The sequence below is a fragment of the Chenopodium album genome, chromosome 2, assembly GCF_948465745.1.
Source record: "Chenopodium album chromosome 2, dcCheAlbu1.1, whole genome shotgun sequence".
NCBI classification, from domain to species: Eukaryota; Viridiplantae; Streptophyta; class Magnoliopsida; order Caryophyllales; family Amaranthaceae; genus Chenopodium; species Chenopodium album.
The window spans coordinates 85906810-85978898 of NC_137835.1; the positions used below are offsets into that span (position 1 = coordinate 85906810).

The 72089-nt window shown below is 35.0% G+C and overlaps 4 protein-coding genes and 1 long non-coding RNA gene across 10 annotated transcripts; 2 read left to right on the plus strand and 3 right to left on the minus strand.

Moving 5' to 3' along the window:
* The first annotated feature begins 15046 nt into the window (after nucleotides 1-15046).
* On the plus strand, nucleotides 15047-16970 carry LOC145605438 (S-adenosylmethionine synthase 2). Of its 2 annotated transcripts, none has more exons than XM_081661491.1 (2): nucleotides 15047-15165; nucleotides 15604-16970. In XM_081661491.1, exon 2 carries the CDS (start codon nucleotides 15615-15617, stop codon nucleotides 16794-16796), a length of 1182 nt encoding a protein of 393 aa, XP_081517617.1. In that variant the 5' UTR covers nucleotides 15047-15165; nucleotides 15604-15614; the 3' UTR covers nucleotides 16797-16970. The 2 variants fall into 2 exon arrangements, with proteins under 2 accessions (XP_081517617.1, XP_081517624.1); XM_081661498.1 differs by having other exon boundaries at nucleotides 15099-15165; nucleotides 15612-16970.
* A 1103-nt stretch (nucleotides 16971-18073) lies between these two features.
* On the minus strand, nucleotides 18074-53773 carry LOC145605453 (LL-diaminopimelate aminotransferase, chloroplastic-like). The gene is made up of 10 exons (XM_081661510.1): nucleotides 53655-53773; nucleotides 53367-53523; nucleotides 53188-53255; nucleotides 52993-53109; nucleotides 52757-52819; nucleotides 50302-50406; nucleotides 46868-46918; nucleotides 45315-45635; nucleotides 22564-22770; nucleotides 18074-18677 (listed from the first exon to the last, which is right to left on the minus strand). Exons 2-10 carry the CDS (start codon nucleotides 53512-53514, stop codon nucleotides 18384-18386), a joined length of 1374 nt encoding a protein of 457 aa, XP_081517636.1. The 5' UTR covers nucleotides 53515-53523; nucleotides 53655-53773; the 3' UTR covers nucleotides 18074-18383.
* Nucleotides 53774-53930: 157 nt separating this feature from the next.
* On the minus strand, nucleotides 53931-54404 carry LOC145578268 (uncharacterized). Its single transcript, XM_081635622.1, has one exon. The coding sequence runs from the start codon at nucleotides 54402-54404 to the stop codon at nucleotides 53931-53933; it is 474 nt and encodes a 157-aa protein (XP_081491748.1).
* Nucleotides 54405-64186: 9782 nt separating this feature from the next.
* On the plus strand, nucleotides 64187-70752 carry LOC145605462 (uncharacterized). Of its 5 annotated transcripts, XM_081661528.1 has the most exons (5): nucleotides 64187-64790; nucleotides 68015-68524; nucleotides 68630-68680; nucleotides 68795-69482; nucleotides 69560-70752. In XM_081661528.1, exons 1-5 carry the CDS (start codon nucleotides 64514-64516, stop codon nucleotides 69744-69746), a joined length of 1713 nt encoding a protein of 570 aa, XP_081517654.1. In that variant the 5' UTR covers nucleotides 64187-64513; the 3' UTR covers nucleotides 69747-70752. The 5 variants fall into 5 exon arrangements, with proteins under 5 accessions (XP_081517654.1, XP_081517646.1, XP_081517669.1 ...); XM_081661520.1 differs by having other exon boundaries at nucleotides 64188-64790; nucleotides 68630-69482; XM_081661543.1 differs by having other exon boundaries at nucleotides 64188-64790; nucleotides 68015-68290; nucleotides 68630-69482.
* Nucleotides 66100-66844, minus strand: LOC145605494 (uncharacterized). Its single transcript, XR_014105087.1, has 2 exons — nucleotides 66738-66844; nucleotides 66100-66374 (listed from the first exon to the last, which is right to left on the minus strand). It is a non-coding gene; the product is annotated as an uncharacterized LOC145605494 (long non-coding RNA).
* Nucleotides 70753-72089: the final 1337 nt, after the last annotated feature.

The following is a 72089-nucleotide window of genomic DNA, read 5'->3' on the forward strand; positions in this document are numbered from 1 at the left end:
AAATTGCCGAAAAGTTAACCATGGTCCCTAATACTATCCGAGAGTCCAATTAGGTAGGTGGAACCATCCAATTTGGCTTTAAACGGTCCATTTACCGGTTAACAACTTGCACCGATTAAATTAACTAAAACCTACCACGAACATTTATGACAACATATAATGATCATTTATAGTTCCAAACTGCATTATATGACCCCGAGATGTATACCTTAAAATCTGAAGGTTTTTCAACACCGAGCCTTGAACCCTCCAAAATTTCTCAAAAAGCGTGGATAATAGCCTTCAATTTTTGAATTTTTTTTACTTTTATTCACCCCGAAATAAAAATTGCCGAAAAGTTTACCATGGTACCTAATACCCTCCAGGAGTCCTATAGGATGGGTGGAACCATCCTATTTGCCTTTAAACAGCTAATTTTGCGGTTTACAACTTGCGTCGATTGCATTAACTCAAGCCTACCAAAAACATTTATGACAACATATTATGATCATATATGGTTCCAAACGACATTATATGACCCCGAGATGTATCCCCTAAAATCTAAAGACTTTTCAAAACCGGGTCCAGAAACATCCCAAATTTCTAAAAAAGCGGTGATATTAGCCTTCATTTTCGGAATTTTTTTACTTTTCTTCGCCCGAAAATAAAAATTGTCGAAAAGTTTACCATGGTCCCTAATACTCTCCGGGAGTCCAATTGGGTGGGTGGAACCATCTAATTTGGCTTTAAAAGGTTAATTTATCGGTTTACAACTTGCTTCGATTAAATAAACTAAAGCCTACCAAGAACATTTATGACAACATATACTGATCATTTATAATTCCAAACCGCATTATATGAACTCTAGATGTATACCTTAAAATCTGAAGGTTTTTCGATACCGAGCACCGAAACCTCTGAAATTTCTCAAAAAGCGTGGATAATAGCCTTCAATTTTTGAATTTTTTTACTTTTATTCACCCGGAAATAAAAATTGCCGAAAAGTTTACCATGGCCCCTAATACCCACCGAGAGTCCTATAGGGTGGGTGGAACCATCCTATTTGCCTTTAAACGACCAATTTTCCGGTTTAGAACTTGTGTCGATTGCATTAACTCAAGCTTACCACAAACATTTATGACAAAGTATTATGATCATATATGGTTCCAAACGGCATTATATGACTCCGAGAAGTATCCCCTAAAATCTCAAGACTTTTCGACACCGGGTCCCGAAACATCCCAAATTTCTTAAAAAGCGTGGATATTAATCTTCAATTTTCGAATTTTTATAGTTTTATTCGCCCGGAAATAAAAATCGCCGAAATTTTTACCATGATTCTTAATACCCTCTGAGAGGCAAATCGGATGGTACCATCCTATTTGCCTATAAACGACAAATTTACCGATTTACAACTTGCACCAATTAAATTAACTCTAGCCTACAATGAACAATTAAGGCAACATGTAATGATCATTTATGGTTCCAAACGGCATTATATGACCCCTACATGTATCCCCTAAAATCTAATATAAAGGTTTTTCGACACCGGGGCTTGAATTTTTTGAATTTTTTTACTTTTATTCGCCCGGTAATAAAAATTTCCGAAAAGTTTACCATGGTCCCTAATACCCTCCGAAATTCCAATCAGCTGGGTGGAACCTTCCTATTTGCCTTTAAATGGCCAATTTACGAGTTTACAACTTGAGTCGATTGCATTAACTCAAGCCTACCAAACACATTAATGACAACACAATATGATCATAAATGGTTCCAAACGGCATTATATGACTTCGAGATGTATCTCCTAAAATATAAAGACTTTTCGCAACCGGGTCCCGAAACATCCCAAATTTCCAAAAAAAAGAGTGGATATTAGCCTTCATTTTCGGATATTCGCCCGGAAATAAAAATTGTCGAAAAGTTTACCATGGTCCCTAATACTATCCCGAAGTCCAATTGGGTGGGTGGGACCATCCAATTTGGCTTTAAACGGTCAATTTACCGGTTTACGACTTACAACGATTAAATTAACTAAAGCCTACCACGAACATTTATGACAACATATAATGATCATTTATAATTCCAAACCGCATTATATGACTGTAGGAGTTTATAGGTACTACGCAACGGAATTAAACATGAATCATATTCATACAGTACCTAATCCCAAGATCTAATGCATAACACATAAAGAACATATAATTGTACCTTTGAAGCGTGATTCCACGTGCGATCGAGCAAGAACAATGGGAGATAAAGAACCTCAAGTGTGATTCCTCTACTTGGTCCACGGGCACATATTAAGACCTCCACTAATGCTAGTTAGTTGCAATTGAACCCTTCAATTGACCTTCTATGGAGAAGTGCGAGCAATGAACCACCATGAACCACCACACGTACCACCAAGGGTGGCCGGCCGTGAGTCAAAATGGGAAGGAGAGGGAGCCGTGAATTAGAGAGGGAATTAGGGTTTTGGGATTGGTTGCCTTGATGTCAAAATTCACTATGTGAGTTATGACTGCTTATCATCAACCCTAGGCATGGATCTTATTTATAGATCTCATCTCTAAATAAGAGCCCATGTCAAGAGCCCAAAACCTAATTCTAATCTAACTATGCTAGCCCAATCCATTTCATGATTAGTTAATTGCTCATGAAGCCCATTAATTAGCCTCTAACTTTCTTAACCCAATACCCTTGTGTGTGACCTCATAGGATCCATTCTAGCGGGCTTTGGACTATATGACTAGTCCAAAGATCATCTCTCATAGTCTAGCAACAGATGATGACACCCCAAGAGAACAAACTTATTATCTCCATAATAGTGATCCTTGATATATCTAGTATTGCACTTATCGAAGACACAACTCCTTCAATGACCCCTAGATGTATACCCTAAAATCTGAAGGTTTTTTCGACACCGAGCCCCGAACCCTCCAAAATTTCTCAAAAAGCGTGGATAATAGCCTTTAATTATTGAACTTTTTTACTTTTATTCGCCCGGAAATAAAAATTGCCAAAAAGTTTTCCATGGTCCCTAATACCCTCCGGGAGTCCTATAGGGTGGGTGGAACCATCCTATTTGCCTTTAAACAACCAATTTTCCTGTTTACAACTTGCGTCGATTGCATTAACTCAAGCATACCACAAACATTTATGACAACATATTATGATCATATATGGTTCCAAACGGCATTTTATGACCCCGAGATGTATCCCCTAAAATCTAAAGACTTTTCGAAACCGGGTCCTGAAACATCCCAAATTTCTAAAAAAGCGTGGATATTAGCCTTCAATTTTCGAATTTTTATAGCTTTATTCGCCCGGAAATAAAAATCGCCGAAATTTTTACCATGATTCTTAATACCCTCTGAGAGGCAAATCGGATGGGTACTATCCTATTTGCCTATAAACGACAAATTTACCGGTTTACAACTTGCACCGATTAAATTAACTCTAGCCTACCACAAACAATTAAGGAAACATGTAATGATCATTTATGGTTCCAAGAGGCATTATATGACCCATACATGTATCCCCTAAAATATAATATAAAGGTTTTTCGACACCAGGCCCCAAAACCTCCAAAATTTCTCAAAAAAAATGGATATTAGCCTTCAATTTTTCGAATTTTTTTTACTTTTATTCGCCCTGTAATAAAATTTTCCGAAAAGTTTACCATGGTCCCTATTACCCTCCAGGAGTCCAACCAGGTGGGTGGAACCTTCCTATTTGCCTTTAAACGACCAATTTACGAGTTTACAACTTGCGTCGATTGCATTAACTCAAGCCTACCGAAAACATTTATGAGAAAATATTATGATCATATATGGTTCCAAACGGCATTATATGACCCCGAGATGTATCCCCTAAAATCTAAAGACTTTTTGAAACCGGGTCCCGAAACATCCCAAATTTCTAAAAAAGCGTGGATATTAGCCTTCATTTTCGGAATTTTTTTTTTCTTTTCTTCGCCCGAAAATAAAAATTGTCAAAAAGTTTACCATGGTCCCTAATACTATCCAGGAGTCCAATTAGCTGAGTGGAACCATCCAATTTGGCATTATACGGTGAATTTACCGGTTTACAGCAACTTGCACCGATTAAATTAACTAAAGCCTACCACTAACATTTATGACAACATATAATGATCATTTATAGTTCCGAACCGCATTATATGACCCCTAGATGTATACCCTAAAATATGAAGGTTTTTCGATACCGAACCCCGAACCCTCCCAAATTTCTCAAAAAGCGTGGATATTAGCCTTCATTTTCGGAAATTTTTTACTTTTCTTCTCCCGGAAATAAAAATTGCCGAAAAGTTTACCATGGTCCCTAATACTATCCGGGAGTCCAATTGGGTGGGTGGAACCATCCAATTTGGCTTTAAACGGACAATTTACCGGTTTACAACTTGCGCCGATTAAATTAACTAAAACCTTCCACGAACATTTATAACATTATATAATGATCATTTATAGTTCCAAATCGCATTATATGACCCCGAGTTGTATCCCCTAAAATCTAAAGGCTTTTTAACAGCGGGCCACGAAATCTCCAAAATTTCTCAAAAAGCGTGGATATTAGCCTTCAATTTCGGAATTTTCGCTTTTCTACGCTTGGAATTAAAAATTGCCGAAAAGTATTACCATGGTCCCTAATACTCTCTGGGAGTCCAATTGGGTAGGTGGAACCATCCTATTTGGCTTTAAACGGCCAATTTACCGGTTTACAACTTGCACCGATTAAATTAACTCAAGCCTACTACGAACATTTATGACAACATATAATGATCATATATGGTTAGACTACTAGAAATTAGCCAAATACCGATGGTAGAAATCCATCGGTAATTGGCTAAAAAACCATCGATATTCCATTTACCTATGGCTGCCATCGGTATTTGGCCATCGGATAACTACTTGTCGGAAAAATCGAAAACACCGATGGGAAAGCCATCGGTCGGTAAATTTTTAAACCAAAATAAAAAAAAATTAAACCCCTACCCCCTGCTCTACTGCCTACATCTGCCCATCCAGCACCACCGCAACCCATCGTAAACCACTCCAACCCACCACCACCGACCACCACCACCACCATAATTCCACCACCCTGACCCAACCATAAACCACAAGAACCCAGCACCACCTACCACCACCACCATAATTCCACTCAACACCACTAGAAAAAACCACAAAAAATCAACACACAAAAATCAATCTGAAATTAACCACAAAATTCAACAAAAAACCAAACATAAACAAAAATTAAATTAAAAAACGAACATACGAAATTAAACAAATGTTATAAATTTAAACAAATCAACTCAAAAAAATCCAAAAAAAACGAAATACAACCACAATAATCAATGTTAAAAAAACCCACGAAATGAACCCACAAAACATCAATGAAAATCAACATACCTTCAATTATTTCATTTGAATTTAGGTTTTAATGGTCAAATTCAACGTGAAAATTCCGGATCTGGAATTTTCATGGTCGAATTTGACCAAAAAAAACATAAACTTCGAAAACTTCATTTGCAAACTTGTTTTTTTTTTCTACAAAAACACACTTATTTCGCTACTAGGAGAAAGAAGGAGAGGAGAAATATGAGAGGAGAGAGAGAAAGAGAGGAGAAGGAGATAGGAAAAGAAAGAGGGAAACGTGAGGATGAGAAGGAGAGAGGAGAGAAAAGAGGATAGAGGAGGAGGCGGGTGAGGAAGATAGAAAACAAAAGTGGGCTGCTAGGGTTTGGGAGTTAAAAGCCCGGATTATTTATTTTTAAAATAAAAAATTTAGTAAAATAGCCATCGGTAAAATTCCGGTGGACAAAAGCCATCAGTATTTATTTTAGTAAAATTTTTAGTAAAATTCCGATGGACAAAAGCCATCGGTAAAAGAATAACATTTTATTTAAAAAATAATAATAATTTACCGATGGAAGAAAGCCATCGGAAAAATTATACCGATGGTTATGCCATCGGTATTTCTCAAAATACCGATGGCTTGAAAAAACCATCGGTAATTTTTTTTTTTACTGATGGCTTTTACTGGCCATCGGTATTTTCCATCGGTAAATGAGCTTATTCAAGTAGTGTTACAAACGACATTATATGACCCCGAGATGTATACCTTAAAATCTAATGGCTTTTCGACACCGGGCCTCGAAACCTACAAACTTTTTCAAAAAGCGTGGATATTAGCCTTCAATTTTGGAATTTTTTACTTTTCTTCGCCTGGAAATAAAAATTGCCGAAATGTTTTGATATGTCCATTTTATATAGTGTTTTACCCCCGTCCCTTGGTCGTTATTAGTAGTGTTTTTGGCTCTTTCGGGCCACTTTTATTACTAATTTGTGTGTTCTAGTGTTTTCATAGTTTTAGTTGTATTTTTACAGGAAATTGCACTCTTGGAGCATTTTCCCGGGCTTTATGGACCAACTACGGAAGCTAGAAGGACACAACCATTTTTTGGAGCCCAGGATCGGTGAGAGCCGGTGATTAAGGGCTCGGTGATTAAGGGCATTTGGACCAAGTACTCAAGACCCGAGGAGGAAATCCGAATTGGGCCGAGAAATCTAGCCCAATCGAAGTCCAAGCCTCAAAGGGGAGCAAAGACCCGATCGGGCAACCTCTAGCCCGATCGGGCGTGGCAAACCATAGTGCTGTGCATGCTAAGGCGCGCCCGATCGTGCGAGCATCTAGCACGATCGGGGGATGTTGCTTGGGAAGAACGCGAAGAAAAAGGCGCGCCCGATCGGGCGCGTGTTTTTATAGGACCTGATTAATTAGTTTTAATTTTTGTTTTTAGGAAACGTTTAAATACGATTTTGTACGGAATTTTTAGGGGATCTTCTTTCTTAGACTTTCTCTCTCTACTTAGGATCTTTTCTCTCTCTTAACTCTTCTCTCAACTCTTGTTCTTGATTATTTTCATTAATACAGATTAGTTTGGTAACGATTTCTCTTCTCTTAATCTTATTTCCTTTCATCATGACTTATTTTATTGCTTTGATTTGTTTAGTTTTTAATATGTGTGAGTAGTTTTATTTCTAGGGTTTATGGGGATCCATAAATAATATGAAGAGGTAATTTGTTGTTGTTAATTATCAATGCTAGATTAATTTCCTATTGATTGATTTAATGCTCTGTGACTAGATTTGCGCAGATCTTTTATGCATGAGTTTGACAACATTGATTCGAGATTCGACAGATGAGAATTAATGTTTAGGTCTAGTTTCAATAGGCAGATTAATTTATAAATGGTTAAGTCGAGATTCGAGAGATGAGATTTAATACCGGTAATTTAATTGTGTGATTGTAATACGTAGCGAAAGCCCTTTACAATCTGGTTAATTGATGCATTGATGATTGACTATTATTGATTATTGGTATTGCATGATAATTTCTTATTGAATTTTTTTAACGTTTTACAATTGCGGCTTATAAAAGTATAGCAATATTGAATTGATGAATCGAGCAAATGTTAATTTGATATTAAAGGCTATTTTCAATAAGAACTTAGATCTAGTAAATTGCGAGAGCCTGTTAGATCTATGTTGATTAATAAATTGCGAGAGCCTGTTAATCGTGTTATTTATGCAATGTCAACGATTGATTACTATGTTTTACCCTGGAGTATTATTTATTGGTGAACCTATGCCCTAGATCCTTTTATTCATTGTTTTCTCCCTACTCTTAATCTTCGTAGTTTAGTTTCCTTTGATTACAATATATTGGTTACTTTATAATCTGGATTATATTAATTAATTAGGAATAGAAAGACTCGTTTCTCTGTGGATTCGACCCTACTTCCCTATCTACGTTAGTTAGAGGATTTAGGAATTACTTTTGATTAGGGGATACGACTTTACCCTGTCATGTTTACCTGGTCTCTAATACCCTCTGGGAGTCCAATTGGGTAGGTGAAACCATCCTATTTGCCTTTAAACGGCCAATTTACCGGTTTACGACTTGCGCCGATTAAATTAACTCAAGCCTACTACGAACATTTATGACAACATATAATGATCATATATGGTTCCAAACGACATTATATGACCCCGAGTTGTATCCCATAGAATTTCAAGACTTTTCGACTACGGGCCTCGAAACCTCCAAATTTTCTCAAAAAGCGTGGATATTAGCCTTCAATTTTGGATTTTTTTTACTTTTTTTCGCCCGGAAATGTTTACCATGGTCCCTAATACCCTCTGAGAGTCCAATTGGGTGTGTTGAACCATTGAATTTGCTTTTAAACGGCCAATTTACCGGTTTACAACGGCCAATTTAATTAACTTGCACCGAACCCGACTTGAACCGAAATTGACCCTAACCCGTCAAAACCCAAATTTAACCCGACTTGTTACTAACTAGACCTGAATTCAACCCAACTCGTTCTAACCCGACCCGAATTTAACCCAACCTGTTACAAACCCAACCCGAAATCTACTCGACTTGTTATTAACCTGACCCAAATTCAACCCGACTTGTTATTGACCCGACCCGAATGCTACAATACCTATTACTTACCCTACCTAAAAATTCATCCCGATCTGTTACTAACCCGGCTCGAAATTAACATGACTTGTTATTGACCCGACCTAAATTTAACCATTATTGTTCCCGACCCGATTTCAAATCACCTTAAATGCAATTTAGACCACCTTATTATTGTTGATCAAAGCATTTTGTCTTGGGAGACCAAGTCGGTCCAAGCCAACAAAAGAAAGGAGCAAATCCTAACATTAAAAAGTTAAATATAGTATATATTTATTGTATGGTCAAAGGACATAATTATCTTCCTAAATTATAGACTATAGTTCCCTAGTATATTTCCATATATATTATAGTCAAAGGAAATAATTAGCTTGATAAAAATGATAATTATCTATTTATAGTTAGTTGAATCCGAATATAACCTGACTTGGAAATGACCCGACCTGATTGTAACCTGCAAATTATTGACTTGCACATAACCCGACTTGAATCCAAGAATGACCCGACTTGGAAATGACCCTACCCGATTATAACCCGCAAATTATTGACTTGAACCGAGCCCGACTTGAACCCGAGAATGACCCGACCTGATTATAATCCGCAAATTATTGACTTAAACCGAACCCAACTCAAACCCGATAATGACCCGACCTGATTTTAACCCGCAAACTATTGACTTGAACCGAACCCAACTCGAACCTGAAAATTACCCTAACTCGTTTTAACCCGTGAAAACCCGAATTAAATCCGACCTATTGTTCACCTGACCCGAATGTAACCCGACCTGTTATTAACCCGACCCAAACCCGATAAGAAGTATGACCCAACCCAAACCTGACCCGCATAGTTTATAGAATTAATTTGAATTGACCCGACCCGAGTTGACCCGACCCACTCTTACCCAACCCGAACCCGACCCGTTTACTGAATTGACAGCTCTAATCAACCTGCCCTCCACCCCATGAAACCCTTGAAAAACCATCACCAACCCTCGAAAAAATCCCAATCGGAACCCTAGTGATGGTGAGGGAAGTTTGGTTTGGGTTATTTAAGGGTGGGGTGATGGTTTTAGGGGGTTCATGGGGGAGGGAAGGGGAATTTCGGGGGAGGGGATTGGGTGGTTTGGGGGATGGGAGACGCGACAGGGGAAGATAACTAATGCTATTGTTAATTTATATTTATGATTACCAACAGTAGTTGAATTTTTTGTTGTTCACCAAAGAAAATTAAAAAACACATGAGTATCAAAGAGAATTTCCCTAATTTTAATAACTTATCTTTATCGGGAAATCTAATATCATATCACTACTCCCTCTGTCCCTTATGTTCATGCCTACTTTTCATTTTACATGGGAATTAAGGAACTTAGAGATTTATTTAAAAGCCATGATTGGAAAGTAAAAATATGCACGCGCGGTTAGAAGCGATAGCGAGAAAGAAAAGTTTGTTGGTTAATTATTGAAGAGATGGAGAAAGAATGTGTTGGAAATGATATCAAAAGTACGAAAAAAATGAAAATTGATGTTAAATCATCAAGAAGATGGAATATTCTCAAAAAGTACATTCTTTAAATAGAAATAAGCAATTAATTTTTAAACCACAAAAAAGAAAAGTGGACATGTAGATAAAGAAGGAGGGAGTGTTCGATTAATGCGGAACAAGTCAATGAAAAATAAGAATGAGAAAACCCGTTAAGAAGATAAAACAAAAAATACAAGAATTTATGTGGTTCGGTCAAATTAGACTTACATCCACGGGTGGAGGATTCAAGAGCTTTATTATATGGAGAAAGAACGAGAGAATAATACAAGGAGTCTTAAAACTAATGGCTTAAAAGGTATGATCTAATTAATCAACTAAATTGTCCTTCTATAACACAAAGAAACCCTAATAAAACTCCTGAATTGTTTCCCCAAGTATATTCAAATAGCCGTTATAGAAAAGATATAATTTCAGGAAATATCTTATAAATTATCCTAGAAGAACTGAACTACCGAGCTAGCTCAAGCCTGCCCCAAGTCTCAATAGGGTCGAGCTATAGCTTGCAACCTCGTTGCAACTTTCCAACTTTGTCAAATCTTCGTAAAATGGTCATAACTTTCTCGTTTTTTGTCGGAATGACCTACCGTGAACCAAGCTATCATCTCCAACTTAAATCACTTCAAAATCACTTATAATTTGAGAGATATTTGCATTCAAAATCATCCCTATTAGTAATAAATAAAGCTGGTCTCGCAGCCAGGTCTTGAAACATCCACACTCGACATTACATATTTCCGCTAAGTGTCGAGCTACGTAGGTGATAAATGTGTATTATTGTGACACAGATGCATGCTAAGTAAGCGAATTTTAAATAATTTTTTTTAAATAAAAATGTTGTATAGAGTTTTAATATCGATAAACTTCTAATATTTCATATATACAAATTTAGTCATTACTTTTAATAAATAGGAAAAATTGATAAAAATAATCTCAACTTTTGCAGATTCGCTCAAAATAATCTCAATTATGGATTATTTTTAAATAATTCGAACTTTAAGGGTCACTCGCTAAAAATGGTCCCAACCAGTTGCGTTACTTGTTACAACAGGTAAAAGGGACACGTGTCACCACATGATTCGTTGAAATTTAAAAAAAAAAAAAAAAAAAAAAAAAAAAAAAAACTACCCACGACCACCCTCCCCACCACCAGCCACGACCCCCCTTTTGAAACCCCTATCCCCGCCACCAACGGACAGCCCTACCCCTACCTCCTGAACCACAGTTAATGTTTTAACACCTAGGCTGAGTAATCACAACTTATTACAAGGAATGATTTACAAGCAAAGAGAAACCTTAACAATAGATAGCAGTATCAAAGTTGGAATCATGGGTGATCACAAACAACATAATTCATTAATCAATATCTACAACTAAAAATTAATACACTGATACCCAAAAATATTTCATAATCAAATTAATAAAAGTTGGAACAAGATAAAATCAAATACTAGCAAGAACGTGGTTGAGGGAAATGCTGGTGAAGGAAAGGGCGTGCTGAACAGCAGAGAAATACAATGAGTATCGCCGTAAGCCGATATTGAAACACAACCACTGTAGTTCAAGTTAAGGAGGGAAGAGGCAATTTGTGCGCAGTTAAATTAGGATCACAATTCTTGATTTCTTGGGCATCGGACAATTCTCAATATCCTAACACACTGACGTCATCGGCTTGCGATATTCCATTGCAATTTAATTCACCTTTACATTTTGATTAAGATTTTCGATGGGTAAGGGTAGGCATGGCGCTGGCGCCGTCACGTAGGAGGGGTCTCTGGTCGCCGGTGGGGAATAGGGCAGGGTGATCTGGGCTGGAATTTAGGGAGGGGGCTGCCGGGACGGTGGTGGTGGGGTTGTGTGGGTTTTGGCCTCTTGGGTGTGGGGATTTTTTTTTATATAGTTTCTATTAAATATTTTTTTCAACCTATCACATGTTAACACGTGTCATTTAACCTAAAAAGAGAAAAAAAACACCCTCATTAACAGGTTACTTTGGATCGATAAAAGCAAATGACCCTTCAGAGTTCAGATTATTTAAAAATAATCTAAAGTTGGGATTATTTTAGATTATTTTGAGCGAATGGGCGAAAGTTGAGATTATTTTTATCAATTTTTCCTAATAATTATCCTATAACTTGAATTTATTTACATTGTAAAATTCGTTTTAAAAAGTTCTTTAAAATAAGATCCATTTATAATATATTTAATTTATTCAAAAAAAAATTAAAAAATCAGTAAAAATAAGTTTGGATTTAGATAATTGTAGGATAGAAGAGGTGTCAAAAACTGATTCAACCCAATTCGAATAAATTTTAATTCAGATTTCGATTTGATACAATAATTTTACATGATTTAAATAAATAATTTTTTTAAAAAAATATCTAGTCTTACCAAATCCCGTCCAGACCACCCAAATTAATATGGGTATACGGAGTACTACGTATACAGTTTGAGTTATTTTAATTGCAATACCATCGATGGGCTCAATCAGTTAAAGTTGTTTATGTAACTATAGTCCATAGACCTTCAAGAGGCTCAAATCAATTTTTTAATAGGAAAAAAAAAAAGCAAAAAAAAAAAAAACTGAAATACGTTGTAGGAAGTATGAAATGGAACCGAAGCCGATGACACGTAATTGGTGGTAGGTATGAAACTGTCCTCATCCAGTTGTCCGGTAAACCTACTACTGCTGCTGAGATTTAACCTACTATAGTATTAGTAAAATTAGAAAATTATGGAGTACTTTGTTAAATACTATTACAACTTAATAACATGTCCACTCCCCACCAACCCCCATAAGTCCATAACCTATGATCTTCATTAACTATTGTGTGATTTGTGTCAAAAGCTTGGCTTTAATCCTTGGTTCCTTACAGTAATCTTATGCCACCATGCTTTAAAAAAAACATTAAAACTAAATACTTACCTCCGTTTTTTATTAGTTGATACATATTTCGTTTTAAGAATTTTTTTTTTTAGTTGACACGTTTTCTTTTTGGGTAAGTTTTATACTTATCTTTTTAAGTGTACCCCACTTGCTTTATCATTTTTCTCACTCTCTCCTCTCCTTAATATGTGTGCCTAAATTGAATGTGTCAACTAAATAGAAACGGAGGAAATACTTTTTACACTATTCACATAAATCACACAATCAAAGATTAGCATAGCATATCATATCATATGTGCTCAAGAGAAATGAAGCAAGTATTTAAAAATAGAGGGAGTATATATATTTGGAAGCCAATTCAATACTTGAAAAAAAAAACACCTAGGAAGATTTAAGAAAAATTACCACAAATTTTCTTTCAAAATTTGTGGTAATTTAGTTGCAGTTTTTTTTAGTACTACTTCATATTATATTTGTTTATTAGAAGAGAAAAAAAAAAAAAAAAAATAGTACTCCGTATTAATATGTTGTAAAATACGGAGTACTTTATTTTATTTATTTATTTATTTATTTTTGAAGAAAATGGTATGAGATTAAATTAATGGAGGTTAAGTTTTGCCAAAATGGAGTGTGGTTTTTTTTTTCCTTCACAAATTTACATTATTTATTAAGAAACTACATTAGTAAAATTAAAAACGAGTAGATCGGTTTGGAATTCTAAATTTTTTGAAGTATTTGCTAATACAAGTTGATCCATGCATATTTTAAACTTTTGAAACCACTTTATTTATTTTGCGTTATATACTCTGTCCGTTTTTATTTGTTTGCTTAGTTAATAGTTATCAACATTAAAGCAAATTGTGTTTTTATCAAAGATTAAACCAAAACACTAATAGTGGATAGGATTATATTTGTCCTTTTCATGTACGCAAGTAGGATTGGCGGTACTACCATATTATCACATTAGAAAAATGGGGCAGTATTAAGAGACATCCAAATTTAAAAATAGGGCAAACAAATAATAAAAGAGAAAGTATTAAGGCCTGTTCTCATTGACTAAAATTAGCTGAACTGAACTTAGTAATTAGTGATTTTTAACTACGGATTAGTGATTTTTGATTATTTATTACTATACATATGTGTATATACATATGTACATATTAAAATATTTATGAAAAATATACTTTTTAATTATAATATTTATGGAAAATATATTATAAACATGAAACTCCAAAACATTTTAAACACATATAGTATATAATTTAAAAATAAAATAGTATTATGACAAAAGAACACAAAACACTTTGTTGTTTAATTTTTTTTTTAAATAATAAAAATAAAAATAAATAAATTTACATTTTTAGTTGCAAATAATCGTTGCTTGTTGTACTCTACACAATTTTATTCGTTTACATGAACTAGGGATTCCATTCACGCACCAAGTTGAAGTCATGGAGCGAAGAGAAGATCATACTATGTACGATCCTCACAGAAAAGCAGCTATGGATATTGTACGACAAGAAATAACTGATCAGATATGGGAGTCAGTTCAGAGGAATGCCGAGGTAATGGAGGAGCTTGGTGGACAAGAAGAAGACGAAGAACTAACCGATTATGAAAATTAGTTTAAGTTGTGTAGTACTCTAATTTTCTCAATGAGTTTAACAGTAGAAATGTGTATAAAAAAATAGAACTATTTGAACAATGAATTGTATCAATATTATTATTATTACTACCGTCGTTGTAATAAGAGGTTAAAAGAATGAAATTTGGCTTTATATCATTAGTAATATCATTAGACTGAATTGAACTTCAACGTATGAGAACATGCCCTTAGTAATGTTTAAGACTTAGTTATCAACATTAAAGCATTAATATAATTAAATAACCATTAATTGAAAAAAAATGATGTAGGAAAATGGAATAGAAATAAAATAATGGAAAATGGTTTTTTTAAAAAAAAAAAAAAAAAAAGAGTTGAGACATGTGTTAATTAAAAAATGATGAGAGAAAGGTGATTAGTGGTAGCAAACAAGACTCAACAACCCACTAGGAATAGGATTAGGAAGGCAGTAGGCACTCAAAAAAAGGTGAGTAAACCGGTGAATCAAGTAGCCGGTGAAATTGGATGTGCTATAAATAGAAAGAGCACAATTGCAAATGGTATCAGTTAAACTTAAACATATTCATATTAATTTCTCGTCGGTGTTCACTCATTCTCTCTCCTGCCTTCTCAGATCTTCTTCCTTAAGGTACTTCCCTGCTCTCTTTTTGTTTTTTTTTTCCGGAATGTTTAATTGCTTATCATTTTACCTTTGTATTATTTATTTGGTGAAAATGATAGATTGTTGATAGTTAAATCTACAGTATTATCGTAAAATTCGTTTCGTTAGGTTATAGAAATGGATTCATTTTCGTTTTCGGAAAATGACTCTGAAGATCTGGGCATCAATGAATTGCTCATCATTTTACCTATTTATTGAATGACTTGATTTGTTTCGATTTTGGATTTAGACATGACAGTGGATAATGTTTTATACGAGGTTTTTTTCTTGGATTTGGATTCATGAGTTTTTAGAAATTAAACTTGTATTTGAAGCATAAAAGAAATGGTAATATTTAATTTAGGAAATGGAGACCTTCCTAGTAGGTTTTTTTGACATGAATTCATCTGTTATGGTTAATTACAGTAATTTAGGAAATGGAGACCTTCCTATTCACCTCGGAGTCTGTGAACGAGGGACACCCCGACAAGCTATGTGATCAGGTCTCTGATGCAGTCCTCGACGCTTGCCTTGCCCAGGACCCCGACAGCAAGGTTGCTTGTGAAACCTGCACCAAGACTAACATGGTTATGGTTTTCGGTGAAATTACCACCAAGGCCAATGTAGATTATGAGAAGATTGTCCGTGACACTTGCCGCTCCATCGGCTTCATCTCCGATGATGTCGGTCTTGATGCCGACAAATGCAAGGTCTTGGTCAATATCGAGCAGCAGAGCCCTGACATTGCTCAGGGTGTCCACGGCCATCTCAGCAAGCGCCCTGAGGAGATTGGTGCTGGTGACCAAGGCCACATGTTTGGCTATGCCACCGATGAGACCCCTGAGCTTATGCCTCTAAGCCATGTTCTAGCCACCAAGCTTGGTGCTCGCCTCACTGAGGTTCGCAAGAATGGCACTTGTGCATGGCTCAGACCAGATGGTAAGACTCAAGTCACCGTTGAGTACTACAATGAGAATGGCGCCATGGTACCCGTCCGTGTTCACACTGTCCTAATTTCCACCCAGCATGATGAGACTGTCACCAATGATGAAATTGCTGCTGACCTTAAGGAACATGTCATCAAGCCTGTCATCCCTGAGAAGTACCTTGATGACAAGACCATCTTCCACCTTAACCCATCTGGCCGATTTGTCATTGGTGGACCACACGGAGATGCTGGACTCACTGGCCGTAAGATCATTATTGACACATATGGTGGATGGGGAGCTCATGGTGGCGGTGCTTTCTCTGGCAAAGACCCAACCAAGGTGGACAGAAGTGGTGCTTATGTTGTCAGACAGGCTGCTAAGAGCATCGTAGCCAATGGGCTGGCTAGAAGGGCTATTGTGCAGGTATCTTATGCCATTGGTGTTCCCGAGCCTTTATCCGTATTTGTTGACACTTATGGAACTGGAAAGATCCCTGACAAGGAGATTCTTGCGATAGTGAAGGAAAACTTTGACTTCAGGCCAGGAATGATCTCTATCAACCTCGACCTCAAGAGAGGTGGCAATGGCAGGTTCCAGAAAACAGCTGCATATGGGCATTTTGGAAGAGACGACCCGGACTTCACTTGGGAGGTTGTCAAGCCCCTGAAGTGGGAGAAAACTAATGCGTAATGCTGCTATGCAACGCTTCACTCATCTGGCAGCCGGGAGCTGCAGATTTTGCATGTCTGACTGCTACTGTTGCTATATAATGTTTTTATATTCGAATTTTTTCCCCATTGAAATTGTTTCCAATTTCGACTTGATTCTTGAACCAATTTAAAAAGAGATGGATTAATGCTTTCATTTTTGGATTGGAATTACGAGTAGCATCAGTTTATCTAGAAAGTATGGTTTGGCTTAAGCCTTTCAATTTACTCGTAATAGTTTATGCCACATCATTGAGAGAGGAACGAAAGTGATAGCTAGTAGGTCTACATGGTATGAGCTGACCACCGTGACATTTAGGTGACTGAATATTGAGTGTATATGGTTCAAAATCTAATGGTAGTGACGTGATGCATTCTTGGTTAGTACTTCTGTCCACCTTGAATGAAATGATGTCGAGTTACATGGTATGAGGCCATGAGACCCCGAGAGAGTACCTGAGTGACTTTTAACGTTGACTTATGATCTCACCGTGACAATTATGTGATTGATTTATATGGTTCAAAACAATCTTTAATTACCCTAGGATGTATTTAACACCATTGTTTGCTATTTGGCACAGGGTTTTAAAATCTCTAAGAATGCTCTGAAAGCATGGACTGAGACTTCAATTTTAGAGGATTTTCAACTTTTTGAGAAAACAAAAGAATAGTCATATTTACCCAATTTTGTAAACTACTGCTAGCATTAAAATCGTAATCATATATGGTTTTATCAACCTTTTATTATCCGACATATCCCTCACCATGGATTGGGTTTTGACACCATGGATTGGGTTTTGACACCATGTTTAAGATCTTTAAATGTTCTCTCCTATGCTAATGTTTTGAAATAGATTTTTTTTTTCAACTGTCATCCTCATCATTAATACAATAACATTGTTGTAAATCCGTTGCACACATAAGTACAATACCCTTTGCCAAGTATAAGCCTAAGATGACCCGAATAATCCAACTTTGACATAACTTGAACACTCTAATCCAAACTAAGTAACTAACTCAAGTGTGTCTATTCCCTCCTTGTTCTTCCTTCACAACTACAGCCGTCCTGCTAACATGATGCCAATATTGTGAAAATTAAAATAGTCTCCTTTCAATTAATTCTATAGCAAAATTTAACACAAAAATTATCCCCTCAATTTTCCTTATTTAAGAAAATCTAGGCAGGTTTTAAAAAAGAGAATCTAGGCAAGACATTACAAAATTAGATAACAAAAAATAATCACTAAAAAGCGTACTTTGTATCCAAGAAACTTTATTTCAAATCATTTTGGATGAATTTGGGTGATTAAATTGCTAGGGCATTCAATAAGGTAATTTACAAATTGTTTAGACTCAAGGATCTGACCCCAACCTTAGCTTCTACTAAATCATGAAATGTGCATAAATTTGTTAACGTCAGCCCAAAAAAAAAAAAAAAAAGGAAAAATGAAAAAAATAATAATACTAAATTACGGAAGAAAAGTGAACATTTTTAAGTTCTAAAATAGAAGATACGATGGCCAACATTGTTCAAACTAACAGCCCGCAAGAAATATAATTCAAGCATATATCACTTGTACAACTGTTTGAATCTTCTGCAGGCTTCCAGAATATTTTCCCGGTGACCAAAGGCACTAACACGGACAAAACCTTCACCTCCAGGTCCAAATCCACTACCAGGCGTGGTTACCACATGAGTCTTTTCAAGAATCTCACTGAAAACATCCCAAGAACTTCGACCAGGAAAGTGCACCCACACATATGGCGCATTTGTTCCCCCATATACATTAAAACCAAGGGACTTGAATGTATCCACTATTATGTTAGTATTTTCTTTATAGAAACCAATGGCTTGCTTCATTGCCTGCAAAATGTTCAAACTTGAATTCTCGGCTTTTTAATTAAGGACAAACTACAAAAATACTGGCGACCATTCGAAAGACTACAAATACAATCCAAAGAAAGCTGGCTGTGTAAGGCACATATGTGTAGATGTATGAACATCTCACAATATCTCTCCAGACTAACATACAAAGACTTATATTTTTCAGTGTAGGGCCTATTCTCATACATTTATTTTCTATTCAGTTCAGCTCCTAATTTCAGTTTCAGTTCAGTTCAACTCCTAATTTCAGTTTCAGTTCAGTTCAGCTCCTAATTTCCTGAGCTAATTTCGGCCCAGCCAGCTCCGCCAATGAGAACAGACCCTTAAAATATACAAGCATGGTTAGTACTTAGTAGAGAAGTTTAGCCAATTAGTCTGCGACCTTAGGTTTGAACACTATAGACCTTATCCATTGATCTTACAATATACTCAAACAGAAATAGTGAAGGACAAAAACTACAAAAAAAAAAAAAAAAAAAAAAAAAAAAAAAAAAAAAAAATCTTGTTCTCTATATGAACTTAATTGAGCTTAGCTTATTTTTACTGATTTTATTCATAAATAAGATGAAGAGAACAAAGTCATATTCATTTGTTTCACGCACAATGTCACAACCATAACATGTTCAACAACTCTCGTGCAAATTGCTCTCACTATATTAACATAAAATATTCATGTTGGATTTTATTTGATTCGTCCCATTGAGTAGTTTATTCATATTCAAGTGTTAAAGTTTTTATATAGATATTTCATATTTGTGGTCAAAGTAATGCATTAGTGTAATCCCCCGTATTTTTAAATATATTATAAATGAAATTATATTTTATTTATAATATTTATTTGTATTTATCCGGAATTTAATTTCAAAAGTTTCAATTTTTAATTTTGGGTCGAAAATTATTTTGGTATAAATTTTTATACATACCTTCATTCTATATTTATGTCCAAACAATCAAAGCCAATCTCACTTTACATACTTGATTGGCCCATTAATTTTATGAGGCTCAATCTTAAAACTAACCCTACACCACTCTCTCTCTCCTATAAATACCCCATACATTCCCAAAATTTTTCCCACACAAAAGGTTAGTATTATTTACTTATTCCTTTATTTTATTTTTCTTTTCTTTTTCCTTTCTTTTATTTTTTTTTTCTTTTTCTTTCCTTTTTCTTTTTTTTTTCCTTTCTTTTTTTCCCCTTATTCCTCCTTCCTACGTGAGCCATGCTCACTGCTCCCCCCTGCTGCCGCCACCTGCTGGCTGCTACCGCCGCCCGCCGCCGCCGACCCACCGACGACCCACGTGGCCCAGCCACACGGCCCAACCACCCTCCTATCTCTTCTCTCTCTTATATTACTTATTTAATTTATTTAATGTTTATGAAATTATTTTGGGTTTTGTTTTTGTAGTATAAAAATTATATTTTTAGTATCAAATTCATGTTTTTAATAGTTTAAAGTATTAATTTCAAATTATAATTGTTATTATAATTTTAAGATTTTATAATTTATAAACCTAGGGTTTTAATTTTATCAAATTGGGATTTTAGGGTTCTAATGAGCAATTAATTTGGGGCTTTTGTTCCTATTGTATTTATAATGATTAATCAACCATAAAAAAATGTTTTTAATGGAGTTTTAAGGACTTTTAATCTAAATTATATTGCTGGAAATTTGGTTAAGTATTAATTTATTGTTATTGCTTGTTTTCTAGGAAGTGATTATTTCTTAGGAGACTTTTAAGTGATTAAAAGTGGCACAAAGGATTGTTTATACGAGGTACGTACATGTCTACTTCGTTGTAAGTAGTATCATGTTTAGGTACCAAAGAAAAGAACTTAGTTTCATGATTAGAGGACACTTGGATGAAAATTGTTTGGTTATACATTGAATTAATTCATGTACCTATGTTTATGAGACATGTTTTTGGTGAATTGATTATGTTTGTATGGAATTATGGATGCAAACATGTTGAATTATATTGGATTAATTGTTTGTATGGAATGTTGATACAAGCATATTTTTATTGGATCGGTTTGTTAACCACATTTGGATTATTAAAGGATTGAAATTGAATGGTTTAAGTGGAGTGAATTTATTAATTATTCCACAAGGTTGTTATTTATTTTATTACTCGAGCATGACTTGTTAGTATGTTGAGTAAAAGTGGATTAAGCCGAAATGGCTAGGTGGGTTGATTATGTTCAACAATTTTGAATAATTTGGAAATTTAATGGAATTAAAGGTCAACTTGTGATGTGATCACCATTGTCCTAAATAAGATTAAAAGTGAATTGATGTATGATTATTATGTATGGTCTTCTTGAATGAGTCGGCTATTAATTAAAATTGTAATCACGTAAAGTGAAACATGGATGAGCAATAAAACTCTGGAAAGCGTGCACTTCTAGAGTATTGACAATTATGGGTTGGGGTACACGGTGGTAGCCTGTGGCTTTTCGAGGCTTGTTTGATCAACATGTCCTCTTTTCTTTTGGTATTTACATTTTATTTTATAATGAAAGTTAGATGGGATCCTATACTAACTTTGTGAGAATGGAGTCGCGCTCATTCTTGCATCGCGCTAAACTTTTTATTTCAAATGGTCATTTGGGACCAAAATGATTTGGTGGATTGGACAACCTCGTCTATTGCTTACTCCAAACTAAATTAATTAAATTAAATATAAAGAGTCAAGTGTTTGGAATTGATTAGCAAGTATGTTGAGTCGATTGAATTGTTTAAGTGTGGAGTCTTGATTAATGAATTCGTGTTGTATGTTTATTTACTTTAATTAGTTGAGCATGCTAGGTTTGGTACGTTGTAGCTTGGATGTACTCAGCTTTGCTGATTGCGTGCTTTTTTGTGTTTTCTTTTGGTCATGGCCTTTGCCTTTCAATGATCCTGTGATGATCCAATTATTACACTTGTATTATTGGGGAGCAGTATTGCACAAGTTAGCTTGATGATGTGAAGTTCGGGGATTTGACATACGCATTGTCAAGGGATTGGTGTGATTGAGAGCTAAGTTACTCGGACTCGGGTACCCATGTCCGACACGGGTACGTATCCAAGTGTCCGACTCGGCTATTTTGTGAATTTTTTTTATGATTTTCAACTTAAATGAAGTGTCCATGTGTCATACCCATGTCCGAGGGTCAAGGGTCCGACACGGGTACTTGAGGTAAAATGAAGAGTCCGAGTAACATAGATTGAGAGTATTCGTTCTTTGTGTTGAACTTATTTATGTTTTACTACTTTAATTATGTTTTGGGATTTTGAATATTGGTTTGGTTTTAATAAGGGTCTTTATGGTTCCAATTTGTAAGCTTTGACTTATTGGTTTCTAAACTACATTATTTTAATATTTAAGTTGGATTTCCGCTGCGATACTTTGATAAAGCCTTAACGTTTTAACACGTGGCGGTAACATGCCAATGGTTCTCCTCTATTTTTATTTAAAGTAAGTGGTTTGGAAAAGGGAGAATTATTGGGGTGTTACAATTAGCAAGCAGCACAATCAAAATAGGAAGGACATTTAGGATCGGAGGGAGTATTAAACTAAATTTTGAAAGTGGATTGTTTTTTTTTTTTTTCAAGACAATCAAAAATAGAAATGTTGCCAATTATATAAAGACGGAGGGACTGAAAATAAACTATTTTATCCAGTGAGAAAAGTTGTCGTGAAGGCAAAAGATTAAGCGAAAGGGATTATGCCCATAGCACTATTAGCAAACAAGAAGAATCTCAAGATGAGCCAACTTGCCAAATTGTCTAAAAGAACAAGCAAGAATATCTTACTGCAAAAGATAGATTGAAGCGACAGTCCTATAATCTATACTCCGTAAATTGAAAGCAAAGAAACTGACCTGGAGCCCTTCTGGAGAAAGGCAAGCTAGACCACCGGCTTGGGATATGTTGGAAGCGCCATTGAAGCAAGTACTGACAATGCGATTAAAGTCCTTTGCCACGGGAAATCCATCTGAAAATAAAAGCTCTTTTGGCACAACAGTCCAGCCAAGACGAACACCAGTGAATCCCGCATACTTGGAAAACGACGCTGTCTCAATAGCAACCTACACTTGCCATGAGAAAAATATGTTAACAATTTATGATTTCTGCAAGTGCAGATTAAGATATCTACTTTGAGTGATTATAATGATCGAGCATAGAAAAGATGGTTTAACTTTGAAAATAACTTAAGCTCCAAATATTGCTTAATACAATTTCTGCACTTAGGTGTAATTTTGAGCTGTCGAAATACAAACAGGTAAAACAAATAATTTCCCTCAACCAGGGCAATCCCAAACAAAATGGAGGCCCTAAGCAATAAAATAAAATTTGTCCTCTATTATATACTTTCTCTGTTCTTTTTTACTTGATTTGTTTCTTTTATCACGTTTGTCAATGCAAAAGTTTAGCGATCAATAACTTTAATTCTTCATAAGTAAAAATTACAAAAGTTGTATATTATGATAGTACTTAATGAGACGAATTAAAAAAGATATCATATGAATTTATTTTCCTTACATATCATATACAAAAACGGTCAAAGGAGAGGTGGTGAATAGGGTAAAAGTCAAAGCGGGTCAAGTAAAAAAAAACGGAGGAAATACAAAGTACTACTAAAAAGCAACAATCAACTTTGATAGTTAATACCATTTACAAACAATAAGGGTCTATTCTCTTACGTGAAATTCAGTTCAGTTCAATTCAGCTCACCTCAACTCAGTTCAGCTCCTAATTTCCTTCTCTTATAAAATATTCAGTTCAGTTCAACTGAGTTCAGTCAATGAGAACAGACCCTAAGTTTGTTGTAAAAAAAAAAAATACAAACAATAAGTTTTTTTTTATTACAAACATTAAGTTTTATACTTCATGTTATTTAGAAATTATAGTACTTTAGTTTTGGATATTAAAAAAAGTCTTAAGAAATTACAGAACTACGGTTTTGTAGAGAAATTTGTTACTTTAGATTTGGATTTGATGAAAAAAAAAAAACACAAAATATAATAATAACGCTTTTGTAGACATTCGAGCCCTGCACACCTTTATTCCATTATTTGATGCTCTTAACCGGTGAGCCAATTGTAGATATTATTAAAACTGAGTACAACATGATCCTAGGATTAATAAATCTGAGTCAGGGCCTGCTCTCAACCTTGAAGAGTGACCAAAGCATAAAGTGAAGTTAAGGTATAACTAAAACCACAAGCCAAAGACTATCTCAAAATCATCTAATACTCAAGGATAGATTAGTGCCTTATTGGTACCCCATACAAAGCACTCGGTACCGTCCTAATAAAATTGGAGGCCCTGTGCATATTGTAAAAATAAGGCCTTTAAAATATGAAATACTCATATCACATTTTCATTATTGCTCCAGAACTCCGTTGTACCAAAATTAATGAATTTTATAACCAGTAGGCACATTATCATCTCTGACCGTCGATTACAATTTCATTCACATTAGGCACATACCCATTACCCAAATTCTTGTTTCCTTATTCTCAAAAACATAATTATTTATAACAATTGATACACAAATCTGTGAATCACTTAATAGTCAAAAACTCAAAACAGAATAAATCAAAATTTATGATACATAGGACGGTTATCCATGAAAAAATTCAATTTTTGATGGAAATTTGGAAAGAATTAATGCTGAGCTAGAGAGATTTTCGGAAGGAATACTCCGTAAATGAATATGGTGATTCTACCAACTAATGAATTAATTGGCAACTTTTTACCAAAGGTTTGACGCTTGAAGGGAAGAAAGGCCAAAACGAGCCTTTTAAATTTTGGGCTCGGGTAAGAATCTGCCCCTTTCTCTATGTATCCCCTCCCTTTTCCTTGTATTTTCCTTATGTATTGTCCTTTATGTCCACGCACTCTATAAGATAGCCCCCGGTCGCAAAGAAGACTAGAATAGAAGAGTCCGTCAACTCTTTCTAGAAGATCTAAATAAACGTCTAATGATGGTTTATTGTTAATGCGATGTTTCTACTTTTGTGTGTCCTTATCATCCCGCTCTTTTCGTTTAATCGAATGTTGTTTAATAAAAGATTCTAGAATATGTTGGTTCGCTAGAGATGTTGAATTCTGTCTATCTTATCATGGTTTTATACTAGCTTAGTGTTTGAATTAAGGGTGTTGCGAGTTGCTTACACGATATATAAAAGAATATTGAAACGTAGAATACGGATATCAGAGCTAGAATTGTCTCGCACTAGATATATCTCTAGAGAATGGATAATTTATGGGATAGGGAATAAAGTATTGAAATGCTTCTTTTCCGGCTAAGTCAAACTCTGGTTGATAAATATAAGAATCAGTTTAGGCGAAGATCCTCTTATGACCGGAGTGAAAAAACCATGCAGGCTTTTATTCTTATTCTTACTAAATTTCTACCTAACGGTAGTTAGCTAGTATCTATGAATCAAATCTAAGATACATGTCTAGTCCATTGGATAGAGACCGTCATATGAAAAAGAAAACACCATCTTTTAGCTTAATATGATAATAATTGGTCTAAAATGATGCATCCCTTTTTCCTTGTATTTTCCTTATGTATTGCCCTATATGTCTTTCTTTATGTTTTCTAGGCTCTAGATAAAATAGTTGTGCTAATGTCATTTCAGTGTTCACTGGTATTTCTATATGTAATCCATTTAAAGCTCTTTACGGAGCAAATAGTTGAATGAAATCCAAGCTCCTTACCCGGTTGCATATTGCTACAACACTTGCGTGTTGATTAAGCCTTTAGATACATTGTGCTTGCCTTGTTTTAAAGCATCCCCCCCCCCCCAAACCAAGAGAACCCGCTGCTGTTGGACCCGTTTGTGCCCGGTTTGAAGTATTTGCCGTCACTAGGGGTGAGCTGTTAAATTTCTTAGAACCGGAACCGGTTGCAACAGGTTCCTAAAAATGAGAACCGGAACCGGAACTTTTTGAAAAGGTTCATGAAATTTGAGTATTCGGGGTACCCTCTCTTTTACTAAATTTCGTTTTTTTTTTTAAAAAAAAAAATAAAAAATAAAAAATAAAAAATTGTAAAGTCATAAATTTAAAGTTTGCAAACATAACAAACCAAAAACAGTTGTTTACCAAATTTAATACACATGGTTATAACAATTATTTTTATATATATTAAGTAAAAATTAGGCTAAAATTGATATATGATTTGGGTTTAAGTAACACTTGTATTAGGTTACATGATACCCTACCTTCAGGTTCCATTTCCAAAAAAATTGAGAACCTGAAGCGGAACTCGTTACAACAAGTTCTCCGTTCTGATTCTGATTGCTCACCCATGAATTTTGCTCACCCCTAGCCGTCACAAGCCCCGTCTTCGTACTCGTTAAATTAAGAAGTGTGCTCCCTTTTGAGATACCCGTGGACCGCGTTGCTTTGTGCTCACGAGCTCCATTTCCGCACTAGGATTGTGTTCTCGTGACCAAAAGACAAGAGCAAGCCGCACGATCTAGTATCAAAACACTTGGACCGTGACTACGCCAAATCACCATGAAAGAGGACTTACATATTGCTAAATTTAAATAAGGAGTCATCATTCACACTTCAAAAATTCACTTTTCTAATAAACCGGTTCCCAAAAATCATTAATTTACTTAACATGTCCTGTTTGAACCAACAAAATGCGAACATGGATAACCTACGAATCTACAATGGCATTGCGAAAGCACCTATGGGGCCATGGACATACGAGCCCCATGTGAACTGCTACAAGAAGCATATCATAAATCATTTCATCTATCTAAAAAGGGGTATGGATTTTTTCGTAATTTGGACGATTCTTTTTTTTTTTTTTTTTTTTTTTTGGTATTGTTGAACATTCATCTGAAGTTCATGATGAGGAAAAGATGTTTGCAAGGAAATATATACAAAGGACTACATATAAATATTTCTAATGTACTTTGTATTTTAATATAGACTTAGATTATGGCCTTGTTTGGCAAATGGTCGTTGGCGGTCCGCTGGTTCACTTGGCTTGTTTGACTAGCTGGAATGTTTGGCCATTTATAATGGCTTTTGAAATTGACTGTTTAAGCTGGTTGTTTATAAAAGTGTTTGGTAAATTAGTTATTGGTTGTTGGTAAATTAGTTATTGGTTGTTGCCTGATAACAAGCCAAAAGCCAACAAAAAAGCTACTTAAAGCAGCTTTTTCATTTTGGCTTAAAAGCCAGCGTTACCAAACACATTTTTTGGTTGTTTGACCACATAAAAAAGCCAAAAGCTAAACAAAAAGCCATCAAAAAGTCATTTATCAAACATGACCTATATATTTAAAATGTAAGTTAAGGTTTGTAAGATTGTTTGTCATCGGATCATCTTAGTTAGTTTATCATCAAAATGATATAAAATGTTCATTTTTCTTTAAAATTTCGCAAACCTTGAAAATTAAGGTCAATAAATTTTGGTTTCTAAATTGGATTTAGTTTAATAATTAGAAATTCGATTTGATGTGGATTGGACCGAATTTAATTCAATTTGGGCATCCAAACCAAGCATCAAACTTTCACCCTACATATTTGGGTGTTGTCCCCATCACGGACACTCGATGTAGAATAGGGTGTCATAGCAATTACATATTTCAAAACATTTATAGGATTAGTGATTATCTGATAGTAAAAAAAAACAAAAATTGCTTTTTGTAGTTGAATATGGTGTGTAATTTAAAATACATTTAAATGAATTATAATGAAAAGCTCTAATGGTATTAACAATTTTCAATACACAAACCTCACTTAGTGGCTTATTTATGAAAACCACAAATATCATGAATGATTCTAAGCCTCAGAAGTGAGAAAATGAAAGCCTCCAAACAAAACTACATTAAAAATAAAGAATGTGCGTTTAAAAAATAGTGGTTTTCAAGCAATATTTATGGACTGTTTAAAAAGCATGTTAGAGTTCTATATAAAAAATAAAAAAACAATAAATTAAAAAGTGAAAAAGAAAAGAAAAGATCATAAATTGTACAAGTATGTGTGTTTGCAATAGCATTAAATTCAACTACTTCTGAATCATGAGTTCCATCGGTTAATTTACAATGATCCGAATGCTTTGTTGACGATAAGCTATACCCCGGGGTGTGAGGACCTTAGGAGTTTTCTTTAGTTTAATCTTATAAGTTGTTTTCTCAATTATAGTAGCTCTTCCTTTCAATGGAAAAGGGTAAATCCAACATGATGGATGATGATCATATGAACGCTTGTCAAGCAAAAGCAACAAATTCAACTGCTTCAAATCCAAAGCTAAATTACCCCCCCTATCTCTTTTAGGGAGGCAGTTTGCTTCCTCTTCGCAAAGGTTCAGTGAAGCATGGAATATTGCAATCACAACTTTGCATTGGGAAGAACAGCCCGAAGAGCTACCCAATTCATGAAGTAGTTTACCACATCATCTTTATCCAGATTTAGAGAACCATGGAAGTTAACCCTCACGGGGAGATGTTTAGGCCTAAATATTAGGCCTAGTTTATGGCTTAACGTGTTAGGATCACGTGGAAGGTTAGAGGCTCCTTAGAAAAAATTGTTGTAGGGAACTACGTTTATCTCTTTCGTTTTTCCTAACGGATGATTATGAATTAGCTCTATATGGAGGGCCATGGTTTATACTAGTTCACTATCTAGTAATTACGAAATAGAAACCTAATTGTAGATTTTGTTATAAAATGCGCGCCACGGGAGCGTCTAGGCGCGCCTTGCTCCCACGCTCTGGGAAATGGGCTTCGTCTAGGCGAGGCTCAGTCACCTACGGAAGGCGCGCGCCTCAAAGCGCCTTTGGTAAGGTGCGCCTTTGCGCGTCAAGGAAAATAACTAAGATTTAAGTTATAAATTGAAGAATGATGGACATTTTTTCAAATTCAGAGAACCTTAGCTTTACATATATCATTATTTAGTTTACTATGAATCTTTTTAATTGGTATTAAGTACAATCAAAGTAAAAAATAATTTGAAATAAACATATAAATACACGCGCCTTGCAAACAAAAGGCGCGCGGCTTCGCCTTGCGCCTCATGCCTAGGCTGCAAGGACCATTTGCGCCTTGCGCCTTTTAAAACTAAGTTTGTAGATCCTCTGCCACAAATTTTGATGGATTAGATTCCCAAAATCACCAGTTAAATATTATAATAAGGAAGCACTTTTCCGGATTACTCAAGGGTAGGCATGCCTATTAGAGTGGATTATGCAACCGATAAGCTTTCAAGGAAAAGATATGCAAGATTTTGCATTGAGATTAACATGACTAATTCACTCGTTACAAAAGTATGGATTAGTAGTGGATGGCAACACGTCCAATATGAGAATATTCACTCTCTTTGTTTGTCATGTGGTAAAAGTGGGATCCTATTGAAGGATTACAAACAGATGGCAAAGTCTAATCCATCTAAGACTATGCATGGATCAGGCTTATAGAAAAGTATGGCATCTACTATGGAGCCCATACATTTGGAACCTGGTGCAAGTACTCCCAAATCGAATGTAAAAAGGGGGGGGGGGGGGGAGCATGTTGAAAAGCCTAATGTATTTTTTGATGGGTATGGCCCATGGACTTTGGTTACAGGATCCAAGAAAGCAAACCCATTTCCAGAAATAACGCTTATAATCCAAATTGGAAGAATAAAAACCAGAGTTGTAACCTTGTAAATGAACTCTATCATTAAATCTGCTCAGGACTCAACGCATTTATGGAAGCTATCAGATGAAGGTGTTTTGGGAGATGGGCAGCCCCACAAAATGATACTGTTCATCATATATTACCACTACCTCTGTGTAATATAGCAAGTACAAGTCACTCTCTCTCCATCTTGAGCTCTAGTTGTACTACTGATAAGCAAGAGTTAACTCCTTCTCTAGATAGAGTTTTAGAGGACAATCTTGAAAAAAATATTGCCATTCAACCTATTTTATACACTACCTCTTCTAAAGTTTTTTTCCATAAAAGAAAACCCTTCGTTAGCATTTAACTCTTGTTTGCTCTATTTTTCCTACTATTTCTTGTAATGTCTTTTCTTCTTCTCCAAAGCAACGAAAAATTGAAAAATGAAAAAGTGATTGTTCCCTCACAATGACCCAACCTCCATCATCTCACCCAACTCGACCATCACCAATATGGAAACCAATTCCATCTTGTCAACATCCCATCACAGCACTTCCAAAAAATTTTAACACCACCTACCAACCCATCTGTAATCCCCCATATTTTTAAATATATTATAAGTAAAAATTTATTTTATTTATAATATTTATTTGTATTTTTCCAGATTTTATTTTTAAAAAGTTACAAATTATTTTGGGTGGAAAATTATTTTTATTACATTATGATTTTTTATGAACCATCATTTTACCGTTCATGTCCAACAAACAAAGCCTAACCCACTTTACTTATTTAATTGGCCCATAATTTGCATGAGTCCCAATATTCCTTCATACCCTAGAATTCTCTCTCCTATAAATACCCCATACATCCCCAAAATTTTCCCCACACAAAAGGTTAGTCTAATTTTCTTTCTCCTTTATTTTATTTCTTTTATTTTTATTTTTATTTTTCTTTTCCTTTTCCTTTTCTTTTTTTCCTTTCTTTCTTTTCCTTTTCTTTTTTTTTTCTTTCTTTCTTTTCTTTCCCCTTTCCCCCTTTTATACGTGAGCCATGCTCACTGCGTGCTCCTGTCGGACCGTCGCCCCTGCCGCCGGAAACCGGCGCCGACCACCAGCCCGGCCGCCTCCATGGACGGCCCTCCTTCCTCTCCTCCTTCCTCCTTCCTCCTTGTTTTATTATTTTGCTTAATGTTAATTTAATTGTTTTGGGTTTTGATTTTAGTATAAAGATTATATTTTTAGTATCAAATTATATTTTGATGGTATAAAGATTATAAATTTCAGATTATATTTATGTTATAAATTTTCAGATTTTATGAATTATAAACATAGGGTTTCAATTTAATTTAATGAAATTGGGATTTTAGGGTTCTAATGAGCAATGAAATTGGGGCTTTTGTTCCTATTGAATATCTAATAATTAATTAAGCATAAAAACATGTTTTTAAAGAAGTTTTAAGAACTTTTAATCTAAATTATATTGCTGGAAATTTGGTTAAGTATTTATTTATGGTTGTTGGTTGTTTTCTAGGAAGTGATTATTCTCTAGGAGACTTTTAAGTGATTAAAAGTGGCATAAAGGATTGTTTACACGAGGTATGTACATGTCTACTTCGTTGTAAGTAGTATCATGTTTAGGTACTAAAAGTAAAGAACTTAGTTTCATGTTTAGAGGACACTTGGATGAAAATTGTTTGGTTATACATTTAATTAATTCATGTGCTTATGTTTATGAGACATGTTTTGGTAAATTGATTATGTTTGTATGGAATTATGGATGCAAGCATGTTGAATTATAATGGATTAATTGTTTGTACGGAATGTTAATACAAGCATGTTTTTATTGGATTGGTTTATTAACCATAGTTTGATTATTGGAGGATTGGAATTAAATGGTTTAAGTGGAATGAATTTATTAATTATTCCATAAGGTTATTATTATTTTATTTATTACTCAAGCATAACTTGTTAGAATGTTGAGTAAAAGTGGATTAAGCCGAAATGGTTAGGTGGGTTGACTATGTTCAACAATTTTGAATAATTTGAAAGTTTAATGGAATTAAAGGTCAACTTGTGATGTGATCACCATTGTCCTAAATAAGATTAAAAGTGAATTGATGTATGATGGTTATGTATGGTCTTCTTGAATGAGTCGGCTATTAATTAAAATTGTAATCACGTAAAGTGAAACATGGATGAGCAATAAAACTCTGGAAAGCGTGCACTTCTAGAGTATTGACAATTATGGGTTGGGGTACACGGTGGTAGCCTGTGGCTTTTCGAGGCTTGTTTGATCAACATGTCCTCTTTTCTTTTGGTATTTACATTTTATTTTATAATGAAAGTTAGATGGGATCCTAGACTAACTTTGTGAGAATGGAGTCGCGCCCATTCTTGCATCGCGCTAAACTTTTTATTTCAAATGGTCATTTGGGACCAAAATGATTTGGTGGATTGGACAACCTCGTCTGTTGCTTACTCCACATTAAATTAATCAAGCTAAATATAAAGAGTCTAGTGTTCGGAATTGGTTAGTAAGTATGTTGAGTCAATTGAATTGTCTAAGTGTGGAGTCTTGATTAATGAATTTGTGTTGTATGTTTATTTACTTTAATTAATTTAACATGCTAGGTTTTGTACGTTGTAGCTTGTATGTACTCAGCTGATTGCGTGTTTTTGTGTGTGTTTTCTTTTAGTCATGGCCTTCGCCTTTCAATGACCTTGTGATGATCCAATTATTACACTTGTATTATTGGGGAGCAGTATTGCACAGATTAGCTTGATGATGTGAAGTTTGGGGATTCGACATACGCATTGTCAAGGGATTGGTGTGATTGAGAGTATTCGATTCTTGTGTTGAACTCATTTTTGCTTTGCTATTCATTTATGTTTTGGATTTTGATTATTGGTTTTGTTTTAAATAAGGGCCTTTATGGTTCCAATTTGTAAGCTTTGACTTATTCGTTTTCTAAATTATATCATTTTAATATTTAAATTAGATTTCCGCTGCAATACTTTGATAAAGCCTTAACGTTTTAACACGTGGCGGTAACATGCCAATGGTTCTCCTCTATTTTTATTTAAAGTAAGTGGTTTGGAAAAGGGAGAATTATTGGGGTGTTTCACCATCCCAACCCTCTCCAACCATGATAAACCTATCCACAACCACATCACCTCCACAATCAATGATCTATCAAATCAAAAGGCATGTGCTGTCCAACCACCACAACCAAGCACTCTTACCCTTTTCCCTATCTGAGACCAATTTGCACAACAAGGATCCCGATCCTTACACACAACCTCAGCAATGGCAGCAGGATAAGAGAGGAGATGTCACCTCATGCAAGAATGAGCCTTACTCTCTAATGGCCATCTCACGAGAGGTTGCTTCAGTTCAAACGCATGCACGAAAATCTCCTAAACATTCCCTTGAAATGCGTTACACAGGGACAAAACATGGCTCAATAGGAAACTATATGGCAATTTATCAAACCCAAGGGGAAAAACTAGGAATTCAAGCCTAAGTGTTGTGCATGGAGGATCATCACTCTCTTCCACCTCAGAGGCACCAATGTAAAGGATGTAATCTAATATTAGGAAGCAGTTTGGGTTTCATGAAAATAGAGTTGTTCCTGCTCATGGTTTAAAAGGGGGGATTTGTGTTTTCTGGATTGGACTTGGTGAGCATAAATTCCAATCTCCCTTCAAATTCCATAACCATAAGCCTAAAGTGTTAATTACATGTTTGCATTCTCCAAGTGTTGCAAGGAGAGACGTGCATTTTGGAATGACAAGCAGGCTAATATTCCTCCCCCACTACACCTTGGATGGTGGTTGGGGACATGAATGAAGTAACTTCTCTAAGGGGAAAAGCAGGGGTTCTTTTAGGCCTTCCCATTGTAGAGATTTCAGCAATTTTATTGGTTTGATGGACCTAGGAAAGCGCAAGGTTTGGAAGATATCTTATAAGAGAGTGCCTCAATCGTGCAATTGCAAATGTTGCCTTTGTTGAAATCTTTACACATGTAAAGTTTACTAACCTTGTAAGAACATACTCTGATCATAATCCCATTTTGATTAGTTGTGTAATGATCCTGTTAAAGGCCCCGTCCCTCTAAGATGCAAGAAAGTTTGGCAACAACATGATAAATTCAAAGATTTTTTCATTTCAAATTGGAAAAACTATTCTCAACCCTTTATCTAATATCACCCCATTGGAATGCTAATACATTTAAGAATTTAGGATAAATTGGAGAAAGTATGGGATTATAAAACCAAATACTTCCATGTTTTAGCAAAAGTAAAAAAAAAGTAGAGGTAAAATTGTTGTTCTTAATGAGCCTTCGGGTATCTTAATTGATGATCAACTTTTGCTTAAGGAGTTAGCTAGGAATCACTACCTTGAATAATGGACCTTCTATGTCTTGGGCTCATATTGTAGTCTTAAATAATTCAAAAAAGACCTTACTTGCTTCTCTTCTATGAAGTTAAATCAAATTTATTTAGAATGGACCCCATCAAAAGCCTTCATGGTATTCAACCTCTTTTCTATTAGCAGTTTTGGAAGGATATTAGAAATTTCATATAATGTCAATCACTCTTATATTTCCTTAATTCCAAAAAAAAAGGATCACCCTACCTCCATGTCTAACTTCACCTCCATGTCTAAGTTTAGACCTATCAAACTTTGCAATACTATCTATAAGCTTGTTACTAAATCCTTTCTTCCAGGCTTAGAAGTGTTTTGCATCAAGTTAGATGTATGGGGGACAACATCATTCTCATTAAAGAGGTTGTTCATCTCTTTCACAAATGTAGGAAGGGTAAGAATTTGATGATTTTAATATCAGATTAGGCTAAAGCTTATGAAAGCCTTAAATGGTCTTTCATTTCCGACACACTCAATAGATTTGGTTTTCCTTCTACCATCATTAAGTGTATTATACATTGTGTTTTAACTATTCAAATTTCTATTTTATGGAATAGTGAAATCACTTTCTCTTCTAATTAAGGATAGTGTGAGAAAAGATAGTTGGAAGCCTCTAAAAATCTCAAAAAAAAATTATAGCCTTTTTCACCTCTTCCATATTGATGGTGTTTTTTTTTTTAGTGGGGGGGGGGGATTGCTACTGTCGATAACTTAAACACTATGATGAGTATTGATGAGTTTGGAGTTTTCAATAGCCTAAAGGTTAAATTATCTTAAATCTAGTATTATCTTTCCGAGCAAAATGGACTATAATATTAGACACCGGCTCACAACCTTAGCAATTTCAAGTCTAGTTTCATTTTTGGAAAGTACTTAGGGAGTTAGGGATAACATTAGCCATTAGCCCTAACAAGCTAAAAAAAGGTGAATACTGGAATTATTACACTGAAGACTTTGGATAGAAAAAAAGGTTGGCAAGCTAAATTGCTTAATATGGCCAATAGATGCTCTTTGAACAAGTCGGTGTTAAGTCTTTATCTTGTCCATGCTATGCAAACTAGTCTTTTACCCTCATCTATTTTAGATGGACATTGAGATACAAGTGCAAAAGATTTCTTTGGAACAAATCTGATTCCATTAGGTACACTCCTAGAACCAAAATGGGAAAATGTCACCATTCTTATAGCTATGGGAGGCTTAGGACTAAGATCCTTAAAAGACCTGAATCTTTCCTTCGTGGCCAAGCTGGGTTAGACTTTTCTTACTAACCCCAATAAGCTAATGTTTCCCTAATTCCTCTCAATTCCCAATGTGGAGATATATCTTAAAGGAAGAGAATAGTTATTCAAGGGTCTTATCATTAGAATTGGGAATGGAGCTGATACTTTCTCATGGTATTATCATTGGGTTGGTTTGCAAAGTCCCCTTTACAAAATTATACCCACTGATATTCCTAAATCAAAATGCACCAAAATGTCACCGGAGAGTGTCCAATATTATAAGAAATGGTACTTAGTATATTAATGACATTAAGTATCTTTTACCGAGTTAAATTTGCTCTCTAATTGTCAGCATTCCTCTTTCAACTTCACCGGATCAAATTAGATGGCAGCATCATTCTTCTGGAGTCTTCACTATCAAAGCAGCTTATTTCCTTTCTAAAAATCCCACACCCATTCACCTTCCATTTTCTTTCAATTGGAAAGCCTTCTAATTAGAGTACAAGATGTTCATGTGAAACTCTGTCCTTTCCATCATACCCTTTACCTCACATCTTGCTTCCAAATTTCCGAATTTTGATGATACTTGTTCAAAGGTGTAATACTTGTACTTCTGCTGAAACTTTTATTCGTCTTTTCAAAAGCATCCCTTGGAAAATGGTATTTCAGTTTTTAAAGCCACCCCTCAATTTTAACTATTCCACCTTCATGAACTCGATGATTAATTCATTTTCGGCTTCTCCCTAAAACCAAAATGGAAGCCTATCTTCATTATTATGGGAATGTGGCATCTTTGGAAATTGAGGAATGGAATTGTCTTTAATGCTTATATCTATAACTGTAACTTTGTGTTCAGTGGATTTATTACAGATTATCAAATCAATACCTTAGTTTACAGGGTAATGGAAAGGAAAAAGGAAAGCAGAATGATGATATTGGTCCTTCAAGCGCCCTCCTAGGGGTGGATTTATTAAGCTGGATACAGATGGAATGTTAAAAAATTAAAAGGAAAAAAAAAAATAGGAGAATGGTACTTTGGCTACTGAAGCAAGTACAATGCCCCTAAATACCTTAGGTGCAAAGGTGTATGCACTAAGAGAAGGTTTAAAGTAGAATTGAGCAAAAATTTAGGGTACCCGATTTTGGAACTGCAACCAGTTTGGACCCAGCAAGTCTAGACCCGAAACTAGTTCAGTTAGAACCCACCTCCAGTTCCGAATCCAAAAATTTGGGACCGATACTGCTAACTGGAGATAGTTGTGTGTTCAAAGTTCTAATACCCTCTTTCTTATAAAAAAAATAAAAATAAATAAAAAAAAAGCCCAAAAGACAAAGCCCAACATACATCATGCACATAATAAAAAGTCTAATCTTACCAAACCCTAAAATCTCCAAATCTCCTTATCTCTCACAGCCTCCATGGACACCATTAAACTGATTCTTTAACACCTTCACCATAATTCGATCAGTTCAAAAAAAAAAAAAAACAACACGTAAATCACCAATGCAACGTCTTCTCTCTACAAATACTTCTTATTTGTTTCTGGATTGTTGATGCAATGGTTATTTCAATTGATTTTATTTTTTTTCATATTCAAAATTAGGAGAAACCAAGAGAGTGTTATTTAAACTTTATAGAAATGAAAAAGTATGAAATACCAATTTTAAAAAAAAAAATCATTTTTGATTATATATATCTTTGTTGTAGATCTATAATCCTTCTATCCTTGTAGATCTAAGTGTATTGAACTTATTTCTTAAAATAAAAAAAGTGTGTTGAAGTTACAAGTTTTCCAAGAAATTACTTTTATTTTTCTAAAAAATCTAGAAATTAAAAAGAACTAGTTCCTGCCAATTCCGGGACCAGTTTCCAAAATTATGGACCCAGTCCAGTCAATGTTATCAGGATCGGGATTCTACTTTGGATCAGAAGATGGGAGTAGGATCGAATCATAAAATCGGATCGTAGGATCGACCGATCCAACAAAAATTGCAAAAAAAATAAGTTTTACTAAAATGTTTCAAATATTTATTCATATGTAAACTAAATTAAGTAAATAATAATAATATTTCAATTTTTTTAAAAGTTATTTCCTTGATAACATTACATGACGATAGTGTATACATACGCAATCTAAATTTATAATACTCTTTGTTAATTTTACTTTCTAATTCTAATAAAAAAAAAACTAACCTCTGAAAAAAAAAAAAAAAAAAAAAAGAGAAAAAATGGTGCTAGTTGTAGTAGACCTAGTAACATAATTCATACTTGACTATCATTTTAATTTTACATACTTGCACTGAAATTAGATAATTAAATTCATTGTAACATAATCAGCTACATGGATCAAGTGAAATTCAAGTGAAATCAGGTAGGGTTGGATCCACGGTATCTACAAACCAAGAACAATAGTAGGGCCACATATTTAGCTTATTTTAAACAAAAATAAACAAAATAAATAAAAATTAAGGGGAAAAACTAAAGAAAAAAAATATAAATTGGAATGAAACCAGATGAGCAAGCCCATACAAAGGCCACTAAGATAAAAATGTTCCTTTAAGCTTACTTTGTAGAATCGATAGAATCGGCCATAGGATCGTAGAATCGTTATCGATTCTATCGATCCTATACGATTCTACGATCCGAATCGCGATTTTGATAACTATGGACCTGGTTTTATAACCATTTTCGGGACCAATTCAAAAATCGTGGACCCGGATATAATTGGGTTCGGGACCAGTTCCTTGTTTTTGTACTGGGTACCGGTCTTGCTCACCCTTAGTTTGAACTATACAAGAGCAAAGTTCAATGATTGAATCCATGCCCAAGCTATTAGAAATTTGCTCGACAAAGAAGGTGATCATATGCACCATGAGCTAGCTACAGTTATCATTGATGTAGCCCTCAACAACAAGGATATGGTGATCATTTTCAGCATATGCCAAGGGAGCTTAATTCATTGGCTCATTATCTGGCAAAATATATTATGGATATGCATGTGGGTCAAACTCCTCATTATGTGGTTCCTACAAGTGTTGTTGATGCGTTTGAAGATGATCTTAAAGATCTGCATGCTCTCCCCTATACTTAGCTAGTTAGCTTTTTCTTAAGTGGTTGTATTTCTTAAGGTTATTTTATAAACACTACTATCGACTGTGTACAGTGCTTATTTTATTCAATTTTGAATCGAGCTTCGAAGAATGCATTTCGAGGTTAGGTTGTAATTAAAAGGGCTTTGCTAAGTAATCTATGCATCCTTTTGTGTTAAAAAATGTGTTAGCAAAATAACATGATTTCCTACTAGAATCATCGATGCTTATAAGAGAACCATAACATAGTTTCATAAAATAATAAGTAAAAACTACTCCCTTATTCTTGGATGTCGGACTTTTTCACCATAATTTTTTACTTATAATAAAAACATATTTTATCATAAAATATGTGGTTTGATAAGTATTAATATAAAGTTTCATAATATAATTTTCAATATAATTTTCATTATTAATTAATTATATAAAATTAAGTTAAAAGTAATGCAATGACATGTGTGCAATGTTGAGTGTGTTAGATATTTTGTGGGGCGAAGGGAGTACTTTAAATAATAACATATTCAGTTTACACTAATTTAAAAAAAGTTTAATAAAATTTTGATTGTAAGGTCCTATTTACTTCACCTTATAAACAATAATAATGAAATTCCCCATTTTTTATTTTTTTTTTAGTATTTTTAGTCAACAATTTTGCTAGTATAAACCTTTAAGTTTATAATTTATTTTCAAATATATATTAATTATCTTTTATTTTCGGATTTTTTATTTTAAAAAAAAAATTATAAAAAAAAAAAAAAAAAAAAAAAACTAATTTTGGATAATTTACAGAAACTAAAAAAGAATTTTGAAAATTTGTTTATGTAACAAACTCAAGATAAGTTTGACCCTTATCTTGTGAAATTTCTAGAGTCAAAGCTAAACAACTCAAATTATATAAAACCCCCCTTAACCTCAAATTTCAATACCGTAATCATCTCTTTCAATCTTTTCTTAGGTAAACTATCTCTTAAAACCCTAACCTTGCCTTTCACTTGAAAATCATAGCTCAACACCATAATCTACCCTTGTTATACAACCAAAAGCCTTCCATAAAAAGCATTGAATTATTTCAAATAAAAAAAATAATAATAATTTCGAAGTCCAATTCCCAAGTTAAGAAGTCACCTGCAACTCGTCACTTTCCATCTTGTTTTGGTTTTAATAATTGGTTTGTTGGATTTAGACTTTGTGTTGATTGATTTCCAAAGGAAAAAAAAAAGACTTTGTATTGATTTAGTGGATCTTAGGGTCAGAAGGTCGGTGATGATGAAGATGATATAATACGTTCAACTAACTCTATAATTAGTTGTTTATATTTTTTTTTGGGGTGATTAGATTATGGGCTGAGATAAATTAATCACACGCCCAATTTTTGTATATAGTCGTATAATTATCTAACTTGGAATCGTTTATTTGTAGACGGAGGCTACTAGGTGAGCGTTACGAAGGTTAATTACCTTGAATTTTTACACACAAGCAAGGTTATTATCAATGTCTATCATCTTTAGAATCCCGTTAGGAAATTGTTTTGAAATATAGTGTGCTAACTACGTGCTTATGTAATTATATGAGATGAATGTGTAAGCGTAAGAGATTATGGAATTATATTCTAGTTTTCTATTTTGTGTATTAGTATATGTATTTCCGAAAATCTGAATATTTGATATCATATGAGTCTTTAAAATAATAATTAAAAGAATAATCTTGGGAATTAGATGATTGATTATATGTGATCGATGGTCTCTAAGGCCTATTAGGAATCGAGTTCTAATTAGTATGTCATGTGGAATGACCATGTTCTAGTAATACTGGAATTGAATATTGTTGCTTGGGATAATTTGATTTGTGCAATACTTGTGTGCAATGTGATCGGACAATGTAATCTAATAAATGTATAGTGAAATTTAATCTTAGAAGGGAAATGAAACCCGAAAGGGTAAAGAACATGTTGGCCACTAGTAGTTATGGTTGCTACTAGTGGTTTAAATTATTGTATATTATTGTTAGTCTTCCTCCTAATCACTGGGTATTAGTGAGGGGTGTGCACACTAGGGGCATTTTGTTTATTTCATGGCCATTTGGTGACAGGGACTAGTCCCGGCTGCTTACTAGTGTTCTTTTTCCCTTTCCCTTTCAATAAGTTATGTGACAATTTGAATTTGGTTGAGTATTATAATGTCCATGAGCCTATATTATGTATAAAATGTTTTCGAACTAAGATTATTTATTTTACAGGATGGAGTTGGAATTACTCCGTTTATCTGATTTTGGGAGTTTTCTCTCCTTTCTTGTTTCTGATTTATTTACAGGTTAGTAAGAAGGTACTCGGTTACGTGTGAAAAGACATTAGAATAATCACGTAGCTAAGGCAATTTAGTTTATTTCCGAATTTAATTATTTCCTTTAACTATTATTTTTAAAATAATTTGCAATTTTGATGCAATGACTTTCATTTTGCCACCACTTAGACCACTTAGTTTATTAAATAGTATTTCGTTTTGCTTTGCATATATTTTCTACGGAAAATGAGTGTAGCAGTAACATTCCTAAGGTTCGATGGTTGGATTTTGAAAGTTTGTTTTAAAAAGACTTGAATTTTGGGGGTGATACAAATAATCAGTAAAAAAAATTTAAGTTTAGTAAAAATAGTTGCGTTCGATAAAAACATTTTAATTCAATAAAAAAAATCAGTAACTTTAAGCAATGAAAATAATTTCAGTTCAATAAAAACAATGCAAAAACAAGGTAAAGTGAACAAATTTAAAGACTTTCTGTCTCTAAAAATTTATTTTCTGGCATGACGAAGAAAGCTAGGAAGAAGCTGGTTAAAGGAGAATAAAGCAATTTTTGTACTCGGTCGAAGGAAGCAAGAGTTGATAGTTTGAAATCGAATGATAAATCGCTTATAGGGGTTATGCATATTCGTCCACGGGATTTTGGAATTCTGGATAATTTGATTCTAACTCGAGTAGTCGATTCAAGAACACATTCATGGCTGTAGAACCAAGTAATGGTTGAATGTGATAAAACCTAAGGAGGCTATCGTGATGAACCCGGAAAGAGGGGATGCTGGAAATAAGGGTTTAGATTTTGAGGTAAGTTCTTCGAATTCGATTAAGGTTCCTAATAAGCCTTTGCTGTAATTGTCAATTGATGATGTATCCGATGAAATTGCTTATAGGAAACTTGGAATTACTAATGAAATTGGGGCTAATCCTTTTTCTAAGTTTTTCCAAGCAAATGTGGGGTGAGAAGAACATTGATACGGTGATTGCATTAAAGATAGGGTATTTCTAATACTTTAATTAAAATGTTGAATCTAAAGAAAAAATATGAATGAGTCTAATGTTTGTTTGATAATCGACCTGTTTTTTCTTGAAAGATACCGCAAGGGTTTAAAGTTAGTAGTTTTAACAATACAACCATACATAAAATTTGAATGAAATTAACTCCAATACACCACCTTTTTTACACCAAGAAAGCAATGCAAACATTGAAATATCAACCAACTTCGACTGTACACCCATTTCCTCTACACCAAGGAAATGACACCTCTTTACAACCAAGGATCCAACCGCACTCCACACATACTCACCCACTGTGACAAACACAAACCTTTTTGGGCCTTTTCTTTTGTTGATGGAACACTCCTACCATGCTCCAACCTCAAGAAGCACCTATACTTACCTATTATACACAAAACCATGTACATTCACCACTCACAAACACCATGTGAGCTTCCATGATACACCTTCACTTGGTACATTTTTCTCGGCCCTCTTCGATCATTGAATCATCAAATATAATGGCTTCTATCCAATGGCAATCCAACCAATAATGCCTACTGCAAAGATTCACATCACCTCACAAAACCCATGTTAGACCCCTTGACTTTACATGCTTTTCCCGACCATTTTCCACCATTAAAACAAAAACCACAGCTCTTCCTCACTGGCAATCCGACGAAGCCATGCCTCCACATAGAAACACAATCCTCATGACTATCGATGTGTTTTCCCAAGGTTACAAGGCACCATTCCAATGTTAAGTTCAACAATTTCTCCATAGCCTTCCCTCACACAAAACTCGTAGCCACTAATGTTGAGTTTACTACTGGATATCAAGATATCAAGATAGGGAAATCCTTGAAATCCTTCCACTCCAACATCAAAACTCCATAGATTTCAATCCTCCTACTCCGTCTTCCATTGTTAATCAACCCAAAATTTAATACTTTTCAATTTCAATAACAACCGATTGAAAATTCTACCAAACACTCAAACTTTGAACACCCATAACACCAAAATTGAAAATTCAATAGTAAAAGTACAATCTCATGACTTTCCAATCACAAACAAGAAGCATACCACACAAGCTAACCATTAAAAAACCGCCAAAACAATCCGGCTCTAATACCAATTGAAAGGAATTAAAAAAGTGCTACCTAGTTTGCGATTAACGACAATTAACAACGACGAAGACATAAAAACAAGGAGAATTTACCATGGTAAACCCAAGAACCAGGAGAAAAACCCACCAATCCACTATAAAGAAATACTTTAATGAAGAACAATGTAGATAATAAGCTTTCAAAACACCATGAAAACTCCCACTTCAAGCACACCATTTTCCACTCCCAAACCCTAAGAGTTAAAGCATTAACATTTTTAGCTCTCTCTCTCTCTCTCTCTCATCTATTTTTCCCTTCATCTACTTACCCATAAAATAAAAATGTGGTTTTGGTCACGATCGCGTTTATGTATATCGGAAAAAAATACGTTCATCGCGAACTGTGTCACGGTAGTCGCATTAAAATTTTTGTTTGACTTTTTGAAGTATTATTTTTTTTTTTTTTAATAATAAAATTATTTTTTAAAAAACAAATTATCAAAATCCATTAATTTTCTTTGTAATTGAAAACTAAAAATAAGTTTTAGTAAGAGTTAAAATGTCAAAAAGTAAATTTTACTAGTAGTCACATGATTCCATTTTAAAGAAAAATGTAGAGAATGGTGGGGTCAAAGTAACATAAGGAAAAAATGGAGAGTAGCTTTTTACTTATTATTGTTGTCCCACTATTCCCACCCATGACTCAACTTCACTTAACCCCCGCCTTTCACCTTTTCCCTCTTTCAACCTATCGAGTAGCCGGCAAGTCGGCAACAATGGAGTTTGCCATGAAAATTTCATAAACCAACGAATATAAGCTATTTCTCAAGTGATGCGAGGTTTATTGGGCAAAATTCGGATGTCGCGGTCAAAACTTGGTCTTTTATAAAAAGTCATCACAAAACAGCAAATCTCTTAACCTGAAATTCAGTTATAAATCGTCCGCAACACAGCGTGTCGGCCGCAATTTTATACTATGTTTTTACCCTAATACATGACTAACAAGAGTATATATAGGGTGCAAAGCCAAAGAAAGCCATCCAACGGACATAAACAAGCCACGTCATTAAATCGCAAAAGCTGCAAAATACAGAGCCCAAAGGGCCTGCGCAGCGATACTCTTACACCTCCTTGTTTGTTCCTGCACCAATTTCTGCGTTCGGGACTGCGCTTATGCACTTCTCCATCACACGCAACACCCTATCTTCCTTGCTATTCGCTTCTTAACCTTGAACCGTTCTCCACACATTCCTGGGCCTAACAAGTGATGTTGCAAGCTTATTTGAAAAATTGCTACGAATAAGATAGTTAATGGTTGAAATGGGTGAATAGCTGGAGAGTAAGAACCGGAAGAGATTCAAGTGCCCTTTCAATTTGGAAGCAAATTTGATGGGTTAAGGATAAGTTCAAAGATGGGTATAATAATAATTCTTAGCTTGCTTATCCTAAAGGCCACTCAATTACTATTGGGTATGCTAAGTTAAAACAGGAATCTAATGAGGTTGATTGGTGTAAGTGGGTTTGGAACAAATTCAATGTGCTTAAGCATAGATTCATTTGTTGGTTGGTTATGTGGAGAAGGATCAAAGTCAAGGCTCACCTTGCTAAGTTGGGCATTGCCAGTAATGATCTTTTCCCTCTTTGCAACCTTAAGCCTGAACCTATTGATCATCTATATTTTGATTGCCAATATTGCAGATAATGTTGCTTACAGTTGTAAGACTTAATCCTGAACATATTGAGGACTGCAATTCTAAGCTTGAGCAGATAACCGGAAGGTTTAGAAGGAGAGTCATTCATTCAGAGTTGCTTCGCAGGGCTTATTTATTGGGAGCAGATAAACAAAGTGGTTTGGGACAGATGTCTCAGAAGACCAGAAGCTGTGATCAGGAACTTGAAGTTTAATATTTTTCAGAGAATTAGTTTTGATATGCCTGCTAAAATTAGCAGAAATAACAGAAGATGGTTTAGAAGTACTCTTTGTAATTAGTGTAGTGTTGGTTCTGTTATGAGGGGTTGGCTATTTGTGTCCGTTCGTTCTGCTCGTGGCAGAGCTGTAAAGTTCTGGTTGTTTGTGATTAATAACATTCATTTAGCTTTTTCAAAAAAAAAAAAAAAGGTGAAGTGGATAGGGCCTAAGAAATGATTACACAGAGTGCATGTATTTGGAAAATAACATAAGTTATTAATAAAAATATCAAATCACTGGCCTTACTAAAATAATTATACACCGATGTGTAAGAGTTAAAGTAGAGTTCATGAAAAAAGAAAAAAAAAGTTAAATATCTTTCTAGAGAAATCTAACATAGGTTATTAAGGAAAAAATAATAATAAGTTCTCAGGAAAATAAAACAAGGTAGTGTTTCTAAACGTTAAATAACATGTCACTAGTCAGAAGGGAAAAAATAAAATAGTACAATATAAAAATTATGTAAATTCTGCTTCGAAATCAAAGATCAGTTAATACGGAGTAGGTTTTAAATTTGTACTATTTCTTCTTCCATATGATTTTAGTATTGAATCGTTGCTTTTTAGCTTCTTAGCTATCCACTACTTACATTTCAAAGAACAAACTTTGAATTTGTAGAAAAATGAAATTATCGTGAAAAACTGTTTTTATAATTCTTTTTGTGGTGAAATAACTTTTAAAAGTTTTGATGGTAAAAAACTCTTTTCTTTTCTTTTTTTTTTTTTGTGGTAAAAGTCAAAATATCCTAGTAATATTGTAATTCTTATCTGTGCTCACCTTTTCATGCAGCATAGATTGGTATTAAATTGTATTGATAAGTATATACTAATTCTGAGAACAAAAGAGCAACCAACTTCTAAAGAACAGGTGCTTTGATTTCACATTTTCTTAATGCTTACCTCCTTGGCTCCAGGAATTTCATAAATTGAGCGTGGGCTGTCATCTGAAATATACATTGCATATGCAGAATCATAAACAATGATTGACCCATTGTCCTTGGCAAATTGCACCAATTTGGTTAGTTGCTCTCTTGTCGCAGAAGCACCAGTAGGATTGTTTGGTGAACAGAAAAAAATAATCTCTGTCTTTCCAACAGCAGACAAATCTGGAAAGAAGCCATTCTCAGGATTACACCTCATGTACTCAATTTTACCATACTTCTCTGAATCCTTCTGATATTGTCCTGTCTGGCCCATTATAACACTTGAATCCACATATGCCTGCAAACCAAAAAAAAATTGTACATAATAAGAGTTAATTAAAAATATGAATCAAGGAATAAATTCCTTGTGTCCCTAAAAAAATATTTTTAATAGGAAAAATTAATGAATTCATTCAATTATGTATTCCTAATCCCGACACACCAACACACTATTGGTTAAACCTCACCCTTTGACTATGATCCTTAACATATCCCAAAAAATAACATGGATATACACTTAAGGATGGATAGAGATTGCATCAATAGATGACCAAACTCAAGTAATACTTTAATTCTTAAGTCTAAAAATGACTTATTGGTAAAAATCTAGAGCCAATTCACTTAATATCATCAAAAAGAAGAAAAAAAAAACTGTGCAGAGGGGCACCAAAAGGATGCAATATGCAAAGTACACAACAAAATATCTGACATTCAGTTTTGGAAGGAGACTTGCTATAGAATAGGGGAATTGACTTCACTTTTAATAAAAGATTGCAAACTATTTATTAAAAAAAAGTAATAACAGTTGAAATTAAATGGGAAAAAAAAGAAAAATAAAAAAATAAAATACAGAGTGGCCTGCAAATGAACTATCCCCATCACAGCAAAATCTCAAAGACAACACAGACATGAATACACCAATGTGACGCCCGTGCGGGTGCAGCACATCTAAGGGCATCACAAACCAGTTATGGCCTCAAACATCCATGGTTTAAAAGACTAAAAGCCCTCTAAGAAGCTATCACCAAAAGTATAACTCCACATAGCTATTAACAGAAAGATGTATCATTCATTGAGGGAAGTAAATCAATTAAGAATGGCCAAACGCCACCAAATGTAAAATCAGGGAAAAGCTCTTAGTCAATCCTTACTATGTCAAGTTCAGGTTTACCCAAGTTGAGTGGATTCTGGACAGATGATGCCCTTCCGTATTGTGACAATAATTTCCCCTGAACCTCAAAAAATTAATCTAAAAGTAACATCTGCAAATCTGGTCATTAATGGTGAAACTTGATGAGCCAATAACCCCTTCCCCTAAATTGTAACATTCAATGAACTTCTCACGACTTCACAATCCAAACACTTCTCAAACGAATCAATTGGTATGAACGACATTTTCTGAAATGGATATGATAGACCCTTACGGATAACGAAATCAAATGATTGTAGTAAAAATCCACTTTCAAACCATTCTCATCAACAACATGAAAAGCGATGAAACTTAAAATAATTAACCAAACCATAACATACCGGGTACGATGGGTCCTGCACAGCCATTGTGACATCTGATCCAAAAAGCATCTGCCATTGAATAAAAGGTAATGGTACATAAGTCATTTAATAGTTATTTAAGAGTAGGAGAGAACTTAGGCTACTTAGTCCAATACAGCACAATCATCTTCAAAATCTCCCCACGGGTTGCTAAGGAACCCACACTACCAAAAGGCACAAGCAAAGAACATTTGAGCACCATTGGAATTCAGAAATGAAAAAACTAGTGCACAAAATAAAATGTTACCTACATGTAAAAAGACAAAACCTTCAATCTTTTCCAGCTTCATAACATCCAATAAAGTTGAGACGGCCTTTAAATTACCCCCAAAAAATAGAAGAGATTTAATAGATTTTTTGCCATGTCAATTGGTTGTGTATGAGTGGTTTTCCCATTTTATCATTCTTGTTTCCAAAGTATAGGGAAAAAAATATCACATTTCCTACAATCAATCAATCAATCAATCAATCAATCAAAGCCTTAATCCCAAAAGTGGGGTCGGCTAACATGAACCAAATTTGATTATTCCGTGTAGTCATCAACATAAATCTTTCTCCTCCATCCCTTACGATAAGTAATCAACATTTCCTACAATAAGTAATAAATTATGATTGGATTTGCAAACAAATCCTCTCTTAAACGGAACAAAGAGGTGGAAACGACTAATATAAAGGAAGTAAACAGTGGTAAATCCTAGATTACATAGTATAAGGATTGAAACAATGTGAATTAATTTTGGACAAAGGGTGTATAGATACATTGATAAGTACTATAGAGTAATAAGCTAACTTAGGAAGGGGATTTTGGGAAGTGTAGTATTACTCGGTTAGTAGTTTTTAGCCTTAGTATAAATAGAGAGAGGGAAGAAGGAAGGAGAAATTTATATTGAGGGAAACCTTAGAGAGTCATGGCCTAAAGCCATTTTGGAGACTTGTGAGCTAAACTCAATATTTGAGAGTAATAGCCTTAAGCTATTAACTTATCTTTTGTAACCTTTCCACCATTATCAATCAATCTTGGCTTTCATCTTTCTTATTTCTTTCTTATAAACCAAGTTACCAAAAAAATCAGATTATCTAGCTAATCAAAGAACCAATCTTTTTCTTTATTCTATTGTTATTAGTGTGAGAAATATCAGTCCATAACAAGTAGTATCAGAGCGGTGGTCCTGTGACTCCCGACGGGAGACCACCTCGTCAACCAAAAAACAAATTAAAAAAAAAAAAGCAGTTTGCAGGAACAGAAGTATCAAATCTCATGAGGCAATGGATTCAAGAGGGATTCGAACACCTTTCACACATAAGGGAGCTAAGAACTTCCAATCTCAAGGAGAAGGAGCAAAGAACTCGACAAGAGCTGAATATTCTAGAGTTTAATTGGAAGAAATTTGGAAGATTGGGTCCTTCAGCTTGAGGATTCCTTTCAATTTCTACAAATGAATGAGGAGACGAAGTTTAAGGCTGCTACCATTGGACTTGATGGCAAAGCGTTGCAGTGGTTTGAATGTGAACGATGATGAAACCATTTCGTGATTGGCAAGAATTAAAGACTTGGCTACTTCAAGATGGAGGAAAAAGACCTTCAAGTAGATTTGAGGGTGGCAGAGAAGGAGGACGTGGTGGAAATGCGGGGTAGCGCTCAGAACAGTGGTGGACGTCGTGGCCTTGCTGGTAGAGCTCAAAACGATTTTGAGGGGAGTAGTTTGGGAGAGAAGCTTGTTGGTGTCTCAGGTGGTTTACATGGAGAAAAATTCAGGAGAAGTGCCGGAGAAAGTAGATCAGGCGGTGGTCCGGGATCCTTAGCCAGAAGAGGTGAGGCTGGTGGTAAGAACAGGGAAGGAGTTGGCTTTGTGAAAGGCGGGTCAGCAGCTAGTGGGTCCGGTGGAGGGCCTGGAGTTTTCTCAGGTAAAGTTTGCAGCAGTAGTTTAAGCCTCCCTGAATTTTGGGATTTCTCAATTGAATCTGAAAGCTTTGACGGTGAGTGGGTTAACACATATATCGGTGGAAGGCTTAGTGAATTCGGTGATGGGTTTGCCGGTGGAGGTCAAGGTGGAGTCAACGACGAAGTTGGCGACGAAGAACCTGAAGATTGGGTGGATTTCTGTATCGTTCATAGGGCTGAAGTTAATGTGTTTGTCAAAAGTGGGATATGAGGGATTTTCGAGAAGGGTGGTGCTGATTGCAGCGGGTGTTTTGGCCGGAAAAGTTGAGCGTGGTCTTAAGACCACCGCTAGTGGTGGCCTTAACGGAGAGGATGATAACTTTGTGAAGGGCAAATCAGGAGTAAGTGGATCTGGTGGTGGACCAGGGGGGAGTACCAGTTTACCCATCTGTGCCGGTGAAGAATCCTGTAGTGGTCTGGGTTGCTGCTGCGGTGGTGGAGGGGGGTGGAATTTGCAGTTGCAGATTTCAGAAATTAAGTGTCTGAGAAATTTCGTGGAAACTGACTTTGGCTTGGAGGACAAGGAATTTCTAGAAGGTGAAGGGGTTAGTAATAGTAAGCATATTATGGTCAAAGGATTAAAACATGACTTGGACGGCAATCCAGTTATGCCTGGTGTAGTAGCTGTACAAAGTTTTGGGCTTACTCACTTTAGGCCCAACCTATCACGACCCAAACAACCCATCACAATTTTTAATGACCGGTTTTACTACCCTTCACCCCACAACCATAATATGTCTCTAGTCTAATCAACGTTTTCAAACAAAACTATTCTTCATTTTTCTCCTACTTGCACCCCTCTAATCTCAACGCAGTCACCACATACACCACCCAAAAGCCAATAATCCCCAATGACAAGATGCTAATCTATTCTGCCATGTTAATGCTAATGGAGCACTAATTCTAGCCAATAAGCAGCCTTTCTCACTGCAATTCGCTCTCAATTTTAGCCCATTCAAGAGCTGGAATAGTGATCATTGTTGCCGAGGCCGGAATTCAAGTGCCGACTATTATCCACCTTGAGAACAAGGTGGAAGTTCAGGGGGCCCGGTAATGTAATAAACTAACTTAGGAATGGCACTTTGAGATGTGTATTATTATTAGGATAGTAGTTTTTAGCCTTAGTATAAATAGAGAGAGGGAAGAAAGAAGGAGGAAAAATTTGTATTGAGGGAAACCTTAGAGAGTCATGGCCTAAAGCCATTTTTTGAGAGTCCTGAGCTAAACTCACTATTTGAGAGTAATAACCTTAAGCTATTAACTTATCTTTTGTAACCTTTCCTCCATTATCAATCAATCTTAAAGCTTTCATCTATCTTATTTCTTCCTTATAAAATCAAGTTACCAAAAATATCATATTATTTAGCTAATCAAAGAACCAATCTTTTTCTTTATTCTACTGCTAATAGTGTGAGTAATATCATTCAATTACATATAGAGAGACACATCTAACTCATCAAAAACAGTATACCTGTAGGCGCGCTATATCACACTTAGCTCCATCTGAGACAAATATATCACCTTCTTCAATACCAAGGTTACCATAAAATGTTGAAGCAATCGCAGCTCTTACTTTCTAAAAACAAAAGCATTGTTAGTCATCCTTACACATACAATAAAAATAAGGTAACGAGATAATTATGCAACATCGAAACAATTGGCTAGTAATGTACTTTATAAAAAAGATGCACAACACATGTAAATATATAATGCTTCGCTTTAAAATTCAACATAAAGAAACCCAATTAAACATGACAGTCTTAAAACTTATAAATTCAAAATTGACTTCTTCCGTCTTTTTAAATGCATCACTTTTGAAACTACTGACTCCTAGGTAATTTTTAGAGATAAGAGATAGAGGGAAAAAAAAGGACCCATGTGATATGAGACAGAGAGAGAATTTATTAGCTAAAAAGGAAAGAGATGGATCTAAATTGAAACATTCATGTATAAAAAGTGATGCATCTAATAAAAAACGGAGGGAGTATTAATATCATGATTAGATATGCATGCTACACTTAACCGGACAAAACCTATCAACTCCATTTGCAATTACAGCTTTTAAAAACCCAATAATTTGCAATACTATCATCAAAAATCATGGAAGTCTGAGAAACTTGAAGCTTTAGGGATATGAAAATTAATTGGGTGCAAAGTAAGAGCAAAAAAGTCATAACACCAAAGTGACCTGCAGGAAGAGAAAACAATGATCCATCCCTGGTCTCCCTTGCTGTAGTTGGATTTGTACCGTTTTTTTAGTCCCACCGACATCTTAAGCAACCAGGGCTAGTCAGCAACTCAGCTCCTCAGGAAGAAGCCGATGATACGCTGCCTGAAGAACTCAAGAACTGACACAAAGAAGGCATCCCAGCAAGCAATGAAGTATATCTGATAGGTGGCCTAAACCGCAGGCTCATCAATGCAAGCAATCAATGCTTTGGTTTATCAGGACTTATATTGATCCATTTCCAAGTATACCAAATGTCAGACAAATTGAAGTTAAAAATTCTCAAATTGTCTTAGACTTGGACACGGATTCAAGGACATGGCATCCATGAAACACACTCTTGAATTTATACATAATTTTGCATGTTTACCTACGTTAAGTCATACATAGTCACATTTTTCCATATATTACATAATATTCCCTTCACTTTCCTACAGCTTTACTTCAACAACAAGTGGATTGAATATAATTGAGGTGTCGTGGTCAAAACTGAAGTGTTGAGTATTGATTTTTAAATCACATATCCATTGTTGAGGTGGCATGTTTCTAGCATGTCTGCTTACGATATATGGAAGAGTTGAAGCCATGATTAATTCAAACTCCTAACACTCCACCTAAGTACACCTACACCATCTGCTATTTAGCTTAAAGTTCACACTACATGCTATCTCTCAACTCCCTCACTTTAGTTTTCTCCCTTCTGCTCTCCTAGTCTAAGCCTGAGAAAAAGACCTATGTTAGTCTGATACAGTAAACTTGGTCAAAAAACCAAGTTGACAAATTTCAGATCCTCAATTACAACTTTACAAGTCAGATGTATCTCTACAATATGATAACATATCCAGACAAGAGATGAAGGGATAGGGAGGAAACGAGGGAGAAAAAAGAATATAAATTTAAAATTGGTAGTGTTGAATGGAATGAGAAGGAACGATTATGGCTATATCAGCAACAATGGTGGCTGTTTCTTTTGAGTTTCCTTTCTTTACTGTTATCTTCCTCATTCCAACACGTAAGGTTCAAATGTACAATCCTTTCGGATCAAAATATTTTCATCAATGGTTCACCTTTGAGTTAAGCCCTGCCATAAGACAATTTATATCCTCCACTTCTTTTCGTGGAAGGGAGATTACAAAATCACCAAAATTAAGGAGCACTTATAAACTATAACAACCTCAGTCGGTCAGTCCACTAAATCGCCAAATAAGTAGTAACCTTAGATGACTCATTCTATCCTAACCATAATCATCACATAATTTCCATAAGAGCATCGTGCCAAAACAACTTCTTCTTGCCCCAACAAAAATACTTGTGAAAACTCCACAATAAATGGGAAAAGCAAGACTTCCCACACAAAGTAGATAACCTAGTTTCGGTATCATCTTTACACTTTCTCCTAAGATCCATTTAGACCCTTTTGGTATCATCTTTACACTCGGTCCTAAGGGCCATTTAGATTTTTTCTCTTTACTCTCTGTAGTTCTATAAATGTAAAGTTGTATTGACTCCTTAGCCTTTACAAGGCTGGCTCCAATGAGAGCCAATAGGGCAGTGAGAGTTGAGTTACAAATTATAAACACCATGTAAACAACCCACATACTCATACATCTAAACAACCTAAAACATGAATTAGCATGCAAAATTAACATACGGAACAAAGTAATGAAGGAACCCAAAAAAAACACATGTTGGCACATACCTTTTCACCTTGTTCAGCTCCATAACCGCTATAGCCTTCTAGTGTTGAAAGACCATGTGCTCGCTACAAGTTTCATAGACATAAAAAATCATGTGAACAAAGAAGAAAGATTTCTGTAAAAAATATATATATATAAAATGAAAGTGAGATTTAGTATAAATAAAAGAGTGATATCATAGATTGATAGGTATGCAGAGTTGCAACAGTACAATAACCAAAAATATGAAACAGTTTACCTTAGCCATAGCAGATGTAATGACAACAGGAATGGGCTCAGTAGTGTCACCAATTCCAAGGCTTATCACTTGAGCATCTGGATATTTGGCCAGGTGCGCGGCTCTTCTTCTGGCAACCTGTGTTTTTAAATGATCATGATCAAATAGTCGTCTTGTGGACAAAATAAAAATTAAAAAAAAAAAAGAGAGAGAGACCTCGGGAAAGAGATAGCCGGCTTGCAGCTTAGCTATATTGGGATTTCGGGAGACCTTGCTGGTGTAAGCTTGACATTCAAATAATAAAATCAAATTACTCTCCCGTAAAAAATCAAATTACTCAAATTGAAAAAATCAAAAAGAGAAAATACAAAATTCACGATAGTTCATCTTCATACCAGTCTGTGGAGTTGCAACACATTTAAAAAACCCGGGTTTTAGTTTTTTAACTCTAACACCAACAATCTGAGCACTGCCAGGCCCGTCCCTGAGGCAGGGCAGGAGGGGCGGCAGCCCTTGTCCCAGGGAAAAGAGCTCTGATTTCATAGTTAAATCCTAACATTAAAGTGTTTGCAATACATTAGCAACCAAATTTGATTAATAATTTTTAGGGATATTTGATGCAATTATCGATCTCATAATTTTAGGGATATTTGATATGATGATAACAAATACAAACAACTTACCTCAGAAGCTGCTTCGATGGGGATACAAGAACTAGATTCACGCCGACTACGCTTCAATGGAGAACGTTGAGTGACTAATCTGAGAGAGAGCAATTCTATGGATCCCTATGACCCGCCACAGTTATTAAAGGGATATATCCGTCTAATAAATAAATGGGCTGAATCCTTATACTCGGTACCATTGTCCAATTATAGTCTAGATGTTTTAGGGGTTTAGAGTAAATTTTTTTTTTTTTTTTTTTTTTTTTTTGACGGGAAGCAAGCTCTTTATTCAAATCAAATGTGGCTCTGATCAGCCAAAACAAATTCGGTTACATCACAAGGATACTCCTTCATCCACACTCTAAGCTCATTAAAAGAAATACAAATCTTTGCAAGATTATGAGCAACATAATTACCACTCCTCCTCACAAAAGAAAAAGCAATTGAATGACAAGAGAGAGTGAGTTGAAGAATGTCCTTCACAAGCATCCCCAAGGCAATAATAGGGACGATTCTTTTCACTAGGTGATTATGCAACTTCAGACAATCGGTCTCCAAACACACATGTCGAAAACCAGACTCCAGAGCTATGTTTAGAGCATATCTCATGGCAAGAGCTTCAACTACATCAACCTCAAACTTACCCTCCAGCTTAAGACAAGTCGAGACCACCACATCACCTACATAATCACGCATAACACCACCAAGACCCACCCCACTTGGAGAGAACACTACTGCATCAGAATTAATCTTAATCACACCCTCCATTGGAGGCTTCTAACTCACGTCGAAGGCTGGGGGAGGAGGATTGGTGTTGCTAATGGCCTGTGCCTGCTCGAATTCCCCAACAATGCCAACAGCTCTATGAATAACTTCAGACATTTCATATCTCTTCCCTTCGAAACACCACCTATTACGCTTCAACCACACCCCCCAAGCAATACTCTAGAAAATATCCCACCAAGCTGCATCCTTGAATATCTTCCTGATAGAGCAGCACCAATCATGGAAAGTTTCCCCATCATACCTCTCCACCTCTAATCGTGGGGCGAAATATACCAAATCAGCTTTGCTTCTCTGCACTTCACCAGCATATGCAGAGTACATTCATCACTCTCACCACATAAAGGACAAAGGGGATCAACAACCATACCTCTTCGTGCAAGATTGCACTTAGCAGCAGCCGCATCTCTAATTGCACGCCAAGCAAAAAAATTAATTTTTTGAGGTAACTCCGCACGCCAAATAGCCTTCCAATCGAAAAAGCATCCACCATTAGATGACGACGCCCCTCCTCTTTTCGATCCTCAATTAGCATATGGTAAGCACTTCGCACCGAGAAATTTCCATCCTTGGTGTAATGCCAGGTCCACGAGTCTTTGTGGTCAAATTGCGGTATGGGAATGCTTAGAATATTGCTCACTTCTGCTTCAGAAAAGTTAGCTTTCAACACATCCAAATCCCAACTTCTATTACTCCATAATTGACGCACACAATTGATGTCAATAGCATTTTCCCCTTGGCTCGACCCTACTGTAAAACCAGGCATATTTGGAATCCATGGGTCTCTCCAAATATTAATAGAAGTCCCATCTCCTATCACTAGTAGAAAAATACAAAAAGGCAACCCCTAAAAGGCACCGATTCAGGCCAATCCGGTGCCAAATACCTGCCTAAAAATGGGCGGAATTTCAGACCAAGAGCAATGGCACCGGTTCAGCTCAAACCGGTGCCAAAAATACAAAGGGCACCGGTTTGAACCGGTGCCAGTAAACCGGTTCATCTATATAATTTTTTAAAAAAACCGCCCATATATAACCCTAACTCTCCCTCACTTCCTCAGCCGCTCCTCCTTCTCTTTCTCTCTCCTCCTTCTCTTTCTCTCTTCTCTGTTCGCCTTCTTTGTCCTTCGATCTCATCTCCTTCTCTCTCTCTTTCTCCTCTTTCGTTCTTCCCAGATTATCCTCCCCTTCTCACTCGTTTCCACCACCAAAGGCCACCACCGAAGAGGCGAAGACCACCACCAAGACCAACACCCAAGACCACCAAGAACACCGATTCTAGGTACATGCATGTGTTTTTTGGGTTTTTTTTTTTTATTTTTCTTTATTTTGAGATTTCTGGGTTTAATTAATCGAGTTTTGGGTTTAATTGGATTTTTCTGGGTTTAATTCATCGATTTAAATCGATTTTTGGATTTTAATTCTATTGATCTGGGTTTCATTAATTGATTTAAATCTTTTTTCGGATTTTATTTCGATTTTTCTTGGGTTAATTTTCGATTAAAATAATCGTTTTTTGGGCTAATTAATCGAGTTCTGGGTTAATTTTCGATTTTATTTTCGATTTTTGTTGGTTAATTAATCGAGTTCTGGGTTATGGCTAGCATTTCAATTTTTCTTGGTTAATTTTTTATTAAAATAATCGTTTTTTTGGGTTCATGCATGCGTTTTTGGGGTTGTTTTCTGGGTTTTGTTTTTAGATTTTTAATTTTTTTTTCGATTTCAAGTTTTTTTTTCTGTGTTTTTTCGATTTCAATTTTTTCTGGGTTTGAATTTTTTTCCAATTTTTGGGATTATTATTTGTTTTTCGATTTTGATTCATTTTTCGATTATTATTTGTTTTTCGATATCTGGGTATTTTTTCGTTTTTAAAAAATTTATGGGTTTTTAACTAATTTTCGATTTTAATTTTTTTTGATTTTTTTTTATTTTCTGGGTTTTAATTTTTTTCGATTTTCTGGGTTTTAATTTAATTTTTTCTTCATTTTCTGGATTTTCTCGATTTTCTGGGTTTTAACTAATTTTAGATTTTAATTTTTTCGATTTTCTGGGTTTTAATTTTTTTTCGATTTTAATTTTTTCGATTTTTTTTTAATTTTTCTGGGTTTTTAACTAATTTTCGCAGCTAATACATTTTAATTGATTTTGTTGGATGAACTAATTGGCGCAGGTATACTATTTGCTTTGCAAGCCCAAAATATTGCACATAATCGAAGAATCAAGAATCAAGAATATTGATTTAGATGTTTGGGTTTTTTTTATTGTGATGTTGTAATCTTTTTTTTTTTATTTATATTGTAGTTCTTTTTTTATTTATTTATATGTTGTAATTGTTTAATTTTATAATTCGTATATTGTAATTTTTTCTTGACTATATACTGTAAATTTCGGTTATATTCAATGATATTCGATTAATATGTTGTTGTTCTTATTTATTTTAGTCAATTTGTTTAAATGAAAAATGACAACAACAACAAAAAAAAAAAAAAAAAAAAAAAAAAAAAAAAAAAAAAAAAAGATTTTGGGGGGGTTTTTGGCACCGGTTAACCGGTGCCAAAAACTTTGAAATAATTTTCTGTGGGCCTTTTTGGCACCGGTTAACCGGTGCCAATTTCGATTTTTGGCACCGGTTTGAACCGGTGCCTTTTTAAACCCCTTTTTGGCACCCCCCACATTGGCACCGGTTCAAACCGGTGCCTTAGGCCGGGTTTGAACCGGTGCCAAATTCTTTTTTTCACGTAGTGTATGTTCTTTCTAACCCCCTTCAAAAGGACATCCCGGGCTCCTAAAATCGATCTCCAAGTGTAACTAGCATTCGGACTAACTCTTGCCTCTAATAAAGTCTTGTGAGGGAAATATTTGCCTTTGAGAACCTTTGCCACGAGAGAATCTTCGTTGGAGAGAATGCGCCACATTTGTTTTGCAAGGAGAGCCTTATTAAAAATTTCATGTTCCGAAAGCCAAGACCCCCTTGATTTTTTGAGGTGTACAATTTATCCCACACAACCCAACAAATCTTCCGTTCTTCACCTTTTTGACCCCAAAAAAATTGACGACACAATTTTTCAACAACATTAAGAATGATATTCGGGATCGCAAAGCATTCTTAATGTTGTGAAATAAGGGGAAAGATGAGAGATTGAAAGAGAATAAATTTTGTGTATATTCTTCCATATGATAAGGTGTATATATATATACAATATATTAGGGTTTGATTGGATAAGAATATAAACCCTAGATCTAGATTGTTCTGTAATGATACAAAAGAGGATATTACCGCTACCGTGAAAACGGCTAAGGCAATTATCAAAGACACACAGCGGAAGACTTTCCTTTAAAATATTTAAAACGACTAAACTTAAAAGTCAAACAAAGTAAAATAAAGTCAAACCTACAACTTGGAACCATTGTAGGCCCTTAACAAAACCAATTTAATTAAAACCTTTACGTTAGTCTCACAACAATAATAATATAATATAATAAAAGCAATAACACATCATAATCTTATGAAAAATAGCATAATTCGCTATTCTCATGAATATGCTTCACCACTTGAAAAGCTTCTCTACTTGTTTCCACTATTCTCCATTAAAAATGGGTCATCATAGGGCCAAGGTAAAAGAAAAGGCCAACAAACACACAATCAGCAAAGCTGAGTACATAAGCGTAATTAAACACACTAACATGCTTTTACCTATCAATATACAACTTCCCTCGTTGCACATGTTTTCAAGCTAGGGATGGCAGTGGGTCGGGTTAAATGGGAGACCCGCCCCATTCCCGCCCAAGTGGGGCGGGGATGGAGGGAGGTTTGGCGGGTGATGGGCCGGGGATGGGTATAAAATGTGTACCCGCCATGGGTGATGGGGCGGGTATGGATTTTAGAGTAGACCCGCCCCATATCCACCCCGCCCCGTACCCACCTTATACCCGCACCATATTTCTTTTAGAAGAGTTGAGAATTTATGAAACTTGATACCCTCAAAGACCCAATAAGCTTGAATAGAGAAAGTCTCAATTTTCTTAACCTAATTTGATATAATCGTCATTAATGTGATACAATAGAGCATCATGACAAAAGGTTTGGGACGATTTTAGGGCGGGTATGAGGTGGGTATAAATATCCAAGTGGGTGATGGGGCGGGGATGAATCCTATCTTCTACCCGGTGGGGCGGGTATGGATGTGGATATTGTACCCGCCATGGGTGGTGGGGCGGGGATGGGTATAAGAATTTTAGGCGGGTATGGGTATGGGTACCATTATCCGCATCCGACCCGACCCATTGTCATCCCTATTTTAAGCACACAACATAAAACAAAACTTCTCAACTAAGTAACTAAATAATTTATTTAGTTTTGATTACGCATAGAACGAGTTTCCCCCTAACCTGCCCCAAAGGGGTACTAACATGGGAGCTACCATGCCAGTATAGAAGAACCACTCGTAAGTGGCGGAATTCCTGTGCATAATAAAAAGGAAAATACAACGTCTTGTACTACCAGTAAAGTTATGGTCAAATATAAAGTCGCATAACTCCCTCCATATGTTTATACTCAAGGTATATACGGTCCAAGAGTTTTGTGCGTAATGTCTTTCACTTTACGTTCTTTACATTTTATTAAACTTGGTGATGACTCACAAATCATAATAATGTCAAACATTATAATTATTCAAACAATTAAACACTCAAATTTAATTCTTGAATAATTAGTGACCACATAATATATATTTAATGTTGAACCCTTTTTAAATCTACCTTGGTGTCTAAGACACCTACCTTAAACGCTTAATGCGCCAAAAATCCTATCCTTCGGTGTTAAAAATACCTTAAGTGCACTAAGGCACCAACATACAATTTATTCCTCGTGTACATAGACACTTATATAGCTCCTTTCCCATGCTTATAGCATCATTAAAAATTATTTGAACAATAATAAAATTCCCTTTTAATATTTCAATTCAAATTAAACAATTAGTTTAATTAAACATGTTTTCTATCATGGCATAAATAAAAGTGTATTATGGTTTATATTCAACATGTCAAACTATTATTTTCCACTCATTAATCCATCACAAAATAAATCATGCTTCATAATTCAATAACCAAATCAAAATTTCCACACATACTCTAGCATGATACTACTTGTAATTAATTAATCACATCTAGCAGGCTACTACATCATCAAAAACATGCTAAGTACGCGAACGTACCTTGAATACGACCTTAATATCGCCACGACTAATAGAAATCACTCACTTCAAAGTCTCCTACAATTTAAAATAATAATAGAGTAATCCACTCTACACAAATTTCCAGCAATATATACTCTTATCAAACCACTCATAATTTAATTAAAATAAGTTGAAATTTTATTTAAAGACTCATACTTTAATCCCATTAATGGGTAATTAAAATTCCTTAAAGAAACTTGATTTTTAATATACTACCAAAATTCCAGCATTATATATTAATGAAAACTTGCTTCATTTATGCTTTAAAACACTTAAATTAAAGGTTTAAACCATCCTAAATCATAATCCTTCAATAATCAATTATTTATGAATTCAGGGTTTCAAAATTGGGGCTTTTTAATTAGAATTAAAATCTGAAAATTAAATTGCATCATACATAATACCAATCATCATAATATTAACACAAAACCCTTAATTTATTTGTTTCAAAAAAACCCTTAATTTATAATTAGATATAAGGTTTAAACAAAAATTTAAAACAAAGATTAATTTTTTTTTCCGAAGGGGAGAAGGCCGGATAGCAGGCCGCCGCCACTGCCGGCTGCTGCCAGCCCGCTGGTGGTTTCCGCCACTGTCGGCTGCAACTGCTGGTGGCCGAAGGCCCACCGGTGGTGGTGGTGGTGGCCGGCAATGGTGATCTGAAACAAGGGGAAGGGGAAAAAAGAAAGAAAGTAAAAGAGAAAATTATAGCAGAAGATAGAGAAAGTTTATCTTAGATTTTCTTCACTATAGGCAAAGTTTAATTTGCCCAAGTATTGAATATTTATACCCCTTTTTTTTAGAAACCCTTCTTACCTAAACTTCCCTTTTTTTTAATCTTTCCTAATAAAACTTTACTAAAATAAAACTTTCCTAGCTAAAAGAAATTCCAACTTAATAACATAATTAATTTAAATAAAACTTTCCTTTTATAAAATATTTCCAAACTTGTTTAAAATAAGTAACTAAAATATCATAAATAATTCATTTCAAATTATTTAAATCCCCACAAAATACTTATTTTAAATAGAATACATATAAAAATACGGGGTATTACATCGGCGCCTCCCCTCCTGATGTCCCTTCCACCAAAACCACCAAACTTGCACCCATAAAACACCTTGAATGTAACACCCCCGATTTACTAAGAAAATAATAAATAAGAGAAAGGAAAAATAAACAACTTTTAAATAAATTTGCGGAAACATACACCTAAATCAGGGGTATTACCGTCACACTTGACGCCATGTCAAGTGCTAAGGCTTATAAAAATCCCAATAATTACAACCCAATAATTTAATTGAGCTATTTATACAACTTTATAAACTCAATATAACAAACTAATCGAAACACTTGAGCTCATTTAGCAATGATCATCACTTGATCAACCCGTCACAATCTTGACTGCTCACCATTAAGGACAAATTTCAAAATAGATTGTTGCAGAGCTACCATAAGAAAAAGACATGGCTACAAGCACAAGTAGCACAACAAAACAACACACACGTCAGCAAAAAGCTGAGTAATCACAACTTATCAAAATACAGAGAATAATAGAATATTAATTTAATATAGTCAATTCACTTAAATAATGTAGTTCAAACTACATTACACATTGTACACTGAAAATAACCTTTGTCAACTCAACCTCAAATAATAATACAATCCTCCACTCAATTAACTCATAAACAATAAGTGTGATATGCTCTTTGTTCTATACCTAACCTTGGACATGAGTAATTCGAATAATTAAACCAACAAGTATAAAAACTTGAATACTCTCAATAACCAGAAAACACCTTGAACCAGACCACATATGGGCCAATTCCCACCGTAGGAGACCATGGAAACATAAATAAAGATTGTACCTCATTCTTAACTCATGATCATCATTCTCTTACCAACATGCCAAGAACTAAGGTATATAACGTCGAGCCTCAAACCAAGAACAAAACAATAATTCACAACCTTTTGATCTCATACACCGATCATGTAATCTTTCACATGATAATAAATAATATCTCAACAATGGCACAGGTTCCCAAATAACATAATAATTCGATTCACAAGAATATCTCAACTCTTATAGGGCAATAAAACTAATACCCAAATATAATTAAATCACAACCCAAAAATAATTAATACTCTGCATTAACAACGCTAAAATTAAACCTCGAGAACAATACTCCCCATACCAACAACATTAAAACCATAGAAATAATTGTACAATTAATTATACACAACAAAAATAATATGATATTCAAATCAAATCAATTCTTACAATATCATAATAATTAATCATATATGCAAAGGGTATCAATAATAAATCATATCACACATAATAATACAAAATATATTACAAACATCTCCAAAATAAGATTCGTGTGATTACATATAATAAATAATACAATCAAATTATAATCAAACAACTCCAAAAGATTGATAGTGTGATTACTAGGCAAAAAAATATAAACATACGACTCTAAAAATTGATAGTGTGATTACATATAATAATACAATTAAATTAAACAAACATCTCAAAAGAAGTTTGTGTGATTACCTTCACGCAGATAAAATCTCAAACTATAAAAGTCCATGATTAATTTGTTTGACGAGGAACACAGTCAACACACCGCCCAATCCTTTAACAATTTCATGAATATGAGATGCATACTCATGCATATCAAAAATAGGAGTTGACCTTGATTTTTAGATAATATGATTGCAGATTTGCTTCACAAAACACAAATAAAGTTCACGAAAGAATTTTGTGAAAGTCAGATTAGCAATAGAGGATAAAGCTAAAAGCTGGAGTACATAGAGGCAAAGCTAAAAATAATTAGGGTATAAATAATATTTATAGTTTCATAAACAAAGAGTCCTACTAGAAATTAATAGGCTTTAAATCTTTTAAAAAATAATATATAAAATAATACTCATATGAGATTAAAAAAGTGAGTTAAAATCATAGTTAGGGTCCAACTTTTTGGAAAATATTGTATTAGGGGTTTTCAATTTTTACTACTTAGTGTTTGGGGTCTAAGATAGCTTTTCCGGTGAGATTTAATTAAAAAACTTGGACCCTTCTAGTTAACCAATAAAAACAATTCTTTCTTTTCTTTTTCAAAAAAATAAAACAACCAAATAGAAAAATTGAAAAATTTGGACCCTTCTAGTTTTTTTTAGTTATAGTGATATCGTTTCCTATATGATATTTTTTATTATTGATAACAATTTAACTTAGTGTTTTTTTTTTTTTTTTTTTTTTTTTTTTTTTTTTTTTTTTGGTAGTGTAAGCAAGATACATAATTAGCTAATTTTTTCTTTAATAATAATTCATGTTTCATTTCAATAAATATGTAATGATAAGAGAATCAATAAATTTTGTTATATTTCACAATTTTTTAAGACAATTTTCTCTAATTAAAAGTGTAAAATTGATAATAATATTAAGAATTAAATTAATAGTAAAATCTTTTAATATAACTAAGATTTAAAACAATAATTTAATAAAATATGAATCTTTTTTATTAAACTTAAATTTAAATAAAAAAGAATATGCATAATTGACATATCGTATTAGGGTCTGTTCACATTTACTGAACTAAACTGAACTGAGCTGAAATGAATATTTTATGAGAGAAGGAAATTAAGGGGTGAACTGAACTGAATTGCACTGATTGGAGCTGAACTAAACTAAACTGAAATTAAACTGAAGTGAATAGGCCCTTATTGTGAATTTTTTTTGGAGGTTTTATCGCACCCTTATTTTAGAGAATTCAGATACAACAAAAAAATTAAAAATTATTTTGTAAATAATTATGATATTAATTATGAAAAATATTTATTTTCATATGTTACTAAACCTTACGAAGTATTACTAAATTATTTTATTGTTTGAAATAAATCAGAATAATTTTTGTCACCCATAAAAAAGTGTTTTTGTCAAATTTTTTTTTTTAAAAATATAAAGCGTCTAACTTATTCATAGTAATTTAGAGAACCAAATTAATTTGAAAAAGTCACCAAGGTAGTAATATATTGCAATTTTGTGCACATAATTAGGTAAGAAACCTTAATTAAAATAAATTGTATGTGCTCACTAATTAATTCAAAAATTAGATTGAATTTGTATGTATTGTTGATTGTCGTGTTGCATTCTTGAATGATTGGTTGGTGTCATCACATGTTAATTGGTAAATCACGTAAAGTGTAAAAGGATACGCAACAAAACTCTTAGGCCCTGTTCACTTCACCTTAAAAAAATAATATTCATTAAAAATAATTTTAGTTCAGTAAAAATAAGTTTAGTTCAGCAAAAATAATTTCACTTCAGTAAAAATCAGTAAACGTGAAAAAGAAATATAATAAAAAAATCAGTAAAAAATAATTTAAGTTCAACAAAAATAATTTAAGTTTAGCAAAAATAATTTTAAGTAAAAATAAGGCAAATGAACATAACCTTAGAATACCTTGAATATATGAGGGGTTATGCAACTTTATATTTGACCATAACTCTTAAAAAAAAGCGTGTGGGGGCAATAGTAGTGGGCCCATGGGCCGGAAGGGTAGAGGGTGAAGAGTATGACTGAGTATAGACTATAGAGTATAGAGGCATAGCGCGAAGGAAGGGGGGAAGACATAATAGAAATCCAAAGAGCACGTCAGGATGTCAAAATCGAAAGAAGACCGGAGTCGTCTGAGAGAATCCATTCCAATCCATTCATCCACCAATAAAAATAGAAATTGAAAGAGTGAGTAGACTAGTCTCTCTCGTAGCAGTTTATACTTTTAAGCAGAAGAAGCAACCCTAGAGAGTAAAGATTAGAGAAGCGAAAGCTCATCGCAGCCATTCGATTCGATGGGAGGAGAGGAGGGGGCGGATCAGTTGATGAATAACAGGGCCGATTCCGACTACAGAAAGGCGAAGACGTCGGTTTGGTGGGATATCGAAAATTGTCAAGTTCCTAAAGGATGCGATCCACATTCAATTGCACAAAACATTACTTCTGCACTTATCAAATTGGATTACGGCGGTTCCGTTTCCATTTCTGCTTACGGCGACACCAACCGTATTCCTTCTTCCATTCAACACGCCCTCTCCTCCACCGGCATCTCCCTCAATCACGTTCCTGCTGGTATTTCGAGATTCTTTTCTTTCTTCTTAATTTTCTATTTTACTTTCTCTCTCTCTCTCTTTTTTTTTTTCTTTTTAATTATATTATTGCTGAATTCTTTGCATGCCCCCTAAACGGCTAAACCCTTGTTTTGTTTTCCGACTTGTTTATCATTCCTGTTTCCCTAAACCCTTTTGTTTTGTTTTCAGACTTAATTTTTGTTTATTTTTCATCCCTAATTTCATAAATCCTTATTTTATTTTTTTAATTTTTATTAACTATTTATTACCCCTAATTTCTTACATCCTTTTACGCGAAGTAGATCGGCTGATGCTTGAGCATAATTTGTCCCTTAATAACATACTTGTTGAATTAGATCTTCACTTATGGCTCATACAAGTTGTTGATGTAGGAGACTAGGAGATAGAACAAAATCATTCTTTTAAAGAACATGTAATTATGGTCAAAATTAACATCTTGCTCTCATACTATTTTTTGAATAATGATATAAATATTTAGAAAAATATAAGCGTAAAATAATTTTCTTCGGATTATGATTCTTGATGCTTTATACTATATGTAGTACTAATTGTGCTAAATTGGGGTTTCTAAAAAAGCTAAATTGGGTAAAACGATAGGTAGCCTCTAACTTTTGCTACAATGATATGATAACCCTTCTTTTTTAAAATTAAAATTCAAAAAGTGACCCTTATTAAGTTTTTAATTTCACAAATGACATCAATGAGGCTTCAATGGGTTAGTTTTCTTTAATATGTTAACTATGGTTAACCTAATCCTTCACCACACCAGCCTTATCCTATACCACTCCGACTTCCTTAATCTCCCATCTAGCACCTTCATCTTCTTGCCAACAACGAACTCTTTTCCTTGGCATCAACACCATAATTCCTTAAAATCAAAGGTTCGATCAGGGTTGTGGAGGAAGTTGTTGGAGGGAGAAAGTTAAAGCAGTTGTGTAGGTGATGGCGGCCGTATCAGGTACGTGGTTTTGTTGGGGTGGTTGGGACGGGGTGGTTTGTCAATAGGAGCATGTTAGGTTCTTGGCTATGGTTAGGGCTGTCAAATGGATCAGGTTGGGTTTGTGTTCACCTCAGCTGATTTCGGGTCAGCAATTGCTGATCCATTTAACTTTTTGGGTTGAAAATATCAACATGAACCTGATTTTCGGGTTTGGGTCAACCCGAAATTGGCCTTATTTGACCTGATTTTTTTTGTATGGGTTTAATTCAGGTTGCTTTGATCTTGAAAGTGACTTGAATAACTTGATTTTTTTTTCTTCAAATGATCTTATATTTTGAAACGCATAAGCTCTTCTTCTTAGGTTCAACGCTTTAATTCAAACCAAAATAAACAGCTTAACAAATCCTAATTAACGATTACAAACCAGAAGAAAGTGTAGTGAACGAATTACAAACCAAGTTTCAAAAACACAACTTCACATATTCTAATTCTCAACAATATAAGAACTTTCATATGGATCAAGATCGGGTGATAGATGTATGTGGCTTGTCATCCTTGTTCACCACCTCGTCCTCAAGCTTCCATAGATCCACACAACATTTCCAATTAAGGATCCATTACTTGCTGCCAAACATAAAAAGCAAAGCAAAAACTAATTAGAACATGCATATAATCTAAATCAGACTATAAGACTTTATATATTAGCTAAACCAGAAATTATGTGGAGATTATGAACCGTTCTAAGGAAATTAAACAACAACAACAATAGAAATTATATCAACCGAAATTAAATACTGAATTATATGGGCAAGTCTTTATAAATTAGTTAAAAAGTTTAAATTATATCAACAAAACAACAAAAATAGAAATTAATAACACAAATTTAAAGTGTATTAAACTATTAACATGAACAACTAAAATCTAATAAGCAAAACAAAACAAAACAAAACAAAAACATATAAGAAAAATTCGAATTTAGCAAGCTACCTTAAACAGATGAAGTTTGAACACTTGCAAATAGGATAGCTTTGATGTCCGATTGTTCAAGGGGAAGAAGGCGTGGCAAGGGAAAGGATTTTAGGTTTTGATTGTTTTAGTTGTTGTTGAAAGTTGAAGAGAGATAAAATGAATGAGACCGATGAGTGAAAAAGAGAGCTTATATCATGCGGCGGTAGGGAGTGAGTGTAGTGTTTGAGAGGATTTTAGGGTTTTAGTTTATATAAAGACCTATATTTGGGCTTGGGCTGATTTCATTAGGTTTCTTTAGTGTGTGTGTGTGTGTGTTTTTTTTTTTTTTTTTTTAAATTAACTTATACGAGTTTGGGTTATCGATTTTAACCCAAAAATATTTTCGGGTTATGTGGGTCATTTTCGGGTTGGAATTTTCAACCTTAACCTAACCCATTTAATTATCAGGTCGGGTTCATGTCGAATCATTTAAGTTTTTAGGTTTAAAATCTCAACCCAAACCCGCTGTATTCAGGTCAGGTAAGCCTTTTTCAGCCCTAGCTATGGTTGTGGGTTGCAGTCGCCACCGCTGTGGGTGGATTTAATGGTAGCTAGGTTGGGGAAGAGGATAGAGATGGATGATTTTTTTATTTTTATTTTTATTTATTATTATTTTTTTTTATATATAAAAAAAAAAACCCTAACCATTGTAAATTTAAGATAAAACACTCATACATAAGTGGGAATGAAAACTGAATTAGGGTCATTTTGTGAATATAGAAAAAATAGGATTGCCATTTTAGTGTAGTAAAAGTTAGGGATGACCATTGAGAATTTGCCAATTGATCCAAATATTAATGAATTATCAGAATGAATGTAGTGATGTAGTGAGATAATAAACACTAGTTAATTGCTCTACTAATTTGATATGGGGCAAATAAATTTGTTACTTTATCAAGAGGATAAATGGGGAAAATCATTTTTAAGAAAAACACAAAGTACTGTACTGCATGACAAGTAGATTACTCTCCCATAAGTTCATAACTACTGAGACAACATGCCTCTCTTGCACATTAATTGCAGAAAATGTATATATCTAATTTTAGGGGCTGATTCAGACAGTGTTAAGGCTTCAGAGCTGAGCCATGAGGGCTGGGTCTCCACCTGCCCCCCGGGACTCATACTCACAAGTATAGCATTTAAACGCTGCAGCAATTATACAAATTCTTTTTTTCTCCCTTTTCACCTTCTTGCTCTGAATATTCTTTTCTGATTTTCGCCTTCTGGTTCTGAGTTCTGTTTACAACTTTCACCAGGTGTTAAAGATGCCAGTGACAAGAAGATTCTAGTTGATATGCTCTTCTGGGCTGTTGACAACCCTGCCCCTGCTAATTATCTCTTAATTTCTGGCGATCGTGATTTTGCAAATGCCCTCCACCAGCTGCGTATGAGAAGATACAATATTCTTCTTGCCCAACCCTTTAAAGCCTCTGCCGCCCTTGTTGCTGCAGCTAAAAGTGTGTGGTTGTGGACTAGTCTGGTAGATGGTGGCCCTCCTCGTACCGGAAATGACTCCCCTCCACCCAACAATGGTAATCATGATTCTTCTAATAACAATAATTACTTCAACCCCCAAATGCCCGATAACCACCTTATTCCCGAACCTGTTCATTTACATGCCAAACATCCCATTGCTACTCCGAAATTTGACAACTCTGGGAGAATTGGGGCAGGAGATACTAAATCGAAACCTACGTATGTCCGCAAGACCTCAAACCAGTCAAGTCTGCAAAAGGCCCCTAGCATGCCTTCCGGGGTTCTAGAAAGTAAGAAACTAGACTACCCTTGCCAGTTGGAGCATACTGAAGCACCAACAGTTAGAAAAGCCCCACATGAATTCTTTGGAGCTAACAAGCATATTGCCTCTGCAGGTCAGTTTGCTTCCGGCGGCTTCCCCAGCAATCTTGAATCTTCTGCTCGAAGTAAGTCTGATTTCATCTCAAATCAACGAGTTCAATATCCCTATCCATCTAGGCCAAGCAGTGCTCCTATACATTCTAATTCCGCAGCTGGAAATGCATATCCGCCTGCTGCAGGCAACTTCTATACACATCCTTCACCGTCCAGATCTGAAGGTCCGCCTATCTCATCAGCTCCTTTCACTAGTGCCCCTGATATTGGTAAACTAAGCATATCTGAACACCCAAATTATGTCCGAAATCCTTCTAGTTTTCCACAGCAAGTTAGGGGAGAGATTAAGCATAAAGCGCACAGGTATTCGAATTCTGTGAATCGTAATCCACCCAACAAAGGCCCTAATATGAACACAAACCACTCCTCTCACCGAAATGGACAATTATCTGTGCCGCCGTCTACTTCATCAGCCTTGCCAACTGCCAACGTTGTTTCAGGCACAGCATCACCTCCCTCTGAATATGAGCAGGGTCTTGCTGGGGTTATCTTGCTTGCTTTAGACAGCCTTAGAAAAGAAAATATTGCACCCACAGAGGAAAATATAACTGATTGTATCCGTTTTGGAGATAATTCAAAGCACCATAATACTGACGTGAGGAAGGCCTTGGACTGTGCCATTAAACAGAACATGGTAGATAAACTACAGCTGGGTCAAGTTCAGCTATATGTGATAAAGAGTCAAGGGGTATGGAATTGTATAAATCCAATGAGTGGCTACCTTAACGACTACTCTAAGGAAACATGGGATAAAGTTCGTGAGTTTCTTATTTCTACTAAAGGACGATCCGCTATAATTGCTTCTGTGTGCAGGTAATAGTTACTCTCTCCCGTAAGTTATAAGCAAAGGCTTTTTAAATATCAATGTTAGCTAATACTTATTCTGTCAGGTATGAAGCTGCATTAGTCTTGAAAAATTCATGCCTGCGAGATTTATCTCTGGGGCATGTGCTCCAGATACTGAACATGTTAATTACTAAAAAACAGTGGATCAAACACTCTACACCAGGATGGCAGCCAATTACAATTTCATTAACCCAGGGTGATGGTGTGACAACTAATGAAGCTGGTCCTTGATTGAAAGAGCTATTAATTAATAGGCGATGGAAGGTAGTATCCAAGTGGTAATTTATTTACCACCATATTTTCATTTCTTTCATTGGTGGACTAGGAAAAAGCCCACTTATAGGTGCTTTGTAGTTTATTTAAGGGATATGGGTTTTAGTTTGCAAGGTTGGTTGGATGATACAAGTATATTTTGGTTTTATCTGTGGAAGCTTTTATCTTCCTTACACAAGAGGAAAGAGTACTTGGCAGTTTTCTCAGAGAATTAAGTTTCAAAGGTGCGAGAGTGTACCATTACGTATATTTTACTCCTCCAAAGTAGGAGTATAGGTTCTGGACTTCAATATAAGTTATTGAGGCATTTAACATTTGCATCAGGCGCATCAGCTTAGAGTATATAGGATATGGACTATGGAGCCAGCTCTGGATATCAGTGGAAAAAGATCAAGCAAGTATGATGGAGACCTGAAGTAAAAACAAAATTGCTCTTTTAGATTTTTTAGTATAAAAAAGGTTTGCTGTTTTTGTTGATAACAATATGCTTCTTGCCTTCTTATGACTGGTTCCCTCTATGGACTCATCATAAAGCTCTGAGGCCATTTCTGTTGAAGCTTGGGGCAAGGTAGAAGTTTAAGTAAATGAAGAAGGAAGCTATATTTGAACAATTTTGTGGATAGCCCAAGATGATGGACATGATTAAAGCTTGCTGGCACTCATTGAGCACTCTGATGGTTTTTGTGCAAACTTGTTGCATATGCTGTATTAAATCTTAGGTAAGGTTAACGTATTGGCGTTTCAGCTGAAAGTTTTTTCCGCAAGACTCTGTGAAATCCACTGTATCTGTATTGATGCTTATGATTCCCTTTTTCTCTGCCTTTTTTTTTTAATTTTTTTAATGTTAATGCCTTACTAAATGTAATTTATCGTATGATTTTAACATTGATCTTGTTACTGGTTTGTTGGATGCTCAATGTCAGTTCTAGAAGTGTGATATTGGCCTTGTTTGGTTAGATTGATACTTGATAGACTAAGGGCATGTTCATTTCATCTTAATGTTTACTTTCGTTTAACTCCAATCAGTTCAGCTCCTTATTTCCTTTTCTCATAAAATATTCATCTCAGCTCTAATCAGTTTAGTTCAGCTCAGTTCAGTAAATATGAACAGACCCTAAGACTAGTTTTTGTTGGTTGTTTTAAGTTGGTAACGAAATTGACTACTTTTCCTCTTTTTAAAGATCTATGCTGTTTCTAGAAAACCAAATCTTATCCTCCTAAGGCTTCCTTCCTTCCCTACCATCATCCTTGGTGACTCAAATTCTTTAGCTTTTCCTTTAGTCTTTTTTCTTTTAGGTTTTTCATGGTAAAGACCTTGAATTCAAGGGAGCTAGCATAGGTTTGTTGTCTTCACCTCAATCGGTGGTTCTCAAGTTAGGTGTATCGTTAAGGGTTTCAAAATTCAACTATCCATCAAATTAAGGAGCTAAAGGCTATTCTTAACGTTGTCGTCGAAAGGAATTTCGTTAATTGTTTTCCCGACGATTAAGGTGAAGTTAGGAGTAGGGTTCCTCCCTAGTTTAAGGTTCGATTAAGGTGAGACGGGTTTCTTATGGTGGCCTCGATGATTGTTTGTGGTGTTTGTTTATGTCGGTGAGGTAGTTTTGAGTATTCTCTGCTTCTATTGGACTCACGAGCTGCTTTGTGATACTCAGCTAGTTTCTTTGCTCTAGTTTTATGTTTAATTTATAGCTCTTGTTTATGTCTTGGTTGATCATGTTTTTATTGCTTTATATTACTTTGTCTGATTATGAGTTGGATTTTTTATAGGGTAGTTTTAAGTTTGGGGGTTATTGAAGGAGGGAGCCCCCATTCCTCATGGTGAGAAACAATTTCGTTTCTCACGATGGCATTTTCGAATTTTTTTTCATGTTTATCAGTTCATGAGCTGCTGAGTCAGATTTCGTGGGGACATCCTATGTGGCAATATGTTTGAGTAATGTTGTTACCAAGTACACAATTTCACACATCTCATCTTTATGAGTCGTTAAGTTCTCTCTCTCCTCTCTGATTTACCCTGTACGAAGCTCGTGGAGATTACAGACGAAAAACACGGGTAGTGATACATATCAATCCAAGACATATAATCAATCCCTGACTGTATAGTATCATTTTTTATGGATACCTCTAATTATTTTAATTCGGGAGAGGCTTGACCGCTTTGTTGCAACTTCATCATGGCTTAGACTTCACCCCGGAGTCTATGTTGAGCATCTATTGAAGTACAGGTCTGATCACTCACCCATCCTCACTCGGTATGAAGACAAAAATGGTCGCAAAAAGAAGAACAAGAGGAGATAC

Coding starts and splice junctions, on each gene's coding strand:
- LOC145605438 (XM_081661491.1), top strand. CDS start 15,615: ATGGAGACCTTCCTATTCACCTCGGAGTCTGTGAACGAGGGACACCCC.
- LOC145605453 (XM_081661510.1), bottom strand. CDS start 53,514: ATGAAATCAGAGCTCTTTTCCCTGGGACAAGGGCTGCCGCCCCTCCTG. Junction 50,407..52,756: donor GAGCTGAACAAGGTGAAAAG/GTATGTGCCAAC, acceptor TTTTGTTTTTAG/AAAGTAAGAGCTGCGATTGC. Junction 22,771..45,314: donor AAATTCCTGGAGCCAAGGAG/GTAAGCATTAAG, acceptor TGGCAAGTGTAG/GTTGCTATTGAGACAGCGTC.
- LOC145578268 (XM_081635622.1), bottom strand. CDS start 54,404: ATGGAGGGTGTGATTAAGATTAATTCTGATGCAGTAGTGTTCTCTCCA.
- LOC145605462 (XM_081661520.1), top strand. CDS start 64,514: ATGGGAGGAGAGGAGGGGGCGGATCAGTTGATGAATAACAGGGCCGAT. Junction 64,791..68,014: donor CCTCAATCACGTTCCTGCTG/GTATTTCGAGAT, acceptor AACTTTCACCAG/GTGTTAAAGATGCCAGTGAC. Junction 69,483..69,559: donor ATAATTGCTTCTGTGTGCAG/GTAATAGTTACT, acceptor TTATTCTGTCAG/GTATGAAGCTGCATTAGTCT.